General features: G+C 36.8%; 1 protein-coding gene across 1 annotated transcript; it reads right to left on the bottom strand.

The window, feature by feature from the left end:
- Window positions 1-12,325: 12,325 nt before the first annotated feature.
- otop1 (otopetrin 1) lies at window positions 12,326-28,073 on the bottom strand. Its single transcript, XM_039751486.1, has 6 exons — window positions 27,281-28,073; window positions 25,662-25,798; window positions 25,042-25,100; window positions 24,461-24,591; window positions 18,098-19,020; window positions 12,326-12,549 (listed from the first exon to the last, which is right to left on the bottom strand). Exons 1-6 carry the CDS (start codon window positions 27,648-27,650, stop codon window positions 12,379-12,381), a joined length of 1,791 nt encoding a protein of 596 aa, XP_039607420.1. The 5' UTR covers window positions 27,651-28,073; the 3' UTR covers window positions 12,326-12,378.
- Between the last annotated feature and the right edge of the window lie 44,016 nt (window positions 28,074-72,089).

The raw sequence follows: 72,089 nt of genomic DNA, 5'->3' as shown, positions 1-72,089 counted from the left end.
ATATACTGTTATATTACTGAAAACTGGATCAAAATAGAATATGGAAAATATTGTAGCTCTCCAGGACCAGACATGCAATCAGGGTCGAAGAGATCTTTTTGGTTTTTGTGTAATAATTCTCAGGTATTTAAACTATTGCTATACAATCAGAGAGAGGTGTTCTAGCTTGTCCCAGCATGTAAGAGAATTAATTGGTAAAAGCACATTATTATTATGATCAATTCGGAATCCAGAGATCTTATAAAATTTTCCAAGGAAATATAATACTAATGGCACAGATCAATATTGTTTCTTTGTATCAGTATACTGCTGCTGGATTATGTGAATTTCCCCTTGGGATTAATAAAGTATCTATCTATCTATCTATCTATCTATCTATCTATCTATCTATCTATCTATCTATCTATCTATCTATCTATCTATCTATCTATCTATCTATCTATATTTTTAATTTTTAAAACAAAAAAAAATCTTGACATACAGTATATGTTTAAGTTTACATTGATGATACAATATCTATTAAAAACATTCATCCCCTTGGACCTTTGATGTTTTATTTTTATACAACACTGAATCAGAGTGCATTTAATTTGGCTTTTTAAAGGCTGATCAATATAAAAATACTCTTTAATATCAAAGTGAGACCAGATCAATGCAAATTGCTCTAAAATAATCACAAATACAAAACACAAAGTAATTGAACACATAATGATTCACCTCCTTTAATATGATTGTTGTGATGTGAAATTTTGTATGTCTTTATTTGTAACTTAGACAAAGCAATATAATATTAGTGTTATATCATTGATAAGAACAGCAATGGTTTGATGTTTAAGAACCCCCTAATCACCCCCCCGCCCTTTTTAAGACTATCCATCCATCAATTATCCAACCCGCTACACCCAAACCACAGTGTCACGGGGGTCTGCTGGAGCCAATCCCAGCCAACACAGGGCGCAAGGAAGGAAACAAACCCCGGGCAGGGTGCCAGCCCACCGCAGGGCACACTCACACACACACACACCCACATACCAAACACACATTAGGGACAATTTAGAATTGCCCATCCACCTAACCTATGTCTTTGTAATTTTATGACAGGCTCAGGGGAAGTGTCTAAAACCAGTTTGGCAAGTGATTCTTTGCAAGACTCTCTTAATCAACCCCTAGCTGGCAATCATCAGATCAATAAATGGTTTTGGGGGCAGGTGTAAAAGGTATTTTGTTCCCCATTGGTCTGAAGTTTGGCTGTTTGGGATTGGTTTGAATCAGAAGCCACAATGTAGCATGAGCCATGTAAGGATTTGGACAAAGAATGTGTAAATTTGGTTGTTTTACTCCTCCCTATCTCTCTCTCTCACCATCATTATGAAGCAGCATCTCTCACTATTACCATGAAAAGAAGACCACACTGAGAAGCAGAACTCGGCACCCATTTTGAGACAGCCGTGCAGGATGTACCGAAGAAAACCATAAAATGATGACTTAACTAGAGATATTTAAAGTAACCGTAAGTCTATATACCACCTGAAACTACATATCAGCATTTACCAGGTTCCATGGTTGCCAATATTCACATGTACTTTGTTTATTGTTATTATTTTATGAATATTACCAATGATACATTATTTAAGTTGTAACTTAACTCCTCTTGTCTTTTACTCTATGTTTTTGCCAGGGATAATAGATAAAGTGAAAGTGGGGAGAAGTTATAAAGTACAATACCTTCTAAACAGTGGTAAGTCTGTGAGATTTGAGGTATTCTGACAAAGGCTACACATTAATAATACAAAAGGGGAAAGCAGAGTAATATAGAACTCTACGAAGACAAAACAATGATGTACATAAACTAACATGTAATTATTTCAATAGATATCACTTGTCTGGAGTCAAGGGGTTTTCATTGATTCTAGTATAAATGCACCTGCAGGTATCTGTAAGGTCCAAATTGTGGTGAGTCAGTATCATGGCCTGACATAACAACATAACAAATATGAAAGAACACTCTGACAATCTCTGTGTAAAGGTCATTGAAAAGCGCAAGTCTGGGGATGGAGACAAGAAAATGCCCAAGTCACTGAATATGGAGTTCAGTTAAATCATTCATTAAGAAACTGAAAGATAATGGCACAGCGTAAATCTGCCTAGAGCAGGCAGTCCATAAAAACTGAGTGATCATGCAAGAAGAAGATGAGTAAGGGAGGCCACTAAAAGGCTTTTGATAACCAAAAGGATTTACAAGCTGCAGTGTTTGCCAAAGGGCATGTGGGAAACTCTGAAGTAAACTAAAAGAAGTTACTTTTTTTTTACTTTACTTTTAGAGACTAGAATGGTTGTTTTGGCATATCAGACTAAATACCACTCCACATTACCAAAAACATAGCATCCCCACCTTGAAGCCTAGTAGTGGTAGCATCATGCTGATCAGATGCTTCTCTGCAGCAGCCCTTTAAAGAATTTTGAGGGTAGAGGGTAAAATGCAGCCCTCTGCAGTATGGGAGAAGATTTGTTTTCCAGCAAGACAACAACCCCCAGCACAGGAATGGCTACATAAGAATGGCTTAAAAACAACAATTTTAATGGTCTGGAGTGACCACGTCCAGCTCTAAATCCAACTGAAAATTTGTGGTTAGCTATTCACTTGTGATCCCCACGCAACTTGACGGAACTTGAGCAGTTTTGAAAAGAAGAAGGGGGGAAAATGACAGTGTCCAGATGTGCAAAGCTGATTGAGGGAGACCTGTGCACACAGACTCAAGGCTGGAATGGCTGCCAATGGTGAATCTAGTAAATACTCACTTAAAGGGGTGAATTATTTTGTGTTTTATATTTGGAACTAGCAAAATACCCGCGCTTTGCAGCAGAGAAGTAGTGTGTTAAAGAAGCAATGAAAAAGAAAAGGAAACATTTTGAAAATAACGTAACATGATTGTCAATGTAATTGTTTTGTCACTGTTGTGAGTGATGAGTGTTGCTGTCATATATATATATATAAAATAACGTAACATGACTGTCAATATACAGTATTTGTTTTGTGAGTGTTACTGAGTGTTGCTGTCATCAAGGATTTGATTATCATTATTTCTTTCAATCAGGTTCGTATTTGTAGGATGTGTTGTGTTCAAGTTACATTCCGTGTTTGTCAATCGTTGTAAAGATGACAGGTTTCATTCATCGATTCGTTTCTTACTGCATCAATAAACAGCTCGTCTTCTTCTTTATCTGAGACCTGACACACTGCATGCACGGGTTTTTTTTACACTGTCTTCCTTTAGCGGGACATTGACTTTTTCCAACGTGTGCTTTGTTTCCGCAGTAGCTGGATTTATGAATATGCTTATCAGACGCTTGATATTTTTTGCTGCCTTTTCAATTGTGTAATTCGGTTTTCGCTCAGCTCTTTGGAACTGTTGCCTTTATCTGTGCACGCGCCAGTTCACGTGAGCCACTCGGTGTACTTGCATCGAAGGTTCCCAGCTGTGCTGGTGCCATCTCGTGCTATGTCCATAGCTTTATTTAATGTTACCTTAGTCCTGGCACTTAAAACTTTCTCTCGCAGTTTCGCTGAGTTTGTGTCAAACACCACCCTGACCATCTCATCTTCCTCTCCATAAGCACAGTCCTTCACCCGTGAACATTTACCCGTGGCAGTTTGCTATTGGATTGCCGCTGACGGACGGCCTTATATGGGCAGGCACTAAATTACAAACGCCAGCGGCAGCCTGTCTATGAACTTAATTTAAAGTGTAGGTTTACATCGTGCTTTGGTTCCGAAGTAGCAGAACTCATGAATATGGTTGTATATGTCACTCGCTCGCTTCTTATTGTTTCGCTGCCTTCTCAATTATATAATGCATGTTTTCTTGAGCGCTTTTTTGAGGTCTTCCTGGTTTTCTATGTACTGTGTGATTACGTGGGAGGCGAGATGATGTCACACGAAACTCCGCCCCCACGGCGTTGAAGCTCATCTCCATTACAGTAAATGGAGAAAAACTGCTTCCAGTTATGACCATTACGCGTAGAATTTCGATATAAAACCTGCCCAACTTTTGTAAGGAAGCTGTAAGGAATGAACCTGCCAAATTTCAGCCTTCCACCCACACGGGAAGTTGGAGAATTAGTGATGAGTCAGTGAGTGAGTCAGTGAGTGAGTGAGTGAGTGAGGGCTTTGCCTTTTATTAGTATAGATTAATTTAGAATATTTTGCAGGGATTTGTTCTCAATAGGACATTAAATAGTCGTTGTTTTTTTCTGTTACTCAGCATCTAAATTAAATCCACTGTGATTCGATGTTGTATAACAATAGAATGCGAAAACTTCCATGAGGGTAAATAACTTTTCTAGTCATTGTATAGTAATATTCTGATATTTTATTCTTGTATGACTACCCATATGAGGTTCTCCAGTGGCTTAGGGAACCATTCATGCTAAAACTTGAAAAGTGTTATTTCCATAAACTTGTGCATTATCTTTGAAGTCAAACCTGTGCTAAATTGAAGCAGTGAGAAATTTATCAACTTCAGTTTAAAAAGTTCAACGATTTATGCAGTTTGTCAAATACCATGGAAGACTTATTAGAAATTTCAGTATGAATTCCATAAGGAAAATGAATAAAAATTAGCATAGACAGATAATGCTCTGGTAGCTTTAGTACATGTTAAGAACCGGTTGATGTCCATTTCTGTTTTGCATCATGCTAACAGTTCTTTACCATTTGAATCTGAAGTGGTCGTGTCTAGGATCGGGTTGGTGCTGTCTTGTGTCATCGTTTCCAAGTTAAAGAAACTTCATCCCTGTGCACCTTTCAAAGGAATTGGATCCCAGATAAAAAGGCTACATCTGGAGTCAAGAGGTATTAGGCATAAAATCAGCATTAGAAAAGTAGTTACTTTTGAAGGTTAATACTGATGGGAGAATTCTGATATTTCATTTAAATCCCAATGTTTGCAATGCTATCGTCATTGCTTTCTCTTTAAAAAAAGATTTTTTTTAACTATTCTTCAAAACATGCTCATTTGTTACCAATCTGAGCCAATGAAATCACATCCTCATTGTTGGATTCAGACAAAGCAACAGCTTTCATTGTGTAAAGTTGTTTAAAGTGTAAGCCTTATCAGACCTGCTAATTGCATATTTTACCTACCTGGACTGTATGTAATGGCTTAACTTCTTTGTATTGGCATAGTGCATAACACAATGCTAAGTCAAAATGTTTTGTTATTGAAAGTATTCAGTAAGAAATTCACAAAAGATATAAAGTCCCAAGTCACATGAAGTTTCATTGGAAAAAAATAATAAACAAAATTGCCCTTCCTTAAAGGAAACAGGAAAAAATATGTCTTGTCTCTTTATGAAAATTTATTTTATGTCAGAGCAGTAACAATTACAACTGGCAGGATGAACAATTTAGAGATGAATTCCTAAAGAGCTGCCTAGACTACAGGATTAACTTAATGGCTGCTTCAGAATCATTTATCTACCCGTCCATTTTTCTATTTATTACATTTCAGACTTGGGGGACCTGATTCAGCAGCAGCTGTCTTTCAAAAAATCGCACAAGGCAACAGTAAAGTTCTAAACCGTATAAATCTGTGTAACTATGGGCAGCTGATTGCTGATCTGATTATATCGTGCTCAGATCTCCCTGTAGTATAATATCAATTATTTGTTTTTTAATATTTCCTTAGAAACAGTTCAAAGTGCAGTGCAAAATTCATCAAGTGTCAGAGCCAACAGTAGGTCTAAGTCAAGACGGATTCTATCCCAAGATCATTTAGTGTAATTCTGCAGGCAGCCCTAAATATCTGTCATCAAGACACCCTAATTCACACAGGGTCGGTCACAGATTAACCTAACTAGAACCACAATGACTAAAGAAATACTACCAAAAAACGGGGAAAACTCTACACAGATAATAAAAAAGGCACAATTCAAACATTTCTCTGTGGAGCTGTGAGTCAAAGTGCTTAGCATTGAACCAGCATGCTACTCTTTTATAATTAAAATACTGTATATGCTATAAAAATAGGTACAGTATTGTTATGTAAAACAGATGAGAATAAAAACAAGACAAAATAATCTTTCTATGAGTCAAACATTATCCACACTCCAGTTATATTAAAACTTCTGTTGGCAGTACTGTCTTATTAGCCCTTTCTGTACGAGGCTCCTATCTCCCCAGTCACTGCTGTGCAGGTGTGAACATGTTACGTCTGGTCATTTACAATTTCTGTGTGAGAAACAATGGCTGCTGCACTTGTGATTTGCACAAAAGAAGAGCAACGTTCAGTGATTCGTTTTCTGTGGTCTGAGGGTATGCTTGGTACCAATATTTATCAAAGACATTGTGCACAGTATGGAGAAAGTGTCACAAAGAAGTGCGTATGAATGTGTGTATGAAAATTTGTAACATATGTGTGCATGTGTGTGTGTGTATGAAGTCACGAAGAAGTGTGTATGAATGAATAGAAAAGTTCACAAGTGTCAGCCTTGAAGAAGGAGCGGGATGCCCGTCCATGTCCACGACTGATGACAACATTGTGTGTGCATGTGAAATAATTCTGTTGAACAGATGAGTTGCAGTATATGATGTGGTAAATCATTTACAAATCAGTCATGGCTGTGCTATGCAATAATCCATGACAGACTTGGGTTTTGAAAGAAGCCCTATGAGGACGAACATTAATGATGAAGCGGTCGGCAGCGGTGCATTAGTGGTTCACAGCTCAGCCTAAAACATTTTTTAATGAAGGAATACGAAAGCTTATTGACAGATGGACAAAGTGTGTCAAAAAGTAGGGAGATAATGTTGAAAAATTATGTATTTGTCTTTTCTGAAAATTATTTATTGATTGCAATAAATACTACAGCTGGAATGCAGATAGTTTTTGACTCACTCTAGTAATTTCATTCAGTAGTGAGAAAACGTTTTGTAAAGATCCAAGCTGATCTATGAAAAAAGCCCTAAAATTTGCTTTTTTGAATTGGCGTGTCCGACTCTGGTCCTCAAGGGTCACAGTGGCTGCAGGTTTTCATTCTAACCATCTTCTTAATTATTGGACCAGTTTTTGCTACTAATTAACTTCTTTTGCCTTAATTTTAACTGATTTGACTGAGAACCCAGAATTGCTTCTTTTTTCCGTAATTAGCAGCCAAACAGTAACGAGACACAAATTGAGCCGACACACAACCAGCTAACTTGCATCCATCACACAATATCTGATAATAAAGAAAAGTAAAGATCTCAGTAATTGTGATCTGTTCAGGTCACCAAAACATTTTGAAAGTGTCATTAGAAAAAACAGAAAATCAACAGTTTTGGAAACACCTGCTGTGGCAGAATGAGAGCACCAACAATCATGGAATTAAATAATGGGTTTAATTAACAGTAAGAACTGGATTCTCATTAAGTAACTGGTTGGAGTTTGAAGCCCCAATTTAGCTGTTAATCAGCTTCACATCTCTTTTCTATTTGGATGCCATTTAATAAAGAAAAGAATCGATTCAGAGGTCTAAATCATTAAAAACAGGTCTATTAAAATGAAGGAAACAAAATTTAGTTAGCATTGAAAACTGACCACTGATTAGGAAGAGGGTTAGAATGAAAACCTGCAGCCACAGTGGCCCTCCAGGATCAGAGCTGGATACCCCTGGCCTAGATGCTTGGATGTGTGAAGCGGTGAAGCCATCTTAAATTGACAGTTAATTGACATTATAGGTTGCTTTATTCCCACAGTAGCAGGCCTTTGCATTAAGGTTGGCATATTTTGCCTAAGTTGAATATGAATCAAAAATATCTAGAAACATAATTGGGCCACATTTAGGTAAATTTCTTTAAGAGCAAATATAACAACTATGCAATTTAGGCTTGTTTATGTTTCTCCATAGGGCATGTTAATATCCATCCATCCATCCATTATCCAACCCGCTATATCCTAACTACAGGGTCACGGGGGTCTGCTGGAGCCAATCCTAGTCAATACAGGGGGCAAGGCAGGAAACAAACCCCAGGCAGGGCGTCAGCCCACCGCAGGGCGTGCACTCACACACACCAAGCACACACTAAGGACAATTTAGAATCACCAATGCACTTAACCTGCATGTCTTTGGACTGTGGGAGGAAACCAGAGTACGCGGAGGAAACCCATGCAGACTCATTAAATTATGGGTGCTAACCTCAAACTCGCAGAGCTAAATCAAAGTGATAACAAGAGATCAAACAAAAATTGATCATTTGAAAATGGGAGTGTTTCAATAAATCTTTCCTTTATGTTTTCCACCAAAGTTTGGACACCACTATAACTGTGTGGTCATCTTTGATAACATGGTCATCATGGGGTTATTTGGAAAATGCATATTATATAACTAGAAAACGCCCAAGCCAGAGACATGTAGCAGTGTAATTGATCAAAATCTATAAAGTGGCGCTAATTATGATCTTGCTGCTGTTGCAATTTTGGATTAGCTCATCCAGCTTTTATCTCTCCAATTCAGAATGATCTTGTTAAATTTTAATAAATAAAATTATTTTTTAACTGAGAAACTGAAAGAAATGATTGTACTCTGTGATTTTTTTTTGCCTCCCAAATCTTTTTCTTCTGTTTGCAGTGATCCTGTGTTTCTTTTGGGGTGTGACCCATTCTTCTTGTAACATCCTTCACCAGCCATCCTCTGCCTTTTGCTCTACATGCCTGAGCCAACTTAGTGTGTTTCTCTTCAGCACAGTACCTATTGTCTCCACACTAAACATGTCTCTCAACTTGACATTTGTGTTGCTTTCATTTTTTGATACTCCATACATCCAAATGATCATTCTCCTCTTACATTCTTTCCAAATTTTCTTCATGTTGCTCCATCTTTGGTAATATCTTGCTCTACACTTGGTTTTTTATAAATGTTTCCTTTTAATTCCAGACAGACTGAAAATGAGAATGATAGATGCCTCCTAGGATTTCCTTCATGTACATTTAATTCTTGCCATCACTGCTATGCCAGCATCTCACTCTGCACTCAACATGCCACCTAAACTTCACTACCTTTTCCAAGACAACTCTATTGCCAATATCTAAATTGACTTCCTATATCCTTCCTCCCTGTTTCTACAAACAGAGGTTCATCTCTTATGCACCCATTTGTTATACTGTTTCTTCCAACACCCTACTGCAGATGCAGCATTGCCATGTACCCACCTGTTACACACTTGCTGCCCCTTTATACCCTCCACTTCACCTTAGTGTTTCCTGCATTTACTTTGAGGTCTTTCACTTCCAAGCAAGCTTTCCTTTTTAGTTTCCTCTACTTTAGATCCACTTTATTTTTTGCCAATAATATGAGATCATCGCTGTTCAAGAGTTTTCATGCTAATCATTTAAATACTTCTCTGGTCACAACCACTACGATTATCACAAAAAGCTACAGACACAGAACAGGTCCTTGGTGTAGCTTCACCTTTATCTCAAAACGTTTACTATCCACAGTCATGCTTCAACATACATCTACATTAATATAGACAATAATCATTTACTCATACCTAACTTTGTTAATGTCCACCTGAGCACATCTCAGCAAACATTTAATGCAGCTTCTTTTCCCTCATCTGATGCATTTACTGCATTTAAATGAAACAAAGATTGCCTCCATTTTACTGTTCCCAGACATGAAACCAGACAAGCTGCATATTACCAACTTTCATCTGATCCCTATTCCCTTCTCAAGTGCCCTTTCAACCACCTTCATTAACTGCTCCAAAAACAGGATGTGATCCAGACTCTGTACACTGGAGTGAATGTATGTCTTTTTGGGTCTGCAGTAGTCTTCCCTACACACATACACACACGCACATACTCAGTTTGCACAGGTCTGTCAGTAATTTAACTCCAAGTCATTCTTCTGCCTTTGACATGCTTGACCTATTCTCTTTTTCTTCTTCTTCAGTGCGTTCAGAACAATTCATGTAGTATAAATTGTGTAGTTTAGGAATTGGGGAAGCTATGAAAGCTGTTTAAGGATGCCATTGACAGTAACTACTCGTTCTTATGGGGTCTCCTGTATTGCTACCATGTTTGTACAAATTTGATGGCAATTAGTGGCAGCTGGTGAACAGAACAAAGCATCTTCTATGCTTTGCATACCATAATGAGTTTTAGTTTAATTCCATGTACAGTATTTGGAATAATGTACCTTGCATAAGACTGATAAGTGGAGGTTGTTATGGTTTAACTAGGAGTGTAGCTCTGAGTTAACTTTCTTTTTGGTTTATTTAATGGTTTTGATGTTCAAATGTTGTCTTTTTATGTTATTAATTATGTTCATAATATTGATTAGTCTTTTCTTGATTTATGTCAAACTATGTTTTTCTTTGAATATGTTTTCTTTAGTTATTTAAGTTATAACGTTTGCATTTCCATGTGCAAATTCATATTTTGTCATGTCCCTTTTGTTTTGCAGGTGGTACCCTGATGTCACCACTTTTGAAAGGCCATTTAGGTTAGAGCAGAGGAAGCTTTGGAGTGGTCATTAAGTTTGTGAAGGAGTTCTTTGTGAGTATTGTTTTCTGTTTGGATTTAGTGTTTTTTTTTTTGTTTGTTTTGTTTGTTTTTTTTGCTTTGCTCTTTTCATGTGTCTGAAAGAACTGGAAGAATTAAGTGGATACCAGCAAACTTTGTTGACCTGAATTGTCTATTCTTGCCTAGATTGGTCTAAAGTTCAATTGTACATTGGGACATGTGGTTGCCTTTTAGGCAACTCCTCTTGCTCTTTTGAGCATCTTTGCTATCTTTTCTGAGACATATATTCTTCATTTATATATACATTTAATAAATTGGTCTCTGCAAGCAAAACATTTTTTTTCCTTTCCTTACAAGGTACTTTATGTATGGTTTAGAACATTTTGGAGAAAAAAGAATAATTTGTACAATTTCTATTTCCAATGGCTTCAATGCTTTTAGAATTTGCAGACATGACTATTAATAGGCTCGTCTCACCTTTTTTCCTTTCTCCTGGAGAGATGTGGCCACCCAATTTAACCACAGTCACATCAATGGTGGGCTGGAAATGAGCCACCCTTCATCGGTCTTGAATCTCTTTTTCTCCTATCCTTTTCATTAAATAAAGTTGCATTTCTGAAAAAATCATTTAACCAATGACTAATGAAAACAAATTATGTCTAATTAACCCTGTTGTTTCAATGTCATTTTCATGTAAAAAATGCAAAACTAATTTAAATGGTTAGGAATGAATTCATGTTATATCTGTCTTAAGGACTGGAATATATCAATGAGACATTGGAACAATTTAACTGTTAGCCACTGTGAAAGTGGGATAGGTAAAGAAAGATTCATTACCCTTTTTAATATCCCACTATGCCACTAGAGGCCACTGAATGTTAGATTCACAGGTGTATTGGAGAGGACAGTCAACCGCCATACCACAAATCACACCTTGTGATGTGGGGGCTGTGCAGAGAAACCTAAGGCCACTAGAGGAAGCTCTTCACCTTTGAGTGCTGGATGGGTAACCAGGCAGTATTTGTAAAGGCTTACCCAGAAGGGTTTCCAGATCCAGGCTTATAAAGCTGCTACATTCAATATATGGGGCGCTTGGAGTTGGGAGGAAGCCACTGCTAATAAATAGACAGGTAAATAGGCTAGATGTAGACTAAGCAAGAGATAAACTGGAAGGCTTTAAGTGTTAGTCTTTCAATTATTTTCAACCCCTATGTTTTTATTAGGTATTTGCCTTGATTGTTCACGTGAATTGTTAATACAACCCTCTTCCTTTGTTACTTTCATTCTTCTGGTCATCATTTGGGTTTGGAGATGACACATGAGCACCTCTTACAGTTAACACCATCAAAATAAGCTTGAAGGACTGAATCTTTTCCTCTCTTTTGAAAATGTATGATCTTAAATTGTTATTTATAGGAAGTCTTTTTGAAACTACACATGAAATAACATTAAGCAAAATAATGAAATGACTATTCAAAATCTTTGGCATTTTATAATTAAAAAATGTTTGTCCATTTTGTTTTAACCACAGTCTAGAAGATTTGGTGCATTATTTGGATTAGACAGAGGTAGGCAGCAGTTTACCCTCATAACAATCAGTTAAAAGTGCTACACCCAATCAGTGTGTTTTATTTGCCATTCATAACCCCAACAATAAATTTATATTCTAATGATACCAAATAAAAGTTATAGAAATGCATTTCTCTATAAAAAAAAATGGGACAGAACATACATTTTGAAATATAAAGAAATCCATTAATCCATTTTTCTTCATTAATATATACATTGTAATACATGTATTAAAATGATAAAATCAGATTTTTATATTAAAATCATATAACTTACATAATTTAATTTGTGTTTCTATTCCCATTTAAACTTTTACAAACACCTCAAAAAGTGAAGCAACTGAATGCATGCGATAGAACAGATTTAATGGCATTGCAATATTAACTACTGTACTCCATGCTGAGAAGCCAAATGTGTTTTCTTCCAGTCCATTATCATATTGTGGGCGACATCCAAATGCTGCCAGGATCCATAACTAAAGGAAAAGTAAAATAATTAATTAAAAATAAGTAGCTAATATCTTGGCTGTCTACTCAACATTTCTCATTTATATACTGTGTATGTATATATATAATTTTTAAATAATTTATCTGTCCATCTGTTTTGTAGATCCAGTTATTAAAGGTACGGTTGTAAAGTACTATCTGACCACTTGAAAATGAATAATAATATCAGAAGATGTAGCATTTGAAACTAAGTGCTATAACTTCCACATGAATATGTTGCAAATAATTAATTTTAAAATTATTTAAAAAAATTGTAAATATTATAAAAATGATAAAATGTTGTGATCTATCTGATTACAAAAAAATATATTTGAGCTGAACCTTGTAGTTCTGTAGGGGAGTTTAAGAGCTTTAAAGATGTAAAAACGTATTCAACAATGATAAAAAGCTAAGAATATTTAAACTGTAAGTTTTTCTTCCAATGTGAATTTTTGCTTCTATGTATCTGTTGTATCAGGTTGTCTAAACCACATAATATAGGAAGTCTTTGTAAACAGTAAATCTTGCAATTAGTGAAGAGCGAACCCCATTGAGCTCACTTTGCGGTGAGTTCAGTGAAATCACAGAAATGTTTGGGAACTTCACCAAACCTGGCTAAATGCATTAAAGTCAATGAGGAAGTAGTAACTGGACTCGGTTGGAGTGGATTATAATGATGCAATGGTGTTTTCAGTGCCCCATGGTCTAGGAATGAGACTCTCAACTATGCTGGACAGATTATTGTGGATAAAATATGATCTGAGTTATGGGCCAGTAGTGCTAACAACTATGTCAACCTTACCTTAAAAACAAAAGACACAGACAGAGCAATAACCATAAGCAAAATATAGAAAACAGCCTCAAACTGCCACAAGGGCAAGCCAATCTTGAAGTCCTGGCAGCCATGCACCAACTTCTTATAAGGGAAGGAGCTGTGATGTGGCACAGAGAAAAAACAAACCTTAAAAGCCGTGGAATAATAATAATATTAATGAAATATGTATTACTATTTACCAGGCCTTTTCATCTTACTGATGCAAGAAAAAAGTGCCAGGTATCTTCACAATTACAGCCGATGCAGATATCACATCATTTTTGTTTCCAGTCTATGCAGATACTTTGCCTTTTTTTATTTCGTCACAAAAACAGAAACTTCTTCTAAATATTAATAATAATATTTAGTTATTATTATTTCACAGGGTCTCATGTGTTTTCAGAATCGGGAATGTGTTGAGTTTCATTAAGAATTGTTTTAACTAGATGCCATGGCACATGGCTAATTGTGCATGCAATCAGCTCCTACCCTCTTTCTTTATATGGACCCTGAACACAGTGCTGGGACTAAAATATCAGTTTGTATTACATCGTATTGGAAATTCCCTGTTTGAGCTTTAGAGTACCGGAAGATAATATTTGGTACAGTATGTACCAAAACACCTAGAGATACTGTGATAAGAGAGATCAGAGTTATATACTCAGGGACCTGTGCCTGTCATTCACTACCTGATCTGTTGTACATAAAGAAGAGCATAATGTGCTTAATCCAGCAGAGAACATACAATGTAAAAGAAATCTATGCAGAGCAATAAAGTATTTTCATAATATTCTCATTATGGTAAGCTAATGTACCCCTCAAATGAAAATACTGTTTTTTTTTTTGTATTAATCAATGCAGGGTGCAAATCCAGCTGGAGTAGTGATATCACACAGATCTGGCAGCAATGTAAAATGTGCCCAAAAGATGTATGGTAATGGTATGCATGCATGAAAGTTCTGTGCCTGGCTGCTACAACTCTGTCATGTCATGTCTCTGGCTTTGCAAAGCAACATGGGGACTGGAAAAAAAAGTTCATCTAAGCCAGCAAAAAAGTCCATTTCCAGGAAAATATCTGGTGAACAAGGTCACCCATGGACACAGAATATTTGCTGCAAAAAGAATGTTGGGGAATTTTGCCAATAAATGCTCCTTCAAAGAATAAACTTGCTGCTGCAAAAGGGCAGTCAAGCAAGAAGAATTTAAAAATTTCAAAATGGTAAAATGGTCATTTTCTGAACTAACTGCATCCATAAAATGCGCATCCCTTGAACCACTGGGGGTCTTTAATTCAAAAACTTGTATTTATATTGTATGACAATTAGACATTGGACAGAAAGGGGCTAGTAGTATTTCCATAGCACTGACAAGCTTTAAAAATTTGGTAGCTTCAAGAACATGTAGGATCAATGAGTAGCAGGAAGAACAAAGTCACGGAGACTTATGCCATGACATGAATGAGTTGCAGCAATGTAACTTTAAGAGACTGAACACCAATACACCCATTGTCTATAGCAACTGCTGAAACATCCAGGTCATATGGTGTTTTGTCACATTCGTTTGCTTTGCTTCTGCTTTTGACACTTTAAGAATGTTAAATCTATAATGACTAATAATAATAATACTCTCCTGCTTGCCTTATTTTGCTCTGTCTTATCACCAGGACTTTAAGAAATAGGAGGAGATGCCCTCCAATAGCGAGACTGAAGCACAGTAGCCGTCAATTCTAGGTGAAGTCAGAACACAGTCCCAGGTTCAAATGCATTGCAACTGCGAGCTGTGTCTCCTTTTCAGATGAGTGAGATCAAGGATTAAAGGGCAAGAATTGGGTTTGGGTCTACATAATAAAGAATTTGGGCATGGTAATAAAAGAATCTATATTTTAGAATAGGATCACCACAAAACCCTTCCAAAGTAAATCATCCTTCTTATTTTTGGGCATGGAATGAACTTTTTTAATGGTTGCAGAAAAAGGTTAGTAAATTTACATTATAATGCATAAAATATATCCATTACATAAGTGTATGTAAGCATGAATAAAATCAAATAATAATTGTAAAGCATTTGTCACAAATAACTTTCTGAATGTACACCTCCAGAAGACCTATAAGGCCTCTGTAAAATGGGATTATTTCAATATATGTTTGCCTTTAATTAATTAGCTTTGTTAATTATTATATACACAAAACAGACATTTTTAAATGGGACTGATATTCTAAATTTTCAGTTTCAAGACGTTCAGATGACTAACTTTCTTAATAAAAATCTATTAACTTGGAAAAAAAGAGGGTGGAAAGATGCATTAAAAACTTAACTGAATCATACTAAGTGATACTGGAAAATGTCAGGGATCAACAAAACTGTTTTGGTAATGATAAAACCTCTCTCAATAGCAGATTTCAGCTTTGAGAAACGAGTAACAGTTAGTACGGAAACGCATCATGCTTTCATGTTCTATCTTTTATGTCTCTTCCAGCTCTACTTTCAAATGCTTTTCCATTCTGAGGCCCTGGGGTAGGGCCTTAAGTAAGGTGGGTGCATATACTTTTCACTTTATTAATTTTTCCTCAAAAATAAACAGGGTTTAATTATTTTTGGGTAGAGTGTATTCAGTGATTTTGTAACGTGAAGTATCTTAATTTTGTTTTGTATTGTATATCTAATGTGGTTTGAAATGGTGTTCATTATAAAACAGTATTCACGAAAGGAGTGAAATTTAAAATGCCTCAAAGGATAAGATTGGCATTTTTCAATTCAAAGTTATTTCTTGACAATCATTGTATGTATTAGTTTGCCACATGAAATTGTTTCTTAAATTGACACATATTTCACAAATTTTAAAAATAACTAGCCCATTCGTACATTTAATAATGGACCTTATGGATACCAGGGTCCTATTATAAAGAAGAGCCTTAAAACTTACCGAATATATCCAAAAATGTTATCAAGTATTGATTTGTTTTAAGATTACACACATATTGCAAAACAGCATAACCATTTTGTTTTAAAATGGTAAAAATGCAAAAAGCAACCCAGTGACGTGAGATTCACCCATTTAAAAGAAGAACGGCTGTGCATTTCACATCACCAGCTACCCTGACTGTCTTCCTCCATTGCACCCTTTCAGCCCCAGGGCTGTAGATTCACATCAGAAAGTAATTGCTAAGCTCTTTTATTGACATTGAATATTGATGCCCAGACACGAATTGACGTCTTTGTTCTGTAAATTACTAGACAATGATAACTGTAAAGGGTACACTTACAATCACTATTTTATTTCAATACAGAGATGCTTTTTTCTTTCGCAAAGTTACTGCCTGCTGCCAAGGGACTGATAATGTATGTAAGTGCTTCAGTGGGAGAGGGTGTGCACATAGCATGCAGTCAATTAACAAGAAGTAAATAGATGCTGCAGGCATATATCCATCCACCTTCCTAACCCACTTATCTTGGTTAGGCTCACAGAGCAGCTGGAGCCTATGCCAGCAAACAAGCAAGCCAAGAACAACACCCGGACAGGGTACCAGTCCATCACAGGGCAAACAAACACACACACGCACACACATATACACACACAATTTAGCCAATATAGCAATTTCAATTCACCTAAGTTTAACCAGGCTGAAGATCAGAAAGACCAATACAGATAGGCATAGGCAGAAGGGTAGCTCATGGCTGTCATACCTGCCTCACAGCACCAGGGTCTGAATGAGTTTTTTATTTTTTCCCAGTGTATTGATTTGTACGACTACCTGTCAGTGAGTTTACTCACTCAAACATATCATCATCAGTTCGTTTATTGCCATATCCTCATTAAGACCGATTCATCAAGCATTAAAAAAGTCGATAGTGGATTTGGGGTGCATTAATCTGCTCTATCATACACTCTGCCTTTTTCATTTCTGAGTATTTTTATCATGCATAATGTGGCACAGCACACCACATAAACTGCGACATGCATGTGGCCTGGTTCTTTCTAAGGCTTTTATTAAAAGGAAAATGCAGTGGAAGTTCACTTCAGGTATTTTTTAATTGTAAAAAATATAATGATACTCATGTGCTCCTTCAACTGTGTTGTCACTTGGCCTGAATCTCATTTTGTAGGCTATGTAAAATAACAACACAGAATGTAATGGACAAAACATTGGGACCAGTAAAGAAAAGTAATTATACGTCTGTATGTTGTTACAAGCCACGGCAGAACTTAACTGCTGAAGAAACAGAACAGCAGAAGCAAATACAGAATAATAAGCAGAATATAACTTGGTGCTGGGGCTTGTTGGGGTTGTCACACCCACGATGGTGACTGTGAGCAGACAAGTGAACAGGAAATGTATTCTTACCACAAGAAAAATAGTTCCAAAAATCTGTGATAAAATAATCATTTCTAGTTTCCTTTCTTTTTATTATCACACAAATACACGCTGATGGTATATTTTCCTACACCTAAACATTTGCTGCTTTAAGGTTCACATATTTGGTAAGTTTTAAGACTTTATCACTCACGTATGGACCCTGATACCTTTAGCCCCATTGCAAGATATTCTGAGAATTTCCAAAAATGCTTCACTGTAAAACACAATTTTATGTGGCAAAATAGTATAGATCATGATTGTGAAGAAATAACCTTGACTTAAAAAATACCAAACTTATCCTTAACACTGATTCTTATTTTTCTGTGCTTATGATTTAAATCATTAAAAAGTAAAAAATGGCTTTCTTACTGATATGTTGCACATAAACAGAAATATTGCAATGTTCTTTACAATTTTCCTCTTCTTGTTTAGCTTTTGTGTCGACTTCTGGGGAAGTGAAATGGATTCTTCTGAGAGCCTATTATTTTGGATATGCTCCTGTTTTTTATTTTCTTCATCACTGTTCACAGAGGCACATTCTCGTTCCTGGCTTTCAAATGCTGCATTGATTATGCCAGAGAATGAAGGAGCCAAAGAAATGTTTGTCGAAAGAGACAAGCCTCCCGAAACAGAAAATATCTCTGTTATTGGTCCATCTGTTTCATCTTCATTATTATCAGCTTTTCGATGGAGGGATTCAATAATGAAAAGGTTCTGAATGTACTTTTCAAAAATAAGTAGCAGAGAATAAAAAAAACTAGTCCATCTGTACTTTGGAGAAGTGCTTGTGGATATAACTGATATTATACTGCACCATGACATAAGCCATGAACCAGTAGCCGTGATAAACAGAAGTTCAGAATCTAGTTTTCTTGAAGGTATCTTTGAATAGTCCATTGGTGCATTATCAGATCTGTAGATCAGCAGGCCAATGCTCCCTGCTGTACACATAAAAAATAAAATAATAATACCATAGCAATAAAACATATTGAGTGCAGACTCTCTAGCTTCAACTGAGTCTCCCACCTGGATGATATACATCACCAGCACTCCAATTGAACTTGAAAATGCAATTAGTCCCATCACTGGGCCAACGATAAGGCCAGCAATCCTTATCACAACTTTTATTTTTCTTTGATATTCAATGGTGCGGCCAATGTTCTTCCACATAACAAAAAGTATAACAGACACAAAAATGTGGTACTCAATGTTGAATGGATAAAGATAGTACAGACTGTGCAGGAAAATAGTGCAGGCTTTTGTGGTGCAATTACAGTAAGGTTCTCTATTACCTGAAAAAGATAAAAAGAAGACAAAAATATATTTGAATTCATAATCAGAGATCCAGAAATCACAAGAAGAATGTGTACAGTATATGTTCAAGGAAAACTTGAAAAATGTTAACCATATGTAATTCACATTATTTGTTAATCTGTAGCCCAACGTTGCCAGGATAGACACTGATTCCTCAATATCTAGAAGTGTACAACAAGGTAAGAAAATCAATGCATTGGTGGATAATGTGCTCTTGATATACTTCCCAGCTTTTTAAGAGTTGTGTTTTTTTTCAAAGGTATTATTACTCTAAGAACATTTTACACTCCATGTTAAGACTGATCATTAATTTAAAAATGTTCCTCAAAATCCATTGTAACTAGATGTGTAAAGTATCACATTAAATCCTTTATAATCCGCATGCTCTCCGACTCGCTTGTTAATCACTAAGTGCTTTTTAAGCTGTTTACCTCTTGCACGAGCAGTGGAGACAGACACGGAATACATAAAATTCATGTCACGACAGTCTCTGAACATGTAGAATACTACAGTTTACACTTGAGTTTATGTCATTTTCATGATAAAATGCACTAATATTGTGCAATTATATTTTACAGACAAATTATGTTACTTTAAATATTTTAAACTGTTAACAATACAAATTTTTAAGCTGATAGTTTTTCTATGTTCTTTAAAAGTTTAGAAGAATTTGTGTTCTAAGGTTGCACTTTTTTTTAATGAGTCATTTTCTGTGCTGAGGTTGTTTATTGTGAGAAAGAAAGGGAAAGACATGAATTTGGGTTTAGTATGTTTGGTAGAGACTGTATGGCTGCAATAAAAAAAAAGAAAAAAAAAATACTCAGGACAATATCTATTGAATTCAAGGCCCGTCTGTGCCCGTCATCTCATGAACCCAACACTTGAACATTATTTAAATTAATTCAGTGGACTGTAACTGATACCCGTTCAAACTTGCAGCCTCGTGGAGTCACATCCACTGTAAAGGTCATCTGCTACTACTAAAGACTTTTCACAGGTATTGTGCCAAACAGCCTGAGAGTTCCCACTGTGTCTTCCATGGGCCAATTTAACAGTGTGTCAAAATGAAAGAAACGGCAAGTTTGGCAGTAGGTGGCTACTGGGTGATAGCAGGTATCCCTGGCATGCATACCTCTTGACACGTGCAACTAATTCTCAGAGAGCAGCCAAAAAACAATTTAATAAGTACACAAGCAAACCCACAGCCTGATGGCATGCAAGGGATGGGTATAGGCAGAACTATATGGAAACTGCACTTTTGCTGTCTTCATAAATTGTCAGGTCTTCACCTTAGGGTTGCTGTGCTGTGATTGTAATGTGCACAATTTTACAGACCATTGTTGCTGGAGCAGGTGTACCTCTGCCCAGTTAAGAAGAGGAAGGAAGGAAGGAAGGGCGAAGGTTAGAAATGTCAAGATTCCTGATCCTAGATCAAAGGGTGCATACCAGGCTTTATATAGTAATTTTATTTTGCCCATCAATTTCTAATTAAGAGACTTTGCTAGCTCTTCATAATACTTGACATATTCCATATATATATGAGAAGTGTGCACTATCTTAGGGAGTGTGGGAGTTTTTAATAAAACTGGAATTAATTTACTAATCATTGATTTAAAGACAGTGACAAAATAACATTATATAAGTTAAAAATTTATATGAACAATATATAAAATGCTACCAGACAGTCCTGGTGCAGCCTGAATTTCTGAAAAGAGAGTAGTTAGGATGTAATGTGCACGTTTATTTTCTTTCCTGTCTCTTTCCACATTGGCTTTTTGTCGCTGTTCCCAAATGCCTTAGTAAAAACCAATGCTCTGCATTTATGGAAAAAAGAACAAGCTTTTCTTCTAGAAAAATATGGTTTTATTTTGTGTTACAAATAATAGGTGTCCAATTCTGTGCTTATTTACATAATCTCTCTTAATGGCATATTAAATATTATTATTGTGAATTTCCCCTTGGGATTAATAAAGTATCTATCTATCTATCTATCTATCTATCTATCTATCTATCTATCTATCTATCTATCTATCTATCTATCTATCTATCTATCTATCTATTTATCTATCTATTAAAGTATGTTCTGTTTACTACCTACAGCTTTTCACAACTTTATTTCAACTTACTGAAGGACTAAAAACATCACTCTCTAATGAGAGCAACATCATTCGAATGTTTTTCAGTTGACTTGTGATTCTTTTTGTAGACTACTTTGGGGCAAGGTTAACAAAGTAGCACATTTTACTCACTCATAAAGTGGTGGGGTAAGAAGGGTTTGGAGAAATTCAGAAAAGTTATTTGAATGTTACATACATGCGCCATAAATCTTCTCTTTACTAAGATTAATTGTTTTTAGAAAATACCCTAGATGAATAATGTATTACAAATGAATCATGCTCAAAACAGAAATAACACTATGGTATTATATTCAGTTAAAATCTGTGTCAACAGTGTCTAGTCAGAGGAGGAATCCTTTAGCTTCATCATGTCTCTCAAGCTGAAATGGCATGTAAATCCAAATTTCTATGACATTTTATTTGCTTATTGTTAAACACAACTACTCCAAACACACATGAACAGTTTATTTTCAAACTCACATAATCTAATTTAGGGTTGCAGGAGATGGGATCCTATCCCATCAGCTCTAGACATAAGGCTGAAACCAAACTTGAACAATGTACCAATCCATTGCAGGACACACACCCACCTACCCACTCACTCTAGGGCAAATTTAGGGTCACCAATTAACTATACCAGTGAGTCTTTGGAGATCTGAGAGGAAATCCAACAAGACATTCTAGAGCACAAGCATACTCTGCATGGACTATGACTGTCTGTGGAGTTTGAAATAAGGATGCTAGATCCATAATGATACACATCTATCCACAGCAACCCTACCCGAACTATAAAAACACAAATACACTGCAGTTATTACACCATTATTACAATTGTTGTTACAGTATTTTTTTAAGTCATTTACTTTTATTTTAAAATATTCTTCTTATTTGATAAGATACACACCATGGTTTATACACTATTGGCCAAAAGTACGTGGATGCATCTCCAAACTACTGAGTTCCAGTGTTTCAGCCACACTAAGAACATAGCCATGCAAACTCCATAGACAAGCATTGGCAGTAGATTGGGTCATACTGAAGAGCTCAGTGACTTTAAATGTGGCACTATCATAGGATGCCACCTTTGCCACAACTCAGTATGTGAAATTTTTGCTCTGCTAGATTTGCCCTGGTCAACTGATATTATTATGAAGTCAAAGTGTCTAGGAACAACAACAGCTCAGCTACAAAGTGGTAGACCACACAAACTTGCAGAGTGGGGCCGCCAAGTGCTGAAGCACACAGTGTGTAAAAAAACAACTATCCTATGTTGCATCACTCATAGCAGAATTATAAAACTGCATCTGGAAGCAACAACAGTATTGCTAATCATACGCTGGAATGCTGTTAAGCACACCACCATTGAACTTAATTTAAACCTTAATTGAAATGTTAATATGAAACCAATTAACTAAACCTTCACTTAAATGAAATTTATAAATACGGTTTGCTTTTTCCTTTGCACTGGGCATCAAGTGCCATATTACAAACTGGCTAAAAAAGCACTTTCTTTTCACATTCCGTAAGGATACTAAAAAGATTTGCTGAATAGACAGGAAAAATAACCTATAAAATAAGGTTAACTTCTAAACGTCTTTCTACTTTGCAATCAGTGTGCCGATTAAGGACTTATCCTTGTCACCCGGAAAGACCAAAGACTCCATTCAGATGAAATTGCTTTATTCTCTAAGGATAACATATCATAGAAAAAGAATGCAATCAAACAGCTTGACATTAATACCCTGCTGTGAGTATTACTTATAACATTTGGGCTAACGAAAAATTACACTGTGCCTAAGTCTCTACAAGAAATACACTGTCCAAACAAGTTCAGAGAATACTTAATAAGTAGAATATTGCACTTTTTTTGTGGCTATTTAAATTATATAAAACATGCCTTTAAATTTTAAAGGCTAGGTAATTTTATTATCCCTGGCAGATTTACTAATTCATGCAGTAACACCAACTACTGTACATCTCAAGAGCAAATAACTAGCAAATGTGGAGTGCGAAAGAGTTGCTAGAAAGTTGAACTTTAAACCACAAATTTGCTGGTTCAGTCATCTTCTCTGACTGACTTATGTGATCTTGAGCAAGACACTTAACTGCCTATGCATGCTCCAACTATTAAAATATAAGAGCATAAGAGTAGATGTTATGAGAACAGGCTATTAATCCCTACAGAGGTCTTCCTTCCCTGTTCATTTTACTTTTGCAAATTATCAAGTCAAAGATTTGAAGATTCACAAAGAACATTTTTCTGCTACAGTGTTTAACATATCAATAGAATTTTTTTTTACTGTTTGCCCTTATCCAGTTTCCGTCTATGTTCCTGTGTTCTCCTTGAGAAAGTTATTTTAAAATTACACCTGACATCCACTGTACTTTTGTATTCTTGACTTTTAACACTTCTGTCATGACACCTCTTTATGTCTGCTTGCATAAACTGAAAAGACCCAATTCCTTCATTGTTTCTCTATAATTCATACTCTATTTACTGATTACGTTTCGATAGTTCATCCATCTGTCCATTTACTTTATCTGCCTAGACCAACATAACCGAAGCCTAGACCAGCAGCAATGGGTAAACACTGCATTGAACACTTGCTCACACATTACCACTCATAAAAGATCAGTTTTCACAGCCACTTAGCCTAATGCCGATGCATTTAGGAAATGCAAAAAATGGAAACATCCCGCAGACAGTGTCCAGGCTGAGAAATGATCCTGGTCTTAGGCATTAGAACTGATGATGGCATCATCAAGCTACACGCAACTCAATGATTATTAAAAAAAAGAAACAAGACAGTCAAAAAGTACAATGTGGTATTCACTCTGAGTAAGAGCACAAATAGTCTAATAAAAAATGTCATATATGAAATTATATTCAGTCATTTCATTTATAAAGAGCATCTAGTGTGTGTGAAAAGTAATGGACATCTCAATTTTAAAAATAAAAATCAAGTGTAATTTTAAACAGATTTTTTTTAAAACAAAAAAGATATAAAATAGGTTATAAAATTCTGCACATGATAAAGATAAAATCGATTTATAAATGAGTTTGATGTAAATTGTTCATTAGAATGTCATAATATATCAGACATTTATTGTGTGTTCTCTCTCTCTTTTTAGCTCTTGCTTAGAGATCAAATATTGCAGCCACATAATATAAGAAAACAATAAATGTCCTTGTGCCCTGTGAGAACAGGACTGTGCTACTAGTGATTACTTCTTTATCAGGTAACCCCACATGTTCTCTTTACAGCTGTGCTGCTAAATCAGCTGCTTACGTTTTCCTTACCTAATGTCATGTTTCCAATGCCAAGATCTACTTGTCTTTTTTGATAACTTTGCAAAACATGATCTGCCTCTGTCACGACACCATTGCACCACAAAAGTAAGTTTGTAAAGACTGCGTGAATAACGCCAAACCTGTAAGATGAATTTTAAAATTTACACATGTAAAATGTTACTCTCCAAAGCATTTTAGTTAATAAATAAATAAATAAATAAATAAATATGTAAGAAGAAAACACTATCAAGTAGAAGTTTGTTCTCTCTCTTTTTGGCCATTTATTATAACAGCCTTTATCTTTATATTTGGGTTTTGAAAAAGCATTTGGCAGAAACTGAACTGCTGATGGCATTTAGGTTTATAGATAAATGTACAATCCAATATAGTTATGATCGGTAATTTACAATTACAATTTACAAACAATAAATCTTTTGGGTTTACTTATAAGCAGCTGCAGTATATCTATCTAGAAATTTTCGACACTTTTTTTTACAAATTGCAACGGTTATTAAAAATTATTTACATAAATGTACAGTAGCAAAGTTATTGCTTCTGAGTGAAATTTCATATTAGAAAACAGCACATACCTTTCAAAATTTTCATAGGTCTTGATTATATCCTTAACATGAACCCATATGAAGTATACCTATTGCAAAAGAGTTTTGTGAAAAATAGATTAACAAATAATATTTTATTTTATAAAAGCATGTGATCATTTTAAAATTAAAAGGATGTGCATAATTGTTCTGATTTCAGCACAATCTATAAAGGTATTTACAGAACAATAAGCATTTTGTTTTAAAAAGTGGAACATAACTTATAGAACTGCTATTGCCAGATGTAGTTTGCCGAAGTCAACATTCATTTGCTGTCTGTCCTTTTACTAATTAGTAAAATATGGTTGAGCACATAATGCTCACTTCACATATTAATAAGCAGAACTGCTTCAGTAAGGAAGCCCATTCTTTACCGACGGCACTCCTATTGCATTTGCGAGACTAAGACATGAAGTTCGAGCAGAGCACGCCAGTGACTCGGCATCAAACGACATGGTTCAGGGCACAATGACAAGTCGGTGTTGTTGATACTTCGCATTGCAGCTCACTTCCTAAGTGGACTTTTGTATCTGCTAAGAGTGTCCATTGTATTTCGCGCAGCACCACGGAGGTTTAGGACAGCTAAATCGCGATCGTCCTTTGCTCCTTACCTGGGATATTGTATGAACTGCGTGAACCGCCGGGAAAACTCCAATCACCGGTGACAAGCATTGTTCATATCCGATAAAATATCCAATGTGAAATGCATCCATAATCAACGAAAGTATCGCTAGCAGCGTTAGACCACCTTGAAAAATGTAACAGCAAAAACAGTCATTATTAATTATACATTCATCTCAAGCGTGTTAATAAATACTGTGACATAAAATGGCAATAAAATAAATCGATTATTTTACAAACCGGACGTTTAAGCGCTGCCTTGGCAAGCTTTCTGAAACATATCATGATTAAAAAAATACAATAAAATGTTTGCCCTGGTGCGCCAGGCTGCACTCTCAAGCTACAGGGAACTGCAAGGTGGGCGTCGCCGTGGCGGCCCCCCTCTTACCTGCTGATGTGTACCTCCCGTGTCAGTACATCATGAACATTAATGTTAATGTGTTTGAGTATACAATATGCTTTTTATATAAAAAACATATGCACATATGTCACAACACTTGTATCAATAAATATTGTATATGTCGAATAGAATTGGTTGCCGATTATTGCACGTTTTGAAAAGTCATTTACGTTACACGTGCGTTCAATTTGTGAGTGCAGATAGGCACGGTAACAGAAACGGGCGCTCTGCCGGCGTATTAATGGATTAATAAACTATGACTGTACCAATGAATGAATGAATATGATAGATAGATAGATAGATAGATAGATAGATAGATAGATAGATAGATAGATAGATAGATAGATAGCAGTAAACGGTCATCAAACTGCAATCCATGACAGTCAGCTCAATGTTTAGCCGTTCGAATTTGAAATTAGTTGATCTCTTAATAATTCGTAGTTGATAATAAAATAATAATTTTATTATTATTTAAAACTATATATAGGTATATTACTCGGTCTATTATTGTTCCGCCGTCTTTGTGGGGACGACTACTGGAATCTAACTTTGCCTTCTATCCTATTACGTTCCAGGACCCTGCAAGCAATCTAATCCCCCCACCCCGATCGGTCAATTCTCATTCACTTCATCAGTTAAGTATTTTGACGCTCCACTTCTTCGGTTGCTTGTGTTTATTTTCCAACGTTTCCATGTGATGCAATCCCTTACCTATTTTATAATCCTTAATTATTTTTGCGTTCATTGAGAAATTGTGTCTGGTGAAAGATGGCATGAAATTTTGACTAAAATCTGCAATGTTCACTGGTTATAAAATCAATGTTTATGATCCGTTTCTGTTAATTTTATATTCTTTCAAAACTTCAAGTAATGGAGTTTGCGACGGCCTGCTAAGTTAAAAATGACCCATTTTGTACTAAGACGGAACACGATGGGGATGATGTGAGTGTTTAAATTAATTGTGTATGCCGCAAAATTTCATTTGAAAAAAAATTATATTACATATTTCTGGTTAGTGTTGTTTTTGCTGTGAAATCTTGAAAGTTTTCAACTGAAATGCATTTTCTGTTTCTTTTAAAATAGCCCAAAACTAAAAACTATACTTAGCCACTTGTTACAGGGATAAAATGGCGCAAGATAATAACATGGATAAATAAATTAACCGCCACAAAACAACTACATTAATAAACAAATAAAAGAAATCCAAACCTCTTAACCAGCTTGTCCCAGCATGGATATCCTTTTCCGGAGCAGGACACTCGTGCTTCTTTTTCTTTACAATGTACCAGAGCATCCAGAAAAGTTGTACTAACATAACGGCGACAAGAAACGCCAGGACATCCTTCTTATCCACCTGGCTTTCGCTGTTAGAAAGCGCCAACATCAGCGATATGCCAACCAGGAGCAAGTTAACGCCATACTGCCCGCTAAGGATCTCAGCGTTTTTCTTCGGATAATCGTCAAGATAGTTGTTCTTAAAGTTATCGACGCTTTTATTTTCTTGGTCCGATGAGGATGCAGCAGAACCAGGGACGTTCGTGTTAAGGAACATAATATTTAAATCTCCGTTTTGTAACATCGCCTCAAATGTTTTGCGTGTTCGCGGCTTTCGGCCAAATGTATTATTTGATCAGGTGTACAGTACATTTAAATTTAAAGAGACTCTCTAAACACAACATTATCGTATTGTGCCTTTCAAATAATAAGGCATTTAATGACATTAGGAAGTGTCATGTCGCATAGTAGTCCTCAGAATAATGTTAATAGTAACAAAGGTCAGTGTGGCAGCTGATTGTTGGTCGACTAAGAAGCTTCTTCTAAAAGTACCTTGTATCCTCCTCTTTATACCTTCCTCGCTGAGTCACTGAGATTATGCAGAATAGATAGAATTTCAATTGTTCGTTGCTTCAGAGCGCATCCTTAGAAATGACGCATATTTTGACCAAATTAAAAAAGTGATGTATTAGTACACACTGCGTTTGATACAGTTGCTCAACGTTGACTGTTAACCTGTCAGGAGTCACTCAAAAAATAATCCTAGCAAATTCAGCTAAGGAAACAAACTCGTACACGCCCTCTGTATTGATTACAGACATGTCTGTTTTTTTTTTTTCCAGAAGCCTTTTCACAAAACTAAACACAATGCGTGCGCGCAAGAAAATCCTACCGCCTTCGGGGCTGCAAAACAAGCAACGGTAAAATTAGGAAATGTTAGCAGAAGACACAACTAACGAGCGCCCTTCTCTTCTGTAGCTCTCCTTAGGGCGCGATCTCTCAGAAACTAAAGGTTAAGTTGATGTATGGCTTTCCTTAAACCCACTTAGAACTTTCTGCCTCAACCCTGAACGCGTTTTAATAGCCACGAAGTCGCCCAGTGATTTCTCTCATGGTAAGGAATTGACCATTTCCTAAAGACAGCGTCGGGTTACAAAGGTAAAAAAACTACAATGGTTCTTTATGTTTCGGGCTTTGTGGAAAAAATACGACACCTTTGATGTGAACAGTCTCTGCTGAGTCATATGTATTTTATTTTTTTATTAAATTAAAACCTGCTTGGAGAGAGAGAGAACAAGAATATTATTACTAGAGAGTAAGTAAATGTATAGCAAGAGAGTGATAATCATTTGAGTGATAAAGAAGATAAAGTGTGTAATAGATTGATAACGAACTGTAATGACTTTTGTTTCAGGCAAATAAGTAATGTCACTTTTTACTGGCAACATAAACGGCAAGTAATACAAGAAAAGTAAAAGGCGAGTAATGTAAATAGCGCTTGGGATTTTATATATACATTTTTAGCATTGCAATTTATATAGTTGAATAGTATATCAAACCATTTTTAATATATACATTAGCATTGCAATTTATATTCTTGTATAGCTTATCAATGCATTTTTAATATAGAGGATTAAAAATATATATAAACTTCCGCAATGAACTGGCACCCCATATCATACAGGGTTTTTTCCTGACTTGCGAGAATAGGCTCCAGTCCAGCCCACTTTCATGACAAATTATAATTATGATCATTTCAACATGTTATGTGGTATACATCACTACAATACTTTAATTTTTGTTTTTCAGAAAAAAGTCATCAGAGTCATGCATTAGTTAGCACAATTGTCTCAATGATCCAAAACAATCTAACAGTTAAACATAATTTTCAAATTTATGTACAAGAACGACATTGTGCTTGTGTAAAATGCAACACTTTAATCAACAAGCCTGAAAATAGTAATCTTTGTCCACATAGAATTTGTCTGTGTGACTCTTTCCCCACCATTATTTCAGTTTTCCTCCCACATCACCCAAAATGTTTGAGTTAGATTAGTTGTAGACTACAAATTAGGTCCTTATGAGTATTGGAGTGTACATGTGAGAGGACCTGTGGTGAACTGACACCATGGCCTGGTCTGGTTTCTGTCTGAAGTCCTGCCCGTTTGAATTTGATTTAGTGGGTTTGAGAAGGTTATATTTTTAGTAGACCTCATGGGCTACCTCCAGTTCCCATTCTCCAGTTTCCAGTTTCTTCCCACAGTCTAAAGAAATGTAGGTTAGTAGGATTAACAATTCTAAATCGGACCTAGTGTGTGGCTGGTGTGTGTGTTTCAGTGAGTGAGTGTGAGTGTACACCATGCCCAGGAATTGTTCCTGCCTTGCACTTGAAGCTTTCAGGGATGGGCTTATACTTCCCACAGCCTTGCTCTGGATAACCAACTTTAGAAAATAGATGAATGGATACATTGTTAGGTAAAATAAAATTAAACCCCCAACGTAAGTTAATAAAAAGATACCTTGGCCTATTTGGAACACAAATGTTGATCTCTTAAGGTGCTGTGGTGATGTAGTTCTTAGTGATAATACCCTACAGTATATCTCTGGCATCCTGAGTTCAAATGCCAGCCTGGTAATCACTGCTTCCTGTTATGTCTGATACTTTTAGAAATGGCTTCTACTCCTTGTGACCCCAATATCTGCATAAGAGGGTCCAAGGAAATGAACAGAATGAAAAAACAAATGGATTAATATTAGCATCTGTTTTGACCTGTGCTTCAAAGTCTGTGTAGCACTCTTAAGAATACATTAACTGAAACTGAATTCGAAATGTAAATGCCTAGATACATAAGCTTTTATTTTCTCATTACACAAATCACTAAAAAGTATAGCTTGAAATAGCTGTATACAAAACATTTAAATAACTTTACAATCAGCTAGAATGTGGTGAAAGATGAACATATGGGCACTAAAGACATTAACGTATAACAAGATTAGACACATTTGACCATCACCCAGCCCTGTGTGAACATAAAACCACTATAATTTGTCAGGAAACTCTTAAAATGTTGCTTTATCATTAAGAAGGGATTACTATGGTATTTTTACATTGATTTTTCTTTCTGGAATGGTGGCATTATGTATCACATCATGAAGAACTTTGAGAGGCTGGTCCTAAACTATATGAGTCCTCTTGTGGTAGACCATCTGGACCCATGGCAGTTTGCCTCTCAGACAAAGATTGGAGTGAGGATGTAATTATCTATTTGCTCCACCAGGTTTATTCTCACCTGCACAAAGGTGGCAGCACCGTGAGGATTATGTTTTTTGATTTCTCCAGTGTCTTCAGTACCATCCAGCCATCCATGTTAAGTTGTAAACTCAGAGATATGCTGGTGGATGGGCCTATGGTGTCCCAGATAATGGACTACCTTTCGGGCAACCCACAGTTTGTGAGGCTGAAAGATTGTGTTTCTGATACAGATGTGAGCACCACAAGGAACAGTCCTGTCTCTGTTTCTCTCAACTCCATAGACCTCCAACAATAAATATAATTCCAGGTCATGTCACTAAGAGAAATTCTAAGATGATTCTGTACTTAAGAGGTGTATTAAAAAAGAGGATGAGAAAGAGTATAGGAGTCAGATGGAAAACTTTGTTTCTTGGTGCTAAGATGATTCTGCATCTTAACATCAGAAAAACCAAGAACTGGTGATTGTTTTTCGCCACACCAAAGAGCCTCTATGTCAGTTACTATTCAGGGAGTGGATGCAGAGGTGGTTCACTTTCGTAAGTACTTGGGGGTCCACATTAATGACAAGTTTGGACTGGTCTCGGAACATTAAGGTTTGGTTTATACTTTACACTCAGATTGCATATGTGCATGCATCATGGCTGCCATGCGTACCCAGCATTCATTTGATGCATCCTCTGAGCATATCCTTAGAAATTAACGTGTAGTTAATGCAGTACCAGTAAAAAAGCGGGGGAGGTTGATCTGAGTGTGATCAACTCAGAACGTGACGTTAGAGTCTCTGTTTACTGTCAACATGTGGAAAAAGCCGCTTTGCAGATCCTACAGGATCGATGTCTGATGAATGGTTCGACGTGGTGAAGCAAAATGACGACATCCAAATGCATTCTTGGTGCTTTTATATTCAAGTGTTACATAATTCCCAACGTTTTTTTCTTTTTTTGCACCTTCACAACAGCATTAGAATGAACAGCAGCATATTTGAGCCACAGAGAAAAAAAATAGGAACACAATGAAAAGGTTTATTTTGTGATCAAAGTGGAAATTTCGGCTTTAATCTCAAAATGTCTACTTTAATCTTTTAGTTTATTTTATCATTAAAGTAGACTATCTTAAAATCAATCCAGTTGTTAATTGCTATGTGCTTCTGGGTCTTAATCCTGAACTGACAGCAGCAGCAAGCAGCAATCACCACATAGAACACATTAAATGTATGATATTCCAGCTCTCTGCACATGGAATCCTTAGATTTATACTGGGTATCACTTTCATGATGACATGCATTAAAGTATGTATATTACATTTTACAGATAAATTGTTAGCTTAATTTAAATAATACTGTTAATAATAATTATACATGTGGGGGTGGCACTGTGGCAGAGCAGTAGCGTTGCTGCCTTGCATGGAGTCGTGTCCCTGGTGTTCCCTGCCTGGAGTTTGTATGTTTTCTTGGTGGGTTTCCTCATTGTGCTCTAGTTTCCTTCCAAAGACATGAAGGTTTGGGGATTTGGTGATGCTAAAATGAAGCTAGTGTATGTCTGTGTTTGTAATCACCTTGAGATGAGCTGATGCCCTGTCCAGGGATTGTTTCTGCCTTGCACCTGATGCTTGCTGGAATGGGCGCATCCCTGGATTGGTGGTCATTAAACATCCATCCGTTTCAAAGATATTATGGCAAGGTTGCCTTGATATTTAATGGATGTGTCTACAGGAGCATGCGTCATGTCACGTGAAGTATAAACTCGGCCTATGAAATTATATAAGAAGGGAGACACTTTTTCCTTAGGAGACTGCGTTCCTTTAATGTGGGATGTGACATCTTTCATATCTTCTACACTTCTGTGTTGGCCAATGTGATTTTCTACACAGTGGTGCACTGGGCTGGTAACATTACTTCAAGAGAGGCCCACTGAATCAACAAGCTATTTAAAACGGTGGGCTCAGTTTTAGGACACACTCTGGACCCCCATAAGGTGATAGAAAAGGAGCAAACTAAAACCAAACAGTACCATTATGAACAATGTTGCACATCCTCTCTCTGACACACAAACATTGAGTACTTTCAGCCAATGAATTATTTAACAGAAGTGTGACAAGAAACACTACTGAGGCTCCTTTATACCAATGGCAATACATCTGCATAATGCCTCACGGTGAGTGGAGTTTCTTTTTTTGTTTTTTCTGTCCACCCTGGCCATCAGACCTTACTTATTCTATGTTAATTAATGTTGACTTATGTTTATTTTTTATTGTGTGTTCTATTTTTCTATTCATTTTGTAAAGCACTTTGAGCTACATTTTTTTGTATGAAAATGTGCTATATAAATAAATGTTGATTGATTGATTGAAGTCAAAACTTTTCTTTCTTTTTAATTTTCTTGCTTTTCAGTCATTCAGACCTCAATGTGTATGTATATTTATTTATTTTTCTCTCTATTTTATATATTGTATTTATGTATTTAAAGAGCTTCTGTAAAAAGCCAGATTTAATCCTGGGGAAAATATCTAACTATCTATCTATCTATCTAGAAATGGCATAGCAGATTCTTTTGTCTAAGGAGTCTGTTACTTTAATGTGAGTAATGACCACCTGTCCGTGTTCTACAAATCTGGGGTGACCAATGGTGTGCTGGGGCTGTAAAATCACTTCAAGAGAAGCCCACTAAATCAATAACCTGATGAAAAAGGCAGGCTCAGTTATGGGACACACTTTCAATCACCTGGAAGTGGTAGAAAAGGAGAGAATTAAAACAAAACTGAGTGCCATTATGAACAATGCTGGATACTAGACATCCTCTCTCTGACACACAAACTCTGGGTCCTTTCAGCCAATAAATTATTCAGTAGGATTGTGTCAAGAAATGCTACTGGGGGCTCCTTTATACCAATGTCAATATACCTGTATGGTGCCTCCCACATTTTCTTACTTTTTAGTAATTCTTGTGTGTATTTGTGTTATTTGATCTATTTATATAGGAAGCATAAGTGATTGTAAAGCAACTTTACCTGCTTTGGTGCAAATGAAAGTGAGAACAGGTGTACTAGAGAGGCAACAGCAAGTTTTGTAGGTGCTGGCCGCAGACAATTGCTCTCTTCTTTCCTTCCTGACTGATTCTTCTCTAGTTTTGCTAGTTTCCTTTTAACCAGTGGTAGCATTAGGCGGTACCTGCAGCCAATTCAGGTTGAACAGGTAGTCCAGGTCCTCCAGGATGGCACATGAATACTTGCCATTGCATGAAGGTTTGCTGTGTCTCCCAGCACAGTCTCAAGAGCATGGAGGAGATACCAGGAAACAGGCTGGACGGTCAATGAATGGCCTTGTATGAAGTAAAATTTTATTGATTGACTGGGTAATGACATTGCATGTAACACACAAACTTTAGATATAGGACTAGAAATATATATTTTTTAACAATATTAACTTCATGTCGCATAGAGCCAACCAATGCTTGTAATGCTACTATTTTCAGGCTTGTAGATTGAAGTGTTGCCTTTTACACAAACACAATGTCATTCTAGTACATATATTTGAAAATTATTTTTAACTATTAGATTGTTCTACTAGTGATGAAAGCCTTACCTGAAAATTGTCTCCAGTCTTTGCAAAAATGAAATGACAGCACTCCTATCTCCTTCTAGGTATGAATATTTGCTGGGTTCAACTCTGGGATCAGTATCTCTCTTTAGGAGAGTCATTCAATATACAGAAGTGCAGATCAGCATCAGCATTCACCAGTGAAAAGTTTGATCTACAGCTGAAAAATGGATTTCAAGGGCGTGCAGTCTGATGAAAATGGTGTATTAGGTCTGTTAAGCTTTGTCTGCTGACCTTTGACAGCAGGGGAGAAATCCTCAAAAGCCCTGTCACACTAAACTAGGTGCTGGAAGTGATAATCTTCTAGGTGCCAGAACCAGAAGTGATATTCGTCTGGGCAATGGAACCGGAAGTGACATCATCTGTTTCATCTGCTGGTCTGTAGAGATAACAGGAGAAGGTTTAGTGCACCCCGCCAACCCCTGGCCCGGTGTGGAATTACCTTTGCTTGGTTCATACAACATCTTCCTAGTCGCACATGTGTGACAATATAAATATACTGTATATATATTTTTTCTTTACATTTGCACATGTCTGGTTTGACAATAAAACATGTATCTACCTTTTGAAATATGTGGAATCGATGTGTCCGTTATTAACAGACTATGCTTTTCTGACATGGATGCTGGGGTGGAGCCAAGAAAGAAATACTTTAAATTCATTTATTAATTGTCAAATAATGAAGGATTTCAAGAAACACTTGCTAAACTCACTCATTCTTTATCTACATCTCTCTCTACCTTATTCTTTATTCACTAATATTGCTCATTTTGGGGAAACAAACCCCAGGCTGGGTTTGCAACTCATACTGACAAAATCAATTAGGTTTGATATACATAGAGATATGTCTGTGTGGTGACTCACATTTGTCACATCATGATGGAATTGAAAAAAGTAAATAAAAAGGACAAGAAATTTAGCTAAACTTGCCATACCAGGAAAGCATTTCAGACATGAACCAGTGCTGTCAGGCAGCACATAATTGTCAGAATGTGGCAAGCTCACAAAACTATGGAAACGTGAAATGGCAGAAAAGTCTGTGCTGAGCTATGTAATTTATTTACGTTGCGATTCCAAGTCAAGTTTTCTGACTTTTTCAGCACCTGCAGTTGTTAAATTTGACATCCCCTCCATCTCGAAATTGTGTAGTGTGGCACTGGATTAAGGAGCTGATTAACAGGCCCAGGTGGATGACTCTCATGTATTTGATGTTCCAGTCCTAGCTTTGTCTGGAGAAACAGACAATAGATCAATTTATTACATACCAAAATATATATCTATGATATTAATAAATGTCTGAAGACAATGCAAAGTTTTATCTGTCATGATGTTTCTCTTTATTTTAAAAAGAATAATTTAATTGTTTTCTGAGAAATATACAATGGAGATCTGTTATCTATTGATTTATTCCTCTATTAATAACCTTGTTACTGGCAAATATACATAAATATGTTAACTTGGAAATGTTTAACTTGCGGTAGAATTTAAGTACAGACAAATACTTAAAAATAAAATTAATTACACTTTTCAAGTGAAACCTATGAGAAAAATAATAATACCTGCTAAGTTTCCTGGAAAAAGGACTGCACTTTTTTCTACCCATTAACAAAAGTAACAGGACATTTAATTAAATAAAATTGCAACTAAATACATCAAATAATTAACATTTTCCTTAAATTATTATGCTTGTTTAAATGATAACTGGCAGCTAGTGAAAACCTAAATTAATACAGTGGGGAATGGGTAGCTATTAAACACAATGCAACAATGCTGTTATCTTCTTGCTGTTTTGATACAGCAAATCCTGCTAATGCTTTCATATTTAACAGAACTGACAGTTGTATTGCTGAAATTTCAGGTAATTCTAATCATTCTTTGTCCACTTTACAGGTAATTAAATGCATTTTATTGTTAATTCTAAATACAATGTGATTGTTATAAAAATAAGAAAATATGATCATAGTCTTCCATTTTTAAATCTCCTCATTGAATTCTAGTTACATTTAGAAATATCTTATGCTGTATATCCTCTTTTTAGCTTAAAATATAAATATATGCAGCAGAATGAATACCAGAACTGAAGGATACTGGCTAGATTTGAAAAGATTTGCCAGTCAATATGAGGGATGACTTCAAAGTGTCAATGTTGACACTTTGTTTCAGTGCAGCATACAACCACTATAGCTCTGATTTAGCTGCTGTATTTGTTTTAGCTGCATTGATGCCTATTCAGTTTGTCATTGTGATAATCATATCTACTCATTTTTAACAACTTCTTTCAGTTTGTTATCTCTCTCTCATCTTATGCTTTGATGTTACTTCTTCCTTTGATCAAATTACATTGGTTTTAATATACTGTATTTCTGTTGCCGTTATAGGGTCAACACCAATGCAAACATTACTAAATTGAATTGAATTCCTTTAATGTCAATGTACTCAGTACAATGAGATTCAACATGCAACTCCTCCATAAAATAATCTTCCTATTAAATAATTAAACGATAATACAACAATAAAAACATATAACATGAAAACACAAGTACAATATTCATAATCTTATAGTGCAAATGGTTCATAAAGTGATTCACATTATGCTACAGTGTTATAGTAGTTGTACAAGTTTACAGTAAGATAATTATAATTGTAAATATGAAGAGTTCTACCAGGAACACTTAAGGCAATGATTGAATGTGTTTATAGCCCTTGAGATTAAACTGCCTCTGAGCCTTGAAGTCTGTGTATGAAAGACACTCTACTGTGTGTTGGATGGAAGAAATTCAAATAAACTGTGGCATGGGTGAGCGGGATCCATGTAGATGCTGGTGACTTTCCTGAAGCAGTGTTTGCTATAAATTTCCTCCAGGGTTGGAAGCTGCACCCTTACAATCCTCTGCATTCTTGAAACAACCCGCTGTAGAAATGTTATAAATCAGCTTGCTTCTAGCAGTTACTTATGACATGTAATATTCCAGTATGACATTCAAATCTGCCTTATTTGTGGCAAAATTGTAAAGGACCCCATGAACAATTTAGGGAAAGTGCACAGTAAAATTCTTTCTCAGTGATGAGAGGGTGCTCAGAGTAAAGTGTAAGGTTCTTATGAAGCTTTACATGCACTAGGGCACTGAAGTGTTTGTTTTGGGAGATTTCCATCTATTAATGGGCTTATTGTTAAGTATGGACTCATTGATGTTGGTAAGACTTAAAATCTACTTGTTGTGGCTAGAATACAGATGGGTAAGTCTTATAGTGGTCTGCTATGGCCAACCTTGAATTACTACTTCACACAAATTTGTTGATAAGTCCAGCTAAGTAAAGAAGACCATCCTGAACAGTGAGATTTCTTGCTTAGGTGGTGGCAAACTGGATTGACAGATGCAGTATAACATCATGAACCCACTGTTGAGTAAGTCCCTGTTTGCCATAAGGCGTATAGAATGTCCCCTCTGAAAAGAAGAGTAATTAATGGAGTGGGTCAATCAGGTGTTGGTGGATGGGGTGATCGATCCATCCTTTTGGCATGGGCTACTAATTCTACGTCTGTTACAGGGATTTGAACAAAAAGACCCATCACATCATTCACCTCATGCCACTCAATCACAACATACTAGAGACATTGTATGGCTTGGTGATGTTCAGTTCACTGGATGTAAAAATCAGAGTATTGGCAGTTGAGGATGAGGAACAGATGGCAGTATTCCTCCTGGAACTGGCCTTTCCCAGTTTTATGTGATACCCTACGGTTTTAAAAATGCCAGGGCATTATTCCAGCATTTTATGAAACAGGTCTTCCTGAGTTTTCATCAGGAAGATGTACTGTGTCTATATCAACAACTCTCTCTGCCTAATGACATGTAAAGGATTTGGAGAGCATCTTCCAGTGGCTACATAAGGGTCATAAAACCAAAAAGTTTATATCAACTCACCTTTCACAGTCATTTGGTGTCAATGGACACAAGCCAACTCTTGCTGGAGATGGCTGAGTAGTTCCTCAAGTTTATTCCAAGGTTTGCTGACAGCGTGATTCCTTTGTTCCATCTGTGGAGGAAAGGGTCTCCTTGGAAGTGAATGCAATGTATTTCCAGTCATGTCATGGCCAAATCCAACTTTAACATTTCAAGCACAATTATTACCTTACTGTTGTGTTGGCTATCAAGAATTGGTTCAATTTCCTTGAAGGAACAATATTTGATGTTTACAATGATCACAAGGTTCTAATTTGGAAACATAATAGCCTGATGGCCACATCTAGGCTTTCTAAGTGGGTGTTACTTCTCTAACAATTTTCATTCAATGTGTGCCTTTATAAAAAATGTGCAAATGTCTTCCCAGATGCATTGTCCAGAATGCATAGGTTAGTGTCTACAATATGATAGATAACAGTTTATACCTCTTGTTCAGAATATCTACAGAACAAGCAGGGCACAGTACTGTCACAAGTCACAAGCCACCAGTCCTCTATGTTGGGGATTAAAAGAGGGTAATTGAGAGAGAGCTGACCACATACATGATAAGGAACTCCAGATGTAGTTGTAACATCATGTACTGTCAAAGGAACACGCATTTGTCAGTTGGTAGGTGGCCATTATCAGCTGGTAATTCCTGAATTGCATGTAGCTGAGTTTATACAGTACTACCATGACACATTGGATCACATGGTCACATATGGCATAGGATGACCATTTTTGAGTGTGTGATGGTGATGTGGTGGCTTATGGTTTGCAAGGGCATCTGGTCCCATGTCTAATCTTGTCTGCCAACAATAAAAGACCCTGCCTCGACTCCTCTCTGGACATCTACAGCTTATCACTATAACATTATCAGAAGACTTCCTTGGCCAGGATCTAATGGGACTATTTCCTGTCAGTAAAGAGAGGAAGACTTTACTGAATGTGGTTATGCACGGTTTTACTAGGCGGCAGGTGCAATTCCTTTAGCTAATGCGAAAGCCAAGAAGGTGTCCTCTACTCTTAAAGATGAAATATTCACCTAAAAGAGTGCAGAAGAAAACAATGCCTGACAGTGACCTGTAGTTTCCTGGCTCAGTTGCTGGAAAGTTATGGTAGTTTACCAGAAGACCAAAGATTACCATCCCTGAATCTAATTGCACTGAGCAAGTAAAACAGTAAAACCTGGAATACAACAATAGCATCCTTTATTGGAAACCACTATAAGGAGCAGAAAAAATGACTGCCTGAACTCCAGATTGCATTAAATGTGGTGGGGCTTGCGCTTAAATCCTTTAATGGTAGCTTTCCATTTGTTTTCTGACAATTAGATTTTTCAGAACTATACACAGCTGCAGAGGTGCATATTAAAAATTATACTCTTCATTAAGTTATTTAAATCAGAGAGATTTTGTGGCACTCATTTGTTAAATTTAACACATATACAAGCAATTAGTCTGAGTCAGATATATAAAGCATCATCGTCAGTATTGCCAGAATCTCTTACTAAGTGGCTAAACTGAAAAAGCAGAAAAAAAAAAAAATAGACCATACCTGATTCTAACAAGCAGAAACTTTGTTGTTTCACTTTAATAAATTAATTCATATGGGAAATGGTATAAAAGAAATCCATTTCACCCCAAATAAATGGCTTATTGGCATCCAAAGAGAACAAAATCTTCAGGAGTTCAGATATTATATACGGTATTAATTTAACAGGAATTCATTAATTTTGACTAGAACATGGGGACACAATCAGAAACTTGTTAATGGTACATTTCACACAAACATTAGTACGCTTTTCTTCACAGTTGAACTTTAGAAACCTTCAAAACTTTACTTGATGTTGTTTTGGTGGAATAAAGCGAATAGGACTGGTGGGCTTTGTTGGGGTTGGGCAGAATAGCTTTTTCTTATCCAGATTGTTCTAATGTTCAAATTTACACATGTCATAAGTTTTAAAATAACCTTTGATAAATCAGACCTAGTTTATGCGGAAAGCCATACTTTCTCACTTGAAATTGCAACAGACTTGCTTAGAACAGTAATATCAGCATTTTGAAGGGAGTGTGATCTTCAGAATTTGTAGCTTTTTGATTTTTATTTTATTTTTCAAAAATGTAATGTTTTAAGTACAGATATCGTTTCTCATTTTAGGAGCTGAGAGATCATTAATGGTATATTTTTTTAATTTCATTATGTTTTTATCTGGAATTGTGTCTTTTGCAAACATTTTACAGCTTCTGAAATTTGGTGGTTAATCTGATTCATTTAGTGTAAAAATGTAAGGTAATATCTTAATGTCTAAATTTTTGGGAAAACTCTGTATTTGACCTTGTCACACATGTGTGATTGGGAGGCAGCTAAAGGGCCTGAATAATAATAGTACCATGCAAGACCAGGGGGTGGTGAGCTGCACTGATTTTCTCTCTTAATCCTCTGCAGACCATCCACAGGAAATCCCGTTAGGTTCTGGCACCATTGATGACATCACTTCCTATATAGGTGCTATTGATGATGTCACTTCTGGGTCTGGGGCTATGGATGATGTCACTTCCGGTCCTGATGACATCACTTCTGGTTCCAATCCCGATGTCATCACTTCCTGCCCCGCCCTTTAAAGCCACCATTTTCTCAAACTCATATCAGTTCTGTTTTGGACTCAAACCTGTGTAGAACTCAAACAAAATTACACATTTGCAGCCAAGGCATAATACACGGGTGGCAGCCCCAAAACTTTTTGATGTTGTGTGACTGTTTTTGTGACAACACTTGTTTTGATTTTATACAGAAGAGTATATCACAAGACAGAACTGTAATGTACCAAATTGCTCCCTGATAAAAAAGTTAATTTTCTGTTGTCCATATTTTTTAAACTTGCAGGAGTAATATTTGTAATTGTAAGAGCCAATTTTTAGAAAGTTAAAGTTTTGAGTTAAACTCATATTAATGTTTGCTTAATTTGAATAGGATATAAATTTCTTCCATAGTCATAGACAATGGTATAGTCTTTTCCCCCTATAAGTTAGTAAGAGATAGAACCTTCTTACTATAACTGAGAAACAGTGTGATAATAGTTCAGTTGTTGTGTTTAGAACAGGTCCCAGTACATAGGGATTTAAAGGACCCATTTTTTACTCAGAGATGGGATAAGCATACAGTTTTCTGACCATTATGAAATGGTTGAGAAACATTATTATTAAATGGTTCAGAAATGATAAGTAAATAGTAATGATTTGAGATGTAACAAGATTAAGATTAGTACTGAACTTTTCTTAACATGAATTTTTTCCCTTTTTGCTATTTTAATTTTCTTTTTTGTGTGAACTGTTTTACTTTGAAACTTAAGTAAACTTTTAAAAACGAAGATATTTTGTCTGTGGAATCATTTCTGCACGTCCCATTCTATGAGTTAGAGCTGCTGAACTTTGGTAACTTTGGAAAAACGCAGCTACATTTTTGTCAGAAAACTTGCCATCTGAAGGCCTTGAACTTGAACTGGAATCTACCATCTGAGGACAGAGGACACTTCTGCTCCAGAACTCGTTAACGAAAGAAAAAGAACTGAGTCATTCAGAGGTACTGTGCTCTTATCTTCTATCTCTGCATTATTTTAAATGAAAGCAAAGCAAGAAGATTTAAGAGACTGGGATATTATAAAAGACTTTGTGGATGATCGGTTCTGCTTTTGCGTGAGTCATGGAAGCCTCACTGTAAGGAAGTCGTCTGTTGTCAGAGTTCGACTGTGACGTTTGTTGCTGTCAGGAAATGCGCTGTCAATTATTCGAATTGCTGTCATAGCAATGTCTAAGCATAGCTCAAGTGAAGTTGGTAGTGATCTGAGTACAGACTCAAAGCCAGAGAATGTAATTGGAGATCTTAAAGATCATATAAGTAGAAGGAAAGATCAGCTTTCCGTGCTTATGACTGAAATCGACAACCTTAAAGATACTAAAGAAAATCTTGTAGAAGTAGAGCAAAAGCTTGGAATCCTTCATGAGACACACAGTCAGATTGAGAAGCTGAATAAAAGATTGCTATCAGCACTAAGTAAAGAAGGCGCAATTAAGAAACAGAAAACAGCATTCGCAGAAAGCTCTAAGAACTGGAATAAATTTATCGATGCTACAGCAACCTGGCTGAAAGATACAAAGAGTTTTTTAGCACATTCATCTAATGAACAGCTAGAACGAAATCACTCAGAAACCAGAGTCCCGCGAGCTTCTCAGCTGAAGCATGCAATCAATATTAAATGTGGCTTGTCATCCAAGCTAAGTGCTGCAGAATCTCCTGCAGCAGTGTTGGCTGAACAATCGACAAAGGTTAGATGAACTTGAGTCCGAAAGGCAGGTACAGTCAGCAGCTGCCGCAGGGCAGTCATTGTCATATGGACACGGTCTTATTGATATGTTATTTCAGAATCAAGCCGAATATCTACAAAATCAATCCAAATGTCAGAAAGTAATCACTGAAATGACTAAATCGCTAACTGATCAAAAAATAACACCTGCTCCAGCACCTCCTGCGCCGCGTGGTGAAGTACCACAGAGACAGGTCCCTTTATTTTCAGGTGACCCACTGGCTTATGCAAACTTCATCAGAGCCTTTGATCACGCTGTAGGTGACATATTAGTAGACTCACAAGATAAATTAGATTATCTGATCCAGTACACTAGAGGTTCTCCTCAAGAAATGGTTAAAGGCTGTTCACGAATGTTACCAGATGCAGGCTACTTAGAAGCCAGAAGGTTGCTTGAAAGATATTATGGCAATGAGTTATTCATATCAGACGCATATCTCGATAAAGTATCAAAATGGCCTCAGATAAAGCAAAACGATGGGGAGGCTCTGAGAGATTATGCTAACTTCCTCTTAATCTGCATGAACACTATAAATGATTCAGGGAATGGTGGAGAAATCAATAACAGACATAATGTGCGTGCTGTCCTTAAGAAACTTCCATTTTCTTTGAGAAACGAATGGAATGCTTACAATCTTCAAGATAATAAACAGAGACCTGACATGCCTGAACTAATTAACTTTTTGCATCGCAAAGCTGAAATGCTGTTACAGCCTGTGCACAGTGCAGTTTCACAAGGCTACACTGGTATAGAGAAAAAAGTAGGTCTCCTCTTAAGTGCAACCACAGATCAGGAGATATTTTCACCGCAAGTGTTTCTGATGCTGCTGAAAAGGGGACTCAAGAAACCTGGGTCAAAAAGACTGTTAATGATACATGTGCATTTAAAAATCCTTGTGTATTCTGCAGTGGCCAGCATACTGTTGCTGAGTGTAGTAAAATCAAGGAACTGCCACATAAAGAAAGAATTGACTTTTTAAAATCTAAAGGTTTATGTTTTCGCTGTCTCAAACAGGGGCACCTTGGTAAGAACTGTAAAGAAAGAATGAAATGTCAGACATGTTCTATTCAGTACCCAGATACCCTGCATATCAAAAATGAGAGTGGAGCAACAGCTAAAGTTACAGCCAGTGTGGCAACATCTACTGAAAGGGAAAATGAGACTGGAACTTGTGCCTTTACTGGGGCCGGAGAAGAATGCGCACTGCAAGTGGTTCCTGTTAAGGTAAAATCTAAGAAAACTGAAAGGTATGTAGAAACATATGCCTTTATAGACCTCGGCAGTACAGTAACAATTTGCACTGAAAGGCTCCAGAGACAATTAAGCCTTCAAGAGAGAAGAACACAAGTATTCTTCAAAACTATGAGTAATTATGATGATGATTTAAAAAGGCTAACTCAATGTTCTGTCTTATCAGATTTACAAGTTTGTAGTCTCAATGATGATGAGTATATTGATTTGCCAAAGGTCTTTACACAGGTCTCCATTCCAGTGAACAGAGAATGTATTCCACTACAAGAAGATATCGATAAGTGGGTATATCTTAAAGAGGTACGTCTATTTCATATTGACTCTGATATTGATCTTTTAATAGGAATCAACTACCCAGAAATCTTTGAGCAGTCATGAATCATACAATACAATACAATACAATTTATTTTTGTATAGCCCAAAATCACACAAGGAGTACCGCAATGGGCTTTAACAGGCCCTGCCTCTTGACAGCCCCCCAACCTTGACTCTCTAAGAAGAAAAGGAACAACTCCCAAAATAACCCCAGTAGGGAAAAAATGGAAGAAACCTCGGGAAAGGCAGTTCAAAGAGAGACCCCTTTCCAGGTAGGTTGGGCGTGCAGTGGGTGTCAAAAAGAAGGGGGTCAGTACAATACAATATACAGAAAACAACCCATTTGGCCATTCCACAGCTGAAACAGTGCTGGGCCAGCCAATCCAATGAAAGGACCTCTCTTTCCCATGATTCCAGCGATCCTCCATCATGGATGACTTTACCATAGGCAGGCACAACAACTTGGCAGGTGGGCTGTGGCACCAAGTGCCACATTTGAGTACCGAGAAGAGAAACAGAATAGGTGAGGGTTAGTATCAAATTATAACTATCATGTTACTTATGTTTTAGTGCTAATGACTGACAACAGAGATGCAGTATGTACAGTTAATCATCAGCTCTAGTCAGGATATGCTAAACTGAAGTAGTGAGTCTTCAGCCGGGATTTAAAAGCTGAGACCGAAGGGGCATCTCTTATAGTAGCAGGCAGACCATTCCAGAGTTTAGGGGCCCCGTAACTAAAAGCTCGACCTCCCACTGTTATTTTATTAACCCTTAGAATCATAAGCAGACCGGCATCTTGAGATCTTAATGTGTGCTCTGGTTTGTAAGTCATACCTAGCCAAGCAGATGGACCTCATGTTATGAAGACTATACTTGGATGGGTGGTTGGTGGACCATACAAAGAGATAGATGACCTCGCAAATCAAAGAGGTAAGCTGCCCAAACATTCAATCAATCGTGTGTCAATAACAGAGATTGAAGATTTTCCAGAGCGCAGCTGTGAAGAAAAAGAGGAGATGTCGCAGGAGGACATCAAGTTCATGTTCATAGCCTCAGAATCTGCAAGACTGGTAGGTGGCCACTATTGTTTAAATTTGCCTTTGAAGGATGAAGCACTTAAAATGCAGAATAACCGCATGAAGATGGAGTGTGGGAAAGACAAATCAGAAGCATAAGAAAGATCTTAAATTCCATACTAAACCAACAAACACTCAATGATGAAAACCTTCCTTCAATGATGTGTAAAGTGGAATCAATACTCAATAACAGGCCCCTTACAAAGACATCAGATGACCCAAATGATTTAGAACCACTCACATCCAATCACTTGTTATTAATGAAGACACAACCTGAAATGCCACCTGAACTCGTTTCAGAAAATGCCCAAGAAGATGCTGGAAAAAAATGAAATACATGGCTTACTTGTTTTGGAAAAGATGGACTAAAGAATATTTGCCAATAATTCAAGAACATCAAAAATGGCTTGCACCAAGAAGAAATTTTGAGCCAGGGGATGTTGTTTTAATTGTAGATAAAGCTACATCTCACAATTCCTGGGTAATGGGTCGAGTCATCAAGATAATGCCAGATGCCAAAGGTGTAGTCAGAAGAGTTTGTGTGCAGACCAAAACCAGCACACTGTATATACCAATGAATAAACTGTGCCTGCTTCAAGAAACAGCGAATGTTTGAAATAAGAAATTTTTTAAATATTTGTTTGCAGTGTTATTGCTAGTGATTTGAAAACAATAGTTAATGTAAAAGTAAAGTTAATGGGCTCATATTGAAGTAAAGTATACAGTAGTAATTGTCTCCACTCCAGCATAGGCAATTAAGGGCCGGAAATGTAAGAGCCAATTTTAGAAAGTTAACGTTTTGAGCTAAACTCATATTAATGTTTGCTTAATTTGAATAGAATATAAATTTATTCTATAGTCATAGACAATGGTATAGTCTTTTCCCCCTATAAGTTAGTAAGAGATAGAACCTTCTTACTATAACTGAGAAACAGTGTGATAATAGTTCAGTTGTTGTGTTTAGAACAGGTCCCAGTACATAGGGATTTAAAGGACCCATTTTTTACTCAGAGATGGGATAAGCATACAGTTTTCTGACCATTATGAAATGGTTGAGAAACATTATTATTAAATGGTTCAGAAATGATAAGTAAATAGTAATGATTTGAGATGTAACAAGATTAAACTTAGAACTGAACTTTTCTTAACATTAATATTTTCCCTTTTTGCTATTTTAATTTTCTTTTTTGTGTGAACTGTTTTAATTTGAATCTTAACTAAACTTTTAAAAATGAAGATATTTTGTCTGTGGAATCATTTCTGCGCGTCAGGCTTTTGTTGAATCCCATTTTTTGAGTTGAAGCTGCTGAACTTTGGTAACTTTGGAAAAATGCAGCTACAGTAATAATATTCAAGAGTTGCCATTCTTTATTGGATTTTTACCATGTCCATTGTATGAATGGCACATTATAAGTTATATTTATTTAATTTTTTTGTGATCCAGATGATGAACTTTGTTTGGAAAGCTGGGATTTTTCAAATCAGATAGGTATTTTGAATTCCTCATCAGATCTCAAAATGAAATCATTTTGTTGTGGTTTTTAGATTCTGCTCAAACATGACCTCTACAATATTCAATCAAATTGTCCCGAATGTTTGCAACAGAGATGCTCATGAGTGGAGGAAGTTTCAGTCTATTGGTAGTGATTTATGCTTAACTAATTAATTTTGCACTGTAGGATTAAACTGTGTCACCGGTGGTTTATTAAAATCAAGTGTTATCATGAGCTCTGTGTAAGGTGGAGTATGGTCAGAGATTACAAAGCCATCAAAAACAGCAAAAAACCAACTTATAATCAATAAATAATCAATTTGTGAGTAGCTACAGAAGAGTAAATGACTTATAGTCTTGAGTGCAGACGTAGAAACCTCCATGTTTTTCTTTTTTTAAGAAATCTTGAGTTGAGGTCTGTATGTATAGCAGTGTCCTTGGCAGGGTTTAAGACCCAATCAAACTCTCTGGCCAGCATATATTTGTAGTTACACATTTAGGAATAAAGGAATTCACTGCTGTCCTCATTTAATGTGTAAAGACTTGCCAGAATCATTCTAGCTTTATGCTTTCATAGAACTAAGATGAAATACAACCTTTCCTTTCAATATACTGTATACTTCATATTCTTACAATATAAAAAGCTTAAATAATATATGACTTCAATTTGAAACCTTCAAAAAATGTAAAATGTCAAACAGTAATACTAGAAATGATTACAGTTACACAGATGTCAGTATGATAGTAGAGTGATATTACTGATATTTACATTAACAGAATATACATTAATGATAAAAAACATGTTGCAACTTTCAAACAGAGTCGACAAAGAAGCCAGTACTGGATTCGTACATTTTGTAGTAGCTGCTTCATCGTAAACAGATACTTCTTAAGACTGTACTGTAATTGAGGAACACCAAAACACTTCATACCAAAGTATTCTTTCATTCTGGCATAATGGAATATCTCTATATCAAAGACGCCTTAATGCAAATATTTAATTAAGGTAAATTTCAAAAAGCCTCTGATCGATCTAAAACATATAGTTGCCTTTCTTATTAACCTTCATGGGAAATCTAACAATACAAAGAGAGTAACTATGCAGTCCAGTTTTTGTTTTTCTTTCTACTCTTTATATTTAAATTTAAAGAGTTTGGTGCCAGGCTGAGAAGCAGAACTGAAAAGTTAGTCTTCTCTGAAGTTCTGCTTGTTTCCAGTACAGGTAACATTGAGGAGATTAGAAGGCTTAAAACATGGCTCTGACACTGGTGTAGGATAGAAGGGTACAGATTTATTACTCCTTTTGGAACAAGTGGGACTTGTTCTGCCACGGCAAGTTAGATCTGAACTGAAGGGGCACCAATGTGTTGGGGAGGCACATGAGTAGGTTAGCCAAGGCTTGTTTAAACTAGGGAATGAGGGTCAGGGAGTTTAGGACAGGATAGTTTTAGAACTGTACAAGAAAGAACAAACAATAGTGTAAAAATAAACAGGCATAGTAATATAAATTCTAGCCCAAAGTTTAAGTGCAAAAGCAAGATAAGTAGCACATTAAAAATAGCTTGCCTTAATGCTAGAAGTACCAAAAATAAAACAAGGGATCTGAAGTTGCATGTAGCTGAGCATAATTATGATATTATAGCAATAACAGAAACCTGGCTAAATAACAAAGATGGGGATGAGTGTACACATTTTTAGGAAGGACAGACAGAACAGAAAAGGGGGTGAGGTTGCTGTTTATGTCAAACAGAATTTAAATGCAAGTCCTCTTCAGTTGGACGATGAGCCACATCTTGGTGAGGACATTTTGATTCAGTCTGGAAAGCATTAGGGAAAGAGGCCTTATTTTAGGAGTGTGTTATAGACCGCTCAATACAAACAATAATCTTAATGTACATCTTTTTAGTAATATTAAAAAGGGAATATTATAGTCATTAGGGACTTTTAACTACCTGAATATCAATCGGTCTAACCTTACAGATAGCAGAGCACAAGGGTTTTTAGGCATAATTATTGACAGTTTTTTACACAGTATGTTAAAGCACCAATGTGAGGGTAAGCCTGTCTAGATTTAGTATTTTGTAATAATCAGGATAGAATTAAGGTTGTAGAGGTGATTGAACCGCTAGGGTCAAGTGACCATAACAGGGCTCCAGACAAAAGTTGCCCACACATTGGGAAGTTTTTCTTCACACAGAGAACCATAGACACATGGAATAAGTTACCAAGTTGTGTTGTAGACAGTAAGACTTTAGGGAAAAATGAACTTGATGTTATTTTGGAAGGATTAGGTAGATAAGACTGGGAAGCTTTGTTGTGCTGAATGGTATGTTCACTCTAAATTGTTCTAAGTTTCTAAATGTTCATGCTAATAGTATTTACAAAGCCCCATTAATCTGTATTTTTTCACAGTTTTGATGAGTATACTAACTGCTAAATTGTGTCATTTTTACATTTTTTGACTGTCTGTGCAGCATTCAAAACATCCTTACTATAAATAGCACAAATTAAAAATTTCCTGAATTGCATTGACTTGAGTATAGCAAGGTGGCACAGTGGATAATGAGAATAACATATTGTTTTTACCATGGGTTTTTTCTGAGATACTGTAATTAAACAAGTTCAGCAGCAATCACTGTTTTCCATTATTTATTATATTATTAGTATTATTTAAAGGGTTTTGAATTTTTCTATCATAATTTCAAGAGGAAAAAAGACAGTGGTGTGTACCACTTTTTTTGATCCTTAGTCACCATATCCCCACTGTAGATTCACTCACCTTTTGCAGACTGACACAAAAAGCCTCTCTTATCCATCACATCCTGCCTACCCTGTATTCATTCTGTTTCCATCTTATAAATGGCATACAGTAGGCCAATCAAGACCAGAACTCTCAGATTTAATTAAAATACTGCAATTATGGACATGGTGTAAGATGCTTGAACTTAACAATTTGACCACAAAAGCTGTCTGCAATAATCTGATGAATATGACTAAATATGACAGTGCTTAATTTGATGATTTGATGCTTGTGGACTATTAGGTAATGATGATTACTGTTAGTGTTGTCCTTATATTGTATGCTTCTATTGCTGTTTTAATTTTTATGAGCATCACCAAATCAAATTGCATGCAAATGACATTGTTATGACAATAAATACATTCTTTACCATTTACTTTTACTGTGTTGGATGTGTAGCTGGTATGTTCCTCATGTGTGCATGCAGGTTTCCTGTGGAGACTCAGGTTTTTCATCAGACTTCAAAGTCATGATGTTCAGTTAACAGACAACTCTAAAGTGTCTGAGTACTGTGGCTGCGTACATAGGTATGTCTTGTGACAACCTGGCATACTGTCAAGAGACTGTCTTTGCACCAAGTGAAAAAGTGGGCTCAGAAAATGGATAGATGGTTAGTTGTTTCTGTCACTCTTGTGTTATTATTTAAGACCGCTTATGCAGTCATTCACAAAGACATTTAAAAGAAATGATACATTTAAGCACCTACGAGAAAACTGTTACCATCCAGTTGACCTGACATGTTGTATGTGTACAGTGAGCGTTAGAAAAGTAGTAATTAATGTATACTAAGTCTTTGTGAAATATTCACCAGGGAACAATAGAGGTAGAAGTACAAAGTCCAAAAACAAAGCCAGCTAACACACACTGCCTAGAATCAAATATCGGAAGTACTAAAAATAAGTAAATAAATAAATCAATAAAAGTATGGTCCTGGGTTTGTACAAGAGAACAATAAATAGAAATGAAAATACACCATGTTAAACCACAATGAACCAGTATAAGGTTATATATATATATATATATATATATATATATATATATATATATACAGTCTATATATATATATATATATATATATATATATATACAGTCTATATATATATATATATATATATATATATATATATAAATGTGTGTGTGTGCATGCACATGTGTATGTATGCAAAGAGAGAGCTACTGTACCTAAGAAGCATATAGTTAGAGGGAGAACAAAGTCATTAGAATATGAGGGTAAATTCAAAGCCCAATTAACCATTGGGTATTAAGTCAGTGTAATTTTAGAGTAACAGAATTAAAGGCTCTGGATAAAGGTATAGTAGTGCATACTACATGATTACTAGTATCAGTAGACCAGAGAGGGGTCACCCAAGTGTAAGAATGCAAGCAATTGTTGTAGATTGGTACAAGCCCACCATCTGCTAGCTAGACATTGGTAAGGAGGAACAGATGACTCTAGGATACTGCAATCAGAAATGTGCTTCCAAATTTGTAGCTTAGTCAGATCTCCAAATTGGTTTCAATTCACCCAGTTAATCATTCCCATCAAAATAATAACTGAAAAAGTCCCACTTATGATTGCTTATATTCTTTCACAATACTATAAACTTATTTCATTATTCCGCAAACATATTCCATGCTGTCACAGCAATAATAATGCACATGAAAAACTGTGTAATGACCCAGGGGGTGTGAGAGATGTAAGAATGGAATTAGCCACTTTATGCCAGTTGCTGCTGATGTGGTCCTAAAAAGGACTTAATGGAGTTTTCACCTGCCATTTCTACCACACCCAGATACTTACAGCTGCTTTGTCCTTTTGCCCACTCATGCATACTGCCTAGCTCCACCTCAGTCCACTCACCTGGGGTCACAGACAACCTGTCTGCTACACTTTCCCCAGGTTTCTCACTGGCAGATACATGTCAGGGTTGATGGACTGTATCTGAAGTGCTTTCTAAGGGTTGTGTCTGTGCTTGCCAAGTAAAATACTTCCAACAATCTCTGATAAAATAATTATTCCTAGTTTCCTTTCATTATCACAAAAATGCCTCATAAACTCTGAAGGCATAGCTTCTTAAATTGAAGTCTTTGCTGGGAAGTTTTAAAGGTTTTTCATTCATCTAAGGACCCTTGTACCCTTCAGCCCCACTGTAAGCTGCAAGAACAGGCAAGGTATTTTAAACATTTTTAAAAAATGTCTCAATATAAAAGAAGCTGCTGACTCTCTGTTCTTTGCTGAGAACTCACTGAGTTACATTTTTCACTGTGGTAAATGTTCTCTAGAAGAACCAATTTTGATTTTGGTTTAATTTAAAGTTCTTCATTTGGCAAATCTTACTCTAAGAACATTCACTTTGTCAGGGTGTGAGATTGTTAGAACTGGCTTCGATAATATGTTCTGAATAGTATTTTGGCTTCTGATTCTTGTTAATTCAATTTGTTGTATCTTTAATGCTCTATACCATTCTTTCTCACCCTTCTCCTTATAAGGCGTCTGTTTAAATGTTTTTTTTTATTTGAAAAACCCCATCTTCAAGCATCACAAAATAATTTATTTCTCCCATTCGATAATTATATAAACAGAAACATGAACAAAATGATAAATTACACAATTTATTTAGTAAAAGTGTATAAGATATTAGCAGATGTGTTTCTAGCTATATGAGTATATTTTCTTTTTATACTTCTAACTACAAATCCAAATAAATTTATCAACAGATATTTATTTTCCATTGAGACTCCTTTTCTTCATTGCAGGAACACTGTAGCCAATCCAGTTTAATGCTATTAATGCTCCTTTCTTGGCTTTTTTCACTATGCACTTAAATACAAACACTGCAACTTTAAGTTGTTTCACTTTAGAACCTTCAGCCTGAAATTGTGTATAGAAGTGCCAAAAAATCAATAAATAAGTGCTCTATAAGCAAACTCTCGTCAATGCACACAAGATCAGCTTCTGCGTTTTTTTGTTTTATTTTCGCTTTTTGTTCATGTTTTCCCTCAATTCTTGTGACTAATAAGACAAACTACTAATAGTACAGCCTTATTTATTTTCATTTCATATGCTTATGGATGTGGTAAAAGAGGACATGCAGGTTGTGGGTGTGACAGAGCAAGATGTAGAGGACAGGAAGATATGAAACAAGATGATCCACTATGGCGACCCCTAATGAGAGCAGCCGAAAGAAGAAGAAGTTTAGCAGTTATAGTTAAGTTGTCGTTTTTTTTAATTATTTTTTAAAGTGCCAAACAAAATTACTATCACTGTCAAATAAGCCACTGAGAATAAGATGGCTGAAATTATTAGGTTCATAGAGTACAGCTACCACTGACGACTAATTATTGTTGATTTTTCACCATTGATAGCACACATCATAGGTTACTACTAATAAATGACATTGACTAATAAAGTTCGGTTTCTTTATGAGGAATTCTTAGCTATAAGCAAATTTTGAAAACATAGCCACATAACTGTCCATTTCACAATCCTCTAAATAAGAAATGAGGTGCTCTTCTACCTTAACAGCTCCTACTTGTGATGCCTAGGGTCCCCACAGCCTTGGCATTACCTGTTTCCGGTGACATCAATAGTTATATTTTGAGATTGGACTAGGACAATCATTACACAAACTAGGGTGGTGCTAAAAGTACATAGTACAGTTTAATAAAACAGGCAGCGCCAAATAAAAAAATTCAGTGCAGTGAAATTGCAAAAAAATATGCTCCTGTGAAAGTGAAAATCAATCAATAAATATATCCAAATAAATATGTTCCATAACAAAATGAGGTATTAAAGCACAGAGTTAAAATCAGGTTCCTTCCTTCTATATTCTCCTGAAAGCTTCAGTGCGCCTCTGTCTCCAGTCCCCTCAGCATATTCTCTGTATGAGGTCACCAGATGGAGACACTAGCAACAATGTTCAACCATCTTTCAGCTTTTCTCACAGTCACCTCAGCTGGTCACCACTGGGACATCCAAAGCCATCATCCCAAGCATTCGTAGGACAATCCACAAAATTTTCTTTGGCTCCTGCTCCCACAGTGCTTAAAAGGAGTGACCGGACCCTGGAGCACCATTCCTCTTGCTCACCAAGGGCGTCTCCCGACCACCTTGCTTTCTGGTCACTACACCACACCCACTTCCACTCACAATCACAACCATCTTACTTCATTCTCTTCTAATTGTATTTCTTTCTTTCTTGTTCTCATTCTTGTTTATCTCTCTACTCTGGTTTCTTTTATAGTTTGTGGGTGTAGGTGCTTTGCTTAATGATCCAGAGAGTCCCCATAAGTAATGGCTGGGGTGGTCGCAATTGCACCTGAACCAACAATCAGCTAATTTCCCCATTGAACACTCCACGGCCACACGGCTTTACCTGCATCCATATCCACAAGTCTGAGCTGCAGTGTTTTTAAAAACAATCCCACTTCACCATGGACACTTCACCACACTGCTGTCTAGACCTGTTTGACATGTACACTGAGCACAGGTAGTATTCATATCCATATTATGTCTGAAAAGTCCCATTCAGTATTTTAGGTCATTCTGTATTTAGTTTAATCTCCATAACCGTAAAAGTGAAAAAAGTTATTTTATCCAAAAATGAATGTAAGAGGAAAGGAATTATGTAAGTGTTACTCCGTACAAATAAATTGAACAAAAATGTACTCGGTATTCAATGTTATACTAAGAACAACCTCAGGGCTGCATATTATCTGCAGATTATAATGATTTGATACTTCTCCAACATTAAGTTACCAGCAGAGCTCAACACATGCACTCTATGAGGGGCCAAAGCAGCAAATAATTTATCTTGACACTTCAACAGATTTTAACTCTCGTTGGGGTACTACTTTCAAAAATGATATTTGCAAGAAATTGGAACGACAGTTAGATACAGACCATTAGTAGCCAACAACTAACAACAGGACATCAATGGTTACCTTTTTTCGTGACTTGAATTGTAATCTACAGTTTATGAAAGCTGTTGAGCCACCACAAGCTCACTTGAGCTGCTTTTTTAACTACATGGCATTATAAAACACTGTTATAAAGAATGTATCTAAGGTTGTCTACTAACACGTGTAATTGTATTCTGTTGCTACTGTTATTTTGGTACATGACACACTGTTATAAAAATATTTAAGAAACTAAATAACCTTATATTTAATAAAGTAACTAACAAAGAGCTAAGTCATCTTATGTTTATTTTTAATGCATCTACTGTTTTTAGACAGATGTTAACACAATTGTAATAATCAATGACAGAATGAATCAAACTGATTAGCTGAAACAGAATAAGGTGTAGAAAGAATCAAACTGGGCAATGGACAGCCAGACTAAAAGGTGAGGGTGTGGCAGATATGACAGTTTAACCATCAAATCATCCATTCTTACAACATGACAATAGTGGGCATAGCCACACAAGACACTAGGTGAACATCCTGCATCAGCAAGGTCTTTCCCAAGCATGTATTTCATGGAATAAAGGAGTTTCAAGATGTGTTGTCAAGCCTTTTTTAAAATACACAAGGAAATGGAGTGGACAGCCACAGAAACTGAACATAACAGATACTATCAGCACAGAACTCACAAAAAGCACTGGAACCCAAGTAGCTTGGTTAGTGTTTTATCTATCTGTCTGTCTTCCTGTCTGTAATAAATTAATTCAGAATGGTGCAGGATCAGTTGCATGTCATCTGCCTTAATATGTGTCTAATATCTCATGTTAATAGGAATCTTTTCTTTTAAAAAGTTCATGTTTCTCTAATGCAAACAGACTTTCCCTGGCTAGGCTGCTTTTGTGTTTCAGTTTGATCTTGAACACGGTGCTCCCACTCTTATCCAGGGGAGTACCTCTGAAGATGATGAATTCAAATTTTATTAAATTTAAAGAAGACTGGAACAGTTTTATTAAGGACTGATGAACTTGTGAAATTGAGAACCCACAATGCAGCAGTATGTCAAACTGTAAAATACTCTAGTGGAGGGTTTACAAGGGCACAGGCAGTGGCCTGTCTTGAAGTAAAGAGGAGAGAAGAGTTCAAAGAAATTCAGAGTGAGGAAAAATTAAAGATAACCCAGAATTTCTAGTAATAAGTGGTGCAACACTTAGAAAAAGAAACTAATCCAGCCAGGGTTGATTTTGAGTACATTTTCAGAGAGGCAAGAACACAATGAGTTCAAGTTGAATACTGATGCTAACTCAGTGGTTTCCAGTCCTAACCTTGAGGTACTCAGTGAATTTGTTTGTCTTCCAGTCAGTTTCAGAATCGGTCAGTCATTTTACTGCTAATTGATTTTATTGTCTATTGTTTTTCTTCTTATTCTATTTGCATTTACATTTACTTGCTTGGCAGATGCTTTATCTAAAGCAACTTAAAAAAGAGGTAAACATAATTCAGTAACATTCTCCATTTAGATAGAGCAGTAGTGTGAAATTTACAATCATAAGAAATGTAGAAATACTTGTATTTTTGCCATAGTTTAAGTTATTAACCATCTTTTGCCATTTTCCTCTTTTTTCACCTTTTCTGTGGCGTTTGCTTCCTTAATTGTATCTTAAGAATACAAGAACAAAAATAAGACCAGTTAATAAAGCAATGAGAACAATTCAAGGTAGAAGTTGGTTAGAAGGAAAATCAGCAGCCATATGGGGTCCCCATTGGAAAACACTGCTCTAAGTATAAATCTTAATGACATAGTAACGTAGACTAATGAAAAGTAAGAAATACAAATATCTTATTTACTGATTGATTGATTGGTTGATTTTTTATCATTGCTGCTGTTTCATATTTTTATTGCTAGTGCCGTTGTAAAGTTTGATCAAACCAATCTTTCTCATTCTTTCCTAGGGCACGAAGCGGAAGCGAAAGTAGTAGCAGACAATGGCCAACAGTGAGATGAATCGCGTTGCCGTCATCATAGAAGAACTCCAGGCTCTCAACAAACAGATCCAGAAACTGCTGGAAAAACCATCCTCGCCATCTGAAATCGACATTACACGCCGGGTTTCAGTAACATCAACTCCACGTTGTGCCGCTTAACTCCAAGGACAAGTAAGCTTCAGCCCCGCTCCTCTTTAGAGCGATGACGCCACCGATGAAGACCTCGGCATGTTTCAGCAATGCAGGCGGGGGTTCAAGGCTAGAACACCTCCATCGGCACAGGCGAGCATCTCGACCCAGAACCAGTTCAACCCTCTCCACGTCCCCAGTTTGCCTTCAACCCCGGGCGATGTAATCGTAATGGGTGATTCGATTGTAAGAAATCTCAATATCACATGCCCTAATCGGAAATCTTTTTTCTTGTTTTCCCGGTGGTCATATCCGAGATGTGATGAGATGTGCGCCGACAGTCTACGAGAAGCACAAGAATAGGGCAGTGGGATCCATTGTACCACACACCGGCGTAAACGACGTAAGGCACCGACAGTAGGAGATTCTCAAGGCTGACTTCATCTCGGGTCCACTACCTATCGTTAGACAATCAAATGAATACTACAGTCGCCTGCTGGGATTAAAACAACTGGTTGAAAGGCTTCTGCGAGAATCAAGACATTGGGTTCATCAACAACTGGGACCTCTTCTGGGAAAGGCCGCGTTTCTTTATTTGGCCTGCATCCGAATAGATTCAGCACCCGGGTCCTCTCCGAAAACATCGCTAAGGTAATTCGTCTCTCTTGACTGTCTATTTCTACTCCTAACCCCTTCCGCAACACTAATGCTTTGCTAGGACATGATAATTGCTTAACAAAGTTTTCCGTAAAAGTGCACAACATTAATACTCTAATAACCAATCTCAATGCACTTAAAAAATCAAGGCAGTGCAGCATAAATACTAATAATTTAATTACAATTACTACTTTAGATAAACAATGTATTACAACTATAAAAACTACTTTAGATGAACAATGTATTAAAACTATAAAAACAGATTATAGATTAAATAAAAAATACACACAGAGCGGTGCTAACAAAAATTTCTGTTCCAAATACTATAAACGCACACAGAATTCAGCTCTGCTCTTCCAATACATTAAATATGGCACTATTAAATGTTAGAGTGTTAACTAACAAGATGTTTTTTATCAACAATCTTATTAGTGATAGAAAAATTGATTTTATTGCACTAAGTGAAACATGGCTTAGCACAGATGGCGCTGCTGTTCTAATCGAATCTGCGCCTCCAAATTACAGTTTTACTCGTGCGGATCGCCAAGGAAAGAGAGGTGGCGGTCTAGCAAATATTTTCTCAAGCTGGTTAAAATGTAAAGATGTCAGTTTTGGTAAATTCAAGTCCTTTGAGTATCTCGCCGTTATTGTTCATGGAGATTCTCACTTTCTAGTATTATCCGTGTATAGACCTCCTAAATTTAACGCGTCTTTCTTTGAGGAATTCTCAGACTTAATGTCAATTTTAATTTCGAACTATGACACACTCTTAATAGTCGGTGACTTTAACTTTCATATCGATAATCAGTGTGACCAAAAAGTAAAATAATTCATGAACCTCCTGGACTCTTTTGATTTGAGGCAGCTCGTTAATCAGCCTACACATAAAGCAGGTCATACGTTAGACTTAGTAATTACCAAAGGACTAAAAGTTGATGTAAAGCAGATCATTGATATTGGTCTATCAGACTATTTTCTTTTACTATTTAATATAGAAATAATGATAGAAAACATTCATGAGAAGCATATTGTTAAAAAACGCTTCATTGATTCATCAGCAGCTTTAAAACGTACAAACATTCTAAGCAATCAGTCCATTTATAGTGCTATAATAGCGAGGATAATGTAAATAGTAAGGTGGAAAATTTTAATACTAAAGTGAGAGCTGCTGTTGACATAGTTGCACCTGAAAAGACAGTTAAAAATCTTCTAGCATTGTTATACCATGGAAGACCCAAAGAGTGTCTGATTTAAAGAGAACATGCCGTAGAGCTGAGCGTAAATGGAGGAAAACTAAACTAACTATCCACTATGAAATATTGAAGGTTAAAATAACAGAATACAATAACACAGTCCGTCTTGAGAGGCTGCTATTTCTCTAAGATTATAAATAACAATGCTAGTAATCCCAGAGTCTTATTCTCTACAATTGATCGTCTGTTAAACCCAGGTAACACAAAAGAATGCCTCCAAAATACTTCCCGTGAAACCTGTGAGGGTATTGCTGTATTTTTCAATCAAAAAATTAATGATATTATAAATAATATAGTATAACTCTCCAACACTGCAGATCCTCCTAAGCCCCAGTAGTCCATTATAAACAAATTAAATTCTTTCACCAGGATAGATTTACCTGATTTACATAAAATAACTTCTCAACTGAAACCCTCCACCTGTCCTTGACCCAATACCAACAAGGTTTTTCAAAGAAGTATCAGGCGTGCTAATTGATAATATTCTTGACATAGTAAATTGTCATTAGATACGGGGTCTTCCCAGACTGTCTTAAGACTGCTGTAGTTAAACCCTACTCAAGAAAAATAATCTTGACCCTCTGCTTTGAAAATTTTAGACCCATTTCTAACCTGCCTTCTTAAGTAAAATTCTAGAGAAGGCAGTCATTATGCAGTTAAATGACCACCTCAATAAACATGCTATTCTTGATAAATTTCAGTCAGGTTTTAGAACAAATCACAGCACAGAAACTGCACTCGTTAAAGTAGTAAATGACTTTGCGGTAAATGCAGACAGAGGCCATTTATCTGTTCTCATCCTCTTAGATCTGAGTGCTGCATTTGACACCATTGATCACAACATTCTTAGAAATCGCCTTAGTCAATGGGTGGGCCTCTCTGGCAGTGTCTTAAATTGGCTTGAATCCTACCTTGCAGGTAGAAAATTCTTTGTTAGTTGTGGTAATTATAACTCGAAGACACATGATAATCTGTATGGTGTTCCACAAGGTTCTATCCTGGGTCCGCTGCTCTTCTCAATCTATATGCTTCCGTTAGGTCAGATTATCTCAGGCTACAACGTGAGCTACCACAGCTATGCCGATGACACACAGCTGTACTTATCAATAGCACCAGATGACCCAGACGCTGTTATTTCACTAACACAATGTCTTATTTGTGTTTCTACTTGGATGAATAGTAATTTTCTCAAGCTAAATAAAGAGAAAACAGAAATTTTAGTGATTGGCAATAATGGATACAATGAGGTTATTAGAAATAAACTTGATGTATTAGGATTAAAAGTCAAGAGGTAAAGAACTTAGGGGTAACTGTTGACTGTAACCTGAATTTTAAATTGCATATTAATCAGATCACTAGGACAGCATTTTTTCACTTAAGAAACATAAGTAAAGTTAGACCTCTTATATCATGGAAAGATGCTGAGTAATTTGTTCACGCTTTTGTTTTCAGTCGTCTAGATTACTGTAATGCACTCCTCTCAGGACTACCCAAAAAAGACATAAATCATTTCCAACTAGTGTAGAATGCAGCTAACTACGAAAAGAAAATCCAAGCACATTTCTCCAGTTTTGATGTCACTACACTGGTTACCTGTGTCACTCAGAATTGACTTTAAAATACTGCTTATGGTTTACAAAGCCTTAAATAATCTCGCTCCATCTTATATATCGGAGTGTCTGACATCTTACTGTATATTCCAAATCGTAACCTTAGATCCTCAAATGAGTGTCTCCTTAGAATTCCAAGAGCAAAACTTAAAAGAAGTGGTGAGGCGGCCTTCTGCTGCTATGCACCTAAACTCTGAAATAGCCTGCCAATAGGAATTTGCCAGGATGATACGGTGGAGCACTTTAAAACACTGCTGAAAAAACATTATTTTAACATCGCTTTCTCATAACTTCACTTTAATTTAATCCTGATACTCTGTATATGCAATTCATTATAATAACTATCCATGGTGGCTCTACAATCCGTACTGATCCCTACTCTCTCTTCTGTTTCTTTTCCTGGTTCTCTGTGGTGGTGACCTTCCCCACCACCACCTAATCAAAGCACCGTGATGTTCCTACATTGATGGATTAAAAGCCAGAAGTCTACATGACCATCATCATCAAGTCCTTCCAAAAGAACCCAAAATCCAAAGAGGACTGTTTCATTTATGTTAGGTAGAATGCCCAGAGGGGGCTGGGTGGTCTCATGGCCTGGAACCCTTGCAGATTTTATTTTTTCTCTCCAGTTGTTTTTTTTTTTGTTTGTTTTTTCCGTCCGCCCTGGTCATCGGGCCTTACTCTTATTCTATGTTAATTAGTGTTATCTAATTTTAATTCTTACTTTGTCTTTTATTTATCTTTTCTTCATCATGTAAAGCACTTTGAGCTGCATTATTTGTATGAAAATGTGCTATGTAAATAAATGTTGTTGTTGTTGTTGGTTCTGCCATGTTGTTGAAGGTGAACAAACAGTTGCTATAAAAGATGGTGGCATTCACACTATCATCCAAATTTTGGGTTCTTAAATATTTTGGTTGAGGCAATATTTGCAAGTGAGAGAAAACAATTTTCTATATAAGTCAACATCTGCAATGTTCACAAATTTAAACAGATATAAGAATACATTCTCAGGTTTTGTTTGCTATGCAGCTCTGACTAATTGGCAGGAGCTGCTTTTGACATACTGTAACTTCCAGACTTTGTAAATGAGAGTCATGGCCGCCAGTGGGTGCTTACTTTTTGAGCCTGTTCCAATAAAATAAAAGAAAGAACTCTTTTCAGAAAATAAAGAAACAAAATAATGCAAATAATGTCTGGAAATTAGATATTGGTGGACGATTTCCTTGCCTGAATTCAAATGTTTGGTTGTTAGCAATAAGATCTTGGACTTACCCAATCTTTTGTATTTGGTTTCTGTCTAAATATTCCCGAACTCTGTCTGTGGTTTAACTTGCAAAAATAAAAGATATTTTACTTTGCACTTCATTGTGTAGCTGTTTGACTCAAGTACTTTGTGTCTAAATATAGTACCTCCCAAAGATGCTTTATGTAATTGTGCACAAACTAATTGAATTGAATTAATAAGTCATGAGGAAACCATTTAAAATATTTCTCATTAGAGAACAGACATTGCCATTTTTTCACATTTAATGACCAGTTTTATATTTCAGAAACATAGTAATTGTGCTTGCATTGATACTTGGACTTGTGATCTTACAGGCACAGAAACCCACACATGTTTTGTTTGTTGTTTTAAATAAAAGCACTTTGCACTTTTTGCACCATCCCCTTGCTATGTTGTGCCTCACTGCCTAGCTCATCAGTGACACTACTGACAGTGTCAAATTTAGGGCTCCCAGAAGGAAGATGTGAGCTTGGAGCGAACCCGCATCGTCACATTTGGTGGCAGCGGTGTGATTTGAACCCATGCTTCCTTTACATACTTCACCTGCTGATCTAGTTGAACATCTGACTCTTCTATGAACATGAAAATTTTGAGAAAAAGCTAAACTGAAACGTGGAGTAAAAGTTTTAATAGATACCGCCAAGCCCAACAGGTCATTTAGGTCAGGTCAGGCTTGGGAGCATGCACTGGTATAGCGCGCTGCTGCAAATACCATATGACGAAGGAGCTCAGGATCCTGGTAGGCAACATCCCCAAGCAAACACGCGGTCCAGTCCCACCTCCTGGAAAAGACCATCTAAAGCCACAGCCAGGTGTTACGTGGGTGTCCCCTTGGCCTGTTCCAGCCACTCAGGTCATCGACAATTAGGATCCTATGAGCCAGATCACCCTCATGGAATTGCACCACATGGCCATAAGTGCTGTAACTGATTCTCCCTCACAATGCAGGTAATGTACCTCATTCAGGACTCATTGGATAACCACTCTTTCGACCAGAGACACAGTACCAAAGAAGTCATCTTCATCTCAGGTCACTAGATAGTGTCCATGTCTGGCAACCCTATAGCAAAACAGGAAGCAGCAGGACTCTAAAGACTTGGACCTTTGTCTTTTTACAGGGATATTGGGAGTGCCACAAACCTCTTTCCAGCAACCTCATGACCCCCCATGCTCTTCCAATCCATCTAATGACTTCATAGGAAGAATCACCAGAGATATGAATGTTGCTGCTGAGGTAAATAAACTTCTCAACAAGGTTGACTCTCTATCTGCAGACAGACTTACTGCTGATTGGCTGTGCCCAAGAAGTCATTAAAAGCCTAGCCAACACTTTGCTCTTTTCATGAATGTGAACACAATACTTCCCCAGTAGGAGTACAGCATCAGACAACGCAGCTTTGCATTCAGTGAGATGAAAGAAATTAATATGGTTTTAAAAGAAAATTATAGTGAGGTATAATGGGAACAGCTACTGAATAGTTTGTAATAAGAATTATTTGTCATAGGATCTCTGGATATACTTTACATAATTATTTAAGTCAACTAGATTAGAGCAAAATATGAATTCCTATAAAAATATAATTAAAATAATACAAGCATAATGCTTCTCTCTCGCATTGCAACTGCCATTCAGCTCAACTCAATAATGAATTTAGTCTTAAAGCAGTGAAGAAATCTGAACTTACCAGACTGAATCACACAAGAGGGAGGAGCTGCTCAAAAGCTATGCATTTACCCTCTAATGAAGGGATATTGTTTATTTTTCCAAGAAAATTGTGAAATCTAAAGTAAACTGATCTGGTTCCCATGAAATCTTAGATTTTCTAATAATGTAAAACTCTGGGACTTAAATGATTGCAATAGATTAAGTCAATTTCTGTATAAAATTAAACAACTGCTGATCTTTCACACATTTTCTTATCCTGTCATAGTTCAAAAACTAGTATATTCTGCCATGCTGTCACTTCAACATACAAGTAAGTGCATGCAGGTTAAAAATTATGGGAGAAAATGACTTTTAATGTACTTTTAATGTGTAAGAATGTTAGGTTTTAGAGTTCAGATTAGGGACTGGGACAGACTAATGATACAGTTGCTGGCATGGCTGTTTTACAACTCCAAGGTCACTGATCTAAGTCCATGGGGTGTTCACAGTCTGGGTGGAGTTTTCTCACCTGTTTACATGGGTTATGTCCAGATACCCTTGGCTTTTGACACATCCCAAGGACATGCAAGTTAGGATGACTGGAAGCTGTAAATTGACTCTATATGAGTGAATCTGTGTATATGGATGACTATGTAGACTGGTGTCCTTTCTAAAGTAAGTGCCAACCTCTGTTATGAATGAGTTTAGAGAATGTATGCTTATTCTATTTGTGTGAACTGTTCTGAGGAGACATGCAAGTGGGAATTTCATTGTACTATGTATGCTTGATTTGGCTTTGTCACTAGCACTTTTTAACTATTTCTTTGTTTTGAGATAATTCTTGCACATTTCCCAAAAAAGGCAACTTATCCCTTATGTGTTATTTTTCTGGTCATCATAGCATCCAGTGTTTCTTGGAAGGATTTAATTGTATTTTGTCCCTGCATTGAAATGAGCAAGTTTGAAGAAACAGATAGACAAACAAGTGAAGTCTAAAAACAGAAAAAGCAACAGATTTATTAACTAACAGTAGTTCTTGTAATCTGAAATGGTATAGCAGTTAAAGTCTGCTGTGTTACTTTTATCTGGGAATAATCTTATTTTATGTAAATATCGTTAGTTTGTTGGTAAGACTTTTTCAGAAACATGTGTGGACTTTCTGCTAGATGTGGAGGTTTAATATTTCCAGAAAGGGGCCTTAAACTTTATAAGGAAAGAAAAATATACATGATTGTCAGTTTTGAAGCTTTCCTGTACCTGGCTGATTGACTCTTGAATAAAAGATTCTAGACTACAAAACAGAAAGTAAATCCTGAAGAATGCCACAAACATGCCAGCATGCAATGCCTTTTGCATTGTTCTATAAAAGATATTTTTTTTCCCATGGGCTTCACAGAAAATTACTGGTAGTGAATTAACAATAACAGAGTTGCACACTTTTTGGGGGTCCTTAACAGTACAGGAGTGTATTTATCACTGGTGATTTTGCTATATTTGTTTAGTTAAGGGGGTAAACCATCAGCATTAAAACAAGGTAAATGACTATTTTTAAAGTGTCTTACTTTATCTACTTTATAAGCCACAGGAAATGCACAAACCAGTGTGTTTCTTTGTGCCGGTCCCAAGCCCAGATAAATGGGGGAGGGTTATGTCAGGAAGTGCATCCGGTGTAAACATTTTGCCAAATCAATATGCGGACAACAATACAAATTTCCATACTGGATCTGTTGAGCCCCGGGTTAACAACGACCAGTACTGTTAGCCAACAGGGTGCTGGCAGAAATTGGGCTACTGTTGCCCGAAGAAGAAGAAGGAGAAGATGGGGGAGACGTGTCAGGAGGAGAGGAGGAAGGTAAAGAGAGTGAAACTGAGGGTAGGAACTTTGAATGTTGGCAGTATGACTGGTAAGGGGAGAGAGTTAGCAGATATGATGGAGAGAAGGAAGGTTGATATATTGTGCGTGCAATAGACTACATGGAAGGGGAGTAATGCCAGGTGGATTGGAGGTGGATTCAAATTGTTCTATCATGGTATGGATGGGAGGAGAAATGCGGTAGGAGTTATTCTGAAGGAACAGTATGTCAAGAGTGTTTTGGAGGTGAAAAGAGTGTTAGACAGAGAAATGATTATGAAGCTGGAAATTGGAGGTGTGATGATGAATGTTGTTAGTGCATATGCACTGCAAGTTGGGTGTGCAATGGGTGAGAAAGAAGATTTTTGGACTGATTTGGATGAAGTGATGAACAGTGATGAACAGTATACCCAAGGGACATAAAGTGGTGATTGGAGCGGATTTCAATGAACATTTTGGTGAAGGAAACAGAGGAGATGATGAGGTGATGGGTAGGTATGGTGTCAAGGGTGGGAATGAAGAAGGTCAGAGGATAGTGAATTTTGCCAAAAGGATGGACATGGCTCTGGTGAATAAATATTTTAAGAAGAGGGAGGAAACAGAGTTCCGTACAAGAGTGGAGGAAGATGCACACAGGTAGATTATATCCGATGCAGAAGAGTCAATCTGAAGGAGATTGTAGACTGCAAAATGGTGGGAGGGGAAAGCATAGTTAAGTAGCATAGGATGATGGTCTGTAGGATGACGTTGGAGATCAAGAAGAGGAGGAGAGTGAGGGCAGAGCCAAGGATCAAATGGTGGAAGTTGAAAAAGGTTGAGTTTAGGGAGAAGGTGAAACAGGCACTGGGTGGTAGTAAAGAGTTACCAGACAGTTGGGAAACTATAGCAAATGTAGTAAAGATGACAGCAAGAAGGGTGCTTGGTGTGACATCTGGACAGAGGAAGGAGGAAAAGGAAGCCTGGTGATGGAATGGGGAAGTGCAGGAAAGTATACAGAGAAAGAGAATGGCCAAGAAGAAGTGGGATAGTCAGAGAGATGTAGAAAGTAGACAAGAGTACAAGGAGGTAAGGCACAAGGTGAAGAGAGAAGTGGTGAAGGGTAAAGAAAAGGCATATGATGAGTTTTATGAGAGGTTCAACACTAAGGAGGGAGAAAAGGACCTGTACCAATTGGTTAGACAGAGGGACTGAGCTGGGAAAGATGGGCAGCAGGTTGGGGTGATAAAGGATAAAGATGGAAACATACTAACAAGCGAGGAGAGTGTGTGGAGCAGATGGAAAGAGTACTTTGAGAGGCTGATGAATGAAGAGAACGAGAGAGAGAGAAGAGGTTGGATGATGTGGAGATAGTGAATCAGGACGTGCAACAGATTAGCAAGGAAGAAGTTAGGACAGCTATGAAGAGGATGAAAAATGGAAAGGCCGTTGGTCCAGATGACATACCTGTGGAAGCATGTAGGTGTTTAGGAGAGATGTCAGTGGAGTTTTTAACCAGATTGCTTAATGGAATCTTGTAAAGTGATGCCTGAGTAGTGAAGAAGAAGTGTACTGGTGCCGATATTTATGAATAAGGGGGATGTGCAGGACTGTAGTAACTACAGGGGGATAAAATTGATGAGCCACAGCAAGAAGTTATAGGAAAGAGTAGTGGAAGCTAGGTTAAGAAGTGAGGTTATAATTAATGAGCAGCAGTATTGTTTCTTGCCAAGAAAGAGCACCACAGATGCAATGTTTGCTCTGAGAGTGTTGATGAAGAACTATAGAGAAGGCCAGAAGGAGTTGCATTACGTCTTTGTGGACAGGGTGCCTTGAGAGGAGTTGTGGTATTGTATGAGGAAGTCGGGAGTGGCAGAGAAGTATGTAAGAGTTGTACAGGATATGTATGAGTGAAGTGTAACCGTGGTGAGGTCTGCGGTAGGAGTGGCGGATGCATTCAGAGTGGAGGTGGGATTACATCAGGGATCGGCTCTGAACCCTTTCTTATTTGCAATTGTGATGGACAGGCTGACAAACGAGATTAGACAGGAGTCCCCATGGACTATGATGTTTGCTAAGATGGTAGTGAGACCAGCTATGTTATATGGGTTGGAGACGGTGGCACTGACCAGAAAGCAGGAGACAGAGCTGGAGGTAGCAGAGTTAAAGATGCTAAGATTTACATTGAGTGTGATGAGGATGGATAGGATTAGAAATGAGTACATTAGAGGGTCAGCTCAAGTTGGATGGTTGGGAGACAAAGTCAGAGAGGCAAAATTGCGTTGGTTTGGACACATGCAGAGGAGAGATACTGGGTATATTGGAAGAAGGATGCTAAGGATAGAGCTGCCAAGGAAGAGAAAAAGAGGAAGGCCTAAGAGAAGGTTTATGCATGTGGTAAGAGAGGACATGCAGGTGATGGGTGTAACAGAACAAGATGCAGAGGACAGAAAGATATAGAAGAAGATGATTCACTGTGGCAACCCCTAATGGGAGCAGCCGAAAGAAGAAGTCTTACTTTATCTTACTTTATCTACTAAGATGGGATAAAATATTCTTTAAAAAAAAAAGAACAACCGCTATCTGTTAACTAAATTTTGAGGGGCCCATGGGATTAGCAATCCTTGCTAGATATTGTGACGGACGGCTAGGTCCCATGCCCGACCGGGATGCTCCTTTAACACTGGATCCGGGGGATGACACTCAGCTATACCTTTCATTTAGATCAAATGAAGTTTCTCCAATGTTGTCTTTAATTAGTTGTGTTAGTGAATTAAAGGAGTGAATGGATGAGAACTGCTTGTCTTTAAACACAGAATAAAACAGAGATGTTAAATATTGGAATGATGCTGATCACAACAATATTTTGTCATCATTTAACTCAGTTAGAATCCCCATTAATTTCACTGAATCTGTCCGCAATCTCGGAGTTCTCTTTGACTCTAGCATGTCATTTAAAGCGCATATTACAAAGTTGTCCAAATCATGTTCTTTCCATCTTAAAAATGTTAGGAAATTAAGGCGCTTTCTAAATAAACAATTCGTGCATTTATTTCTAGTAGGGTTGACTACTGCAATGCGGCGTTCACTGGATATTCAAACTGTTCTTTATACAGCGTCCAGTTAATGCAAAATGCGGCTGCAAGAATTATTACAAGAACAAGAAACACGAAAATACGAACACATAACTCCAGTTCTTAAATTCTAACACTGGCTCCCGGTTAAGTTTAGGGCAGATTTCAAAATCCTTCTTTTAACATATAAAGCATTAAATGGCCAAGGTCCGGCTTACTTGTCTGAACTTATCATGACTTATAAACCAGAGCGCACATTAAGATCTCAAGATGCTGGTCTGCTTATGATTCCAAGGATTAATTAAATAACAATGGGAGGTTGAGCTTTTAGTTACAGGGCCCCTAAACTGTGGAATGGTCTGCCTGCTACAATAAGAGATGCCCCTTCATTCTCAGCTTTTAAATGGATGAAGACTCACTACTTCAGTTTAGCATATCCTGACTAGAGCTGCTGATTTACTGTACATACTGCATCTCTGTTGTTAGTCATTAGCACTAAAACATAAGTAACATGATAGTTATAATTGGATACTACCCTCACCTATTCTGTTTCTCTTCTTGGTAATCTAATGTGGCACTCGGTGCCACGGCTCACCTGCCAAGTTGTTTTGCCTGCCGAAGGTAAAGTCATCCCTGATGGAGGATCGCAGGAATCGTGGTAAAGAGGGGACCTTTCATCGGATTGGCTGGCCCAGCACTGTTTCAGCCATGGAATGGCCAAATGGGGAGGCAGCTTGATGGATGAGGTCTCCAGGACTCTAAACATATCAATATCATATTATGGGATATCATCTACTGTTAAATTCTGCTACGTACTTCTAAGATTTTTATTTTTATACTGTATTGAGGATTTGTTTTGTTCTGTGTATTGTATTGTATTGACCCCCTTCTTTTTGACACCCACTGCACGCCCAACCTACCTGGAAAGGGGTCTCTCTTTGAACTGCCTTTCCCACGGTTTCTTCCATTTTTTCCCTACAAGGTTTTTTTGGGAGTTTTTCCTTGTCTTCTTAGAAAGTCAAGGCTGGGGGCTGTCAAGGCTGGGGTCTGTTAAAGCCCATTGTGGCACTTCTTGTGTGATTTTGGGCTATACAAAAATAAATTGTATTGTATTGTTTTGTATTGGGCCCCGTGGCCACCACCCGGAGGAGCTGCACAGCTTAACAAGCCTCTGTGGGATGGAATGCAGCCACACCCGGGAGTGCAGCCTAATTAGGCCAATTATCACCTAGAGCACTTCCGAGATGGCTACAAAAAGAGCCTGCAGCCACTACTCAAGGGCCAGAATCGGGAGAAAGAGTTTGCCAGGGAGGAGTGGTGGTTTGAGAAGAGAGTGCTTTTTGTGTGTTTGGTGCTTATCTTTAAGTACTTGTTGGACTGTGTATTGCCTGTGGGGTTCACGGGAAAGACGTGCCCCACAGGTGAAGAAAATGAAAGTCTTGTGCCATTTTACACGTGCCTCTGGAGTGAGTCTGTGCCAGGTCGGGCGCTAGATAGTGCTAACTTCTCACTATCAATGAAAATTTAGGATGGCATAGAATACAAAGCATATAATAACAGCATTTAGTAAATAAGTTAGTTAAAGGGAGAAAATGAAAATACAATAATAGTGCCAAAAAAATCAATGTTAGATCCAAGCATTACATTTGTAGTGCTAAAATGGATTGAGGCATGTGATTTGTGTAAATGTAATGTGATTTTGGTATGTAAATCACATGCCAAAAATAATAGATAACAGATTTCTAACATAGATATACAGCACAAGTAATAGAAATGATAGAGTCCATATATGCAAATTTGTTCTTAAGTCTCTAAAGATGAATCCAATGCTATGGTCAGATGGCTGTAGAGGATAGAAAAAAATTTTAAAACTCCAGAAGCAAGATGCTGGAGAAAAAACAAAAAAATCACCTGGAGACCAAAGGTCAAGAGACCACTCAGCTCTCACTGGGCATTCTTCTAACATAAATGTTCTTAAGTTATTGCTTGATGTTTTTCAAGCTTCATCCTAGGAGATGGGAAGCAGTGGGTCTCTTTGACAGTTGGAGTATCAGTTTATGTTTCAACATCACTGACAGCTGCACAGTACTTTGATCAGGTGGCGGTGGTGGAAAATGCCACCACAGAAAAGAAAGCAGAGGAAAAGAAACAGAGGTTAATAATTCTTGCAAATCCATGAAGAATATGATGTTTTTATGCATGTACGACCTATTAGAAATTGAAATGAATATGCTGAATTAAAAAAGTGGGTTTTTAGGATTTTTTTAAAAATGATTCACAGTGTTAGCCTGTTGTATCTCTTTTATACTTATGTCTTGGAATGATAAGCAGAATACTATCACAAGATGTAAAATTAAAACTTAAATGAGACAAGTACTTTAAAATATAGGAAGGACAAAGACTGTTCAGAGCTTTATACACCATAACTAATATTATAAAATTGGTTCTGAAGGACACAGGTAACTAATGAAATAATGCTAAAACCAGTGAGATATGTTCAGAATGTCATTCCCTAGTTAAGATTATTGCTGCTGCATTTTAAACTAACTGCAACCGATTGATATCTTTTGTAGGAAGTCCAGTTAGGAATGCATTACAGCAATCTAGCCAACTAAAAACAAAAGTGTGAATTCATTTCTCAGAATCTTGCATTGTTATAAGAGGTCTAACTTACAATGTTCCTTAAATGGAAATGTGCAGTTCTAGTAATATGGTTAATGTATAATTTAAAATCCATGATTACACCTAAGTTGCTAACTTTTCACCTTGACTTTTAATGCAAAGAAATCAAGTTTATTTTATGACTTTTACAATTTCCATTTTTGCCAACAACCAAGATTTCTGTTTTTCCTTGTTTAGCTAGAGGTAAATACTATTTATATATTTAGAAATACAAATAAGATATTGGAACAGAGAGCTCAGAGAATCATGGTCATCGTTTGTTATAGATACATAAAGCTATATTAGAAGAATAGAACCATCTATATGAGAACAGGCCATTCAGTCCCACAAAGCTCACCATTTCCATCCACTTAATTGTTCTAAAATTACACCAAGTCTACTTTTGAAAGTCCTTAAAGTCCTACTCTCTACCACAATACTTGGTAGCTTATGTCATGTGTCTATAGCTCTCTTTATTAAGAAAAATGTCCTGTTTGGGCGAAATTCACCCTTAACAAGTTTCCAACTGTGTCCCCATATGCTTGATGAACTAATTTTAAAATAACAGTCATGATCCACTGTACTAATTCCCCCCATAATTTTGAACACTTTAATCATGCCTCATCTTAATCTTATTTTGCTTAAACTGGAAAGACTCAGCTCTTCTAATCTTTCCTGATAATTCATCCCCTGTAGCCCTGGAATCAACCTACTTGCTCTTCTCTGGACATTTTGTAGCGCTGCTGTGTCCTTTTTGTAGCCTGGAGACCAAAACTCCAGACAATATTTCATATGAGGCCTCACCAGTACATTATAAAGCTTCAGCATGACCTTCTTGGACTTTTACTCTACACATCATGCTTTATGAGTTTACATTCTGTTAACTTTCAAAATAGCTTCTGAACACTCTCTGGAAGTTAATAGCATAGAGTTCACTCCTAAATCTTTCTAAAAAGGCATGGTTTCAATTTTCAGACCTCCAATTGTGTATTCAAACCTAACATTTTTATTTCCTAAATGTAATACTTTTACATTTACTTAAATTAAATTTGCTGTCCAATTCCCTCAGTAATCATTCAACAGATTCTAGATTATCTGCAAGTCCACTTACCTCTATCATCTGCAAACTTAACCATAATGTCCTATTTAAATCATTTATATATACAGGGTGACACAGAAAAACGGGAACTTTTGAAAAACCCAATAAAAATAGAAGAAATCCAACAAAAAAATTTATTGACAGAAATTGAACCACTACAACTTGCCTTTTAAGAGACAGTAATCCAAATTATCAATGTCTGAAAATTCTGTCCTGTAGAAGGCGTCCTCCTGTACGTATGCATTCTTCCAATCTGCTGTTGAGGTTCCCCATTGATCGCTGCCACATCTCAGCTGGAATACCACGAATATCGTCTTGAATTCTTTGTTTCAATTCATTCAGTGTCCTTGGCCGAGTCGTGTAGACCTGACTCTTAAGGTAGCCCCACAAGAAAAACTCACAAACGGACAAATCCAGTGATCTAGAGGGCCAGGGAATGTCACCGAATCTTGAGATGACACGGTTACCGAACAATTCTCGCACAGCTGCCATTGATTACCTTGCAATTGATTACTAAA

The sequence above is a fragment of the Polypterus senegalus genome, chromosome 4, assembly GCF_016835505.1.
Source record: "Polypterus senegalus isolate Bchr_013 chromosome 4, ASM1683550v1, whole genome shotgun sequence".
In the NCBI taxonomy this organism is placed as follows: Eukaryota; Metazoa; Chordata; class Cladistia; order Polypteriformes; family Polypteridae; genus Polypterus; species Polypterus senegalus.
The sequence above is the reverse complement of the archived record's forward strand: the minus strand, read 5'-3'. Positions and strand labels throughout refer to the sequence as shown.

What these genes read in the sequence shown, in the direction of transcription:
- otop1 (XM_039751486.1), bottom strand. Translation starts at nt 27,650, where the DNA reads ATGTTACAAAACGGAGATTTAAATATTATGTTCCTTAACACGAACGTC. An exon ending in ACCTATGAAAATTTTGAAAG is followed by an intron (nt 24,592 to 25,041) that starts GTATGTGCTGTT and finishes TTCATCTTACAG; the next exon opens with GTTTGGCGTTATTCACGCAG. An exon ending in TGTTTATGTGCAACATATCA is followed by an intron (nt 12,550 to 18,097) that starts GTAAGAAAGCCA and finishes CTTTTCCTTTAG; the next exon opens with TTATGGATCCTGGCAGCATT.